Source organism: Diceros bicornis, chromosome 29 (genome assembly GCF_020826845.1).
Source record: "Diceros bicornis minor isolate mBicDic1 chromosome 29, mDicBic1.mat.cur, whole genome shotgun sequence".
Classification (NCBI taxonomy): domain Eukaryota; kingdom Metazoa; phylum Chordata; class Mammalia; order Perissodactyla; family Rhinocerotidae; genus Diceros; species Diceros bicornis.
In genome coordinates, this window is record NC_080768.1 from 26,221,384 (window position 1) to 26,293,472 (window position 72,089).

Consider the following 72,089-nt stretch of genomic DNA (forward strand, 5'->3'; position numbering starts at 1 on the left):
GGGCTTCATTCACTCTACATAGGAATCTAAGTGAGAAGGAAACTATTTTTGGAAGAGAACTCAGATCCCATGACATCTTTATGAAGTCTCTCTGCTGTGCTAAACAATAATTTAGGTTTTAAGGTAGAAACAAACTATAAAGTGCATTCAAAAGCAGAAGTGTCCTCTCAAAGCTGATGGGAATTTCAATTTTTTTGGCCACACTGGCTTTGTGTCCCATACTTCCCCTAAACCTAAGCATCCCCTGGGGGCTTGTAAACACACAAAGTCCCACGCCATTCCCCGGGGGAGTCCCATTCAGGAGGAACCTGTACTTTCCCAAACTGATCACCCCAAGAGATCCTTATTTCAGACACATTGGGGCGTTTCCAGGTCATGGGAGACATATTGATGATGTTTTCTTATATGCTATCTATATCGTGTGACTCCATTTATATAAAATTCTAGAAATTACAAGCTAATCTGTACTGACAGAAAGCAGATCAGCGGTTGCCTGGGGACAGGGGTGCTGGGAGAGAGGAGAGGACATTATCAAAGACAGAAGGAAACTTCTGTGGGTGATGGATATGTGTATTATCTTGATTATGGAGATGATTTCACAGACGTACACATGTCAAAACTTAGCAAATTTAGTATGTGCAGTGTGTCATGTGTCAATTATACCTCACTGATGTACAGTTTATTGTATGTCACTTATACCTCATTTTTAAAAATTAAAAAATACATCAGTAGCTTCCAATATTCAGTCTCAGAGAAAGTCTTAGACCAAATTTCACAATGCATTCATCTATTTATTAGTAAGCAGGTGCAAAAACAGTCTTTCAGCCTGTTCTGTAAATTTGATGAAGTCCCAGGTGTCTGTCCATTTAGATACTCCAACAGCCCCTGTCAGGAAAGTTCACTGGAGGCCATATTCTAGCATAAGGATTAGCTAACCTTTGAGCTGGGTCAGGAGAGATGGAATCCTCTGAGGCAGCCTCTAAACACAGGGTAATTTACTAATCAAGCCTGGGGCAATATTCTTACAGGTATTGTTACTGGGCTATGGAACACAGTATGGCATTTCTTGAAAAAATTAAAAATAGAATTACCATATGATCCAGCAATTCTACTTCCAGAGAATTGAAAGCAGGGACTCCAAGAGATGTCAGTACACCCTTGTTCCTAGCAGGATTATCTGCTGTAGCCAAAAGGTGGAGGCAACCGAAGTCCGTGCATCAAAGGATGAATGGATAAACAAAATGTGGTATATCCATACAATGGAGTATTATTCAGCCTTAAAAAGGAAGGAAATTCTGATACATACTACAAATGGATGAACCTTGAGGACATTATGCTAAGTCAAAGAAGCCAGTAATAAATACTGTATGACTCCACTTACATGAAATATCTAGAATACTCAAATTCATTGACACAGAAAGTAGAATGGTAGTTGCCAGGGGATGGGATGGGGATTGGGGGCGGGGAGCAAGAATGGGGAGTTATTGATAAATGGGTATAGTTTCAGTTTGGGAAGATGAAAAAGTTTTGGCAATGGATAATAGTGATGGTATTTAATTTACAGCCAATGGACTGTACACTTAAAAATGATAAAGATGGTAAATTCTATGCTATTGTGTATTTTACCACAATTTTTTAAAAATTGAAAAATTCTCAAGAAATGAAGGTAGTGATTCCTATTCCTGGTATTGTCCACTCTAGAATGCTCAAAATTATTTCAAACCAATATTTTATTAACTTTGATTTTTAGAGTTTTTTTTTTTACCAATTATAAAGATAAAACACTTCCATTGTAAGAAATATGGAAAATGAGAAAAATGTTGTTAAAGGATAATTTTTAGAAAAATGTGAAGTCATCTCACGAATATGAAATGAACACGTCAAAGATTTTATTTAACTCATCAATAAGGGAACCAGTATGATGTTACAACCGATTCAAAGGAGAATGCAAAGCACATAAATACATAGGCAAACAGGCATGCTAAAATGAACTTACAAATGAATGCCAACTGGTCAGTACCCATTAAGCAAAAATCATTTACATTCTACTGACACAAACTCATTTGCATTTCTATGGACAAAAATCATTTGCCATACTAGGTTTTCTACAACTTACAGAGTTGTAAAATAGCTCAAAGACAGTGAAAGCCGCAAGACCCTGTACAGTTAGATAAGCCTGAAAAGCGTGCTAGACAGGACGCCCGGTAACACCCTCTCTTTTTTTGTCCGCTTCAACATGTCACAAGGCTGAAAAAAATAAAATAAAGTCCTCTGCAACTGGCTTTGATTCTTTGATTCTTTCGAGCGAAACTTAGTCCGGAGTATGCAGCCTTATTAAGCACACTAAGCAAGGTTTATTAAACAAATGCAACATTCTGGGACACGGTTCTCGACCAGGCGGACCCTCCGTGCACACCTGCCCAGCGCATCTCAGGCAGCTCGGGGAGCGGCGGCACCGCCCACTTGGCCGAGAGTGGACACAAGTCAACAGCCTAAAACTTCGAGGGGCCATCGCATCCCCGCTGGGCGTGGAGGGAGGAGAGGCTGCATCTGCAGGGCCCACGGGCCAGGACGGGAGAAAAACTTTAGCAACCCAGCTCCACCGAGAAGCAGGTCAACTGCGCACCCGAAGCCCGGCGCGGCCGTCTGGGCGGCGGCGCGTCTTTCCTTCCCCGCCCCCCTGGCCGGGCCCCCGGAGCCGGGGGCGGGGCGACCTTTGCAGGGTCCGGGAGCAGCCTCGCCACAGGTGGGGTGTCAGCGCCGCCCGGAGCGGGGAGCTCGCCGCGCGAGGGGGCCGCGCCGCTTCCTGCTCGCCCCTCCCACGGGGACGGGTTTGGCCCCGGCGGCGGCCCCTGGACGCCCGCACCTCGACCCGCGGTTTCGGCCAGACCCGCCCGGGAGCTGGTTTCGATTAGAGCCGGCGGGAGGGCGGAGCGGCCTGACGCGAGGAGGTAGCTAGGAGCGAGCGGCCCAGGGCGGCAAAGCGCGGCTGGGAGAGGGCAGGGCGCAGGAGCCCGGCCCTGCTGACGGCGGGGGGCCGGAGCCCGGGGCGCTCTCCCGGCGCGCGAGGGCCCGATCGCGAGGCCGCGGCCGCGGAGGAGGCAGCAGGTGCGCCGCCCGGAGGGGGCGCGGCGCGGCGCCCCGGGATGCGGACGCCGGTGGTGATGACGGTGGGCTTGGTGTTTGCGCCCTGCGGGCTGCTGCTCAACCTGACCAGCACGCTGACGCCCGGCTGGCGGCTGGTGAAGGGCTTCCTCTACGAGCCGGTGGACGTGGTGCTCTACCAGGGCCTTTGGGACATGTGTCGCGAGCAGAGCAGCCGCGAGCGCGAATGCGGCCAGGCCGACCAGTGGGGCTACTTCGCGGCCAAGCCAGTGCTCGTGGCGCGGGGGCTCATGGTGACGTCGCTGGCCGTCACGGCCGTGGGGCTGCTGCTTGCGTCGCTCGGCGTGCGCTGCTGGCAGGACGAACCGCGCGCCGCGCTGGCGGGCCTTTCCGGCTTGGTGCTCTTCACCGCGGGTCTCTTCAGCCTCATCCCGGTCTCCTGGTACAACCACTTCTTGGCAGACCGCGCCATCCTGCCCGCCCCGTCTAGCCCGGTCACGGTGGAGGTCAGCTACAGCCTGGTGCTGGGCTATCTGGGCAGCTGCCTGCTGCTGCTGGGCGGCTTCTCGCTGGCGCTCAGCTTCGCGCCCTGGTGCGAACAGCGCTGCCGCCGCCGCCGCAAGGCGCCCTCGGGCAGCGCGCGCCGCAGCAGCATCAGCACCGTGTACGTCGACTGGCCCGAGCCCGCGCTCGCGCCCGCCATCAAGTACTACAGCGAGGGCCAGCACCGGCCGCGGCCCGTCGAGCTCGGCGCCGCCGGCACGTCCAAGGTGGGCTTCCCCATGCCGCGGCCGCCGCCCAAGGCCTACAGCGACCCCGAGGTGGACGTGCTCGACGGGGAGAAGGAGGCCGACTCCCGGGAAGCCTCCTCGCGCAGCACGCAGTCCTGCCACAGCCCGCTGCCCTGCGACTGCGACCTGTAGACGGCGCCCCGCAGCCTGCTCTGGCCGGGCTCTGTCTGGACGGAGGACTCGCCCCACCACGGCCCTACCTTGAACTTGTCTGTTACCTGGCCGCTGGACACACCTGGCTCGGAGTCACAGCCCCAGACGCGTTCCTGTAACTTGTTTGGAGAGGGATCTTCCTTTCCTGTGGCCAGACTAGGCTCCTTGGACGGTTAGTTCAGGTTGGGTTTGGTTTTCTTTACATAGAATTTAGCTTTCCTCTCCGGAGGAACCAGGGTCCTCTTAAGGAGTGATAAGCTTTTCATACTTTTAGCTGAAGGAGCTATAGAAAGGGTGACTTTTGCATCGTGTTAACCAGGGACAATAACACCAAAAAGTCAAAATCAGCAAATAGAAACTCAAAAATGATTTAACACCTTGAAACAACAATACTCTGAGATGCCCATGAACCATCAAGCATCCATGCAATTAAGCATTAATTTTTTTCTGCTGAATAATTCATTTTCATGCACACTCTCAAGAGACAAATATATTTCTGGCCATGTTTGAATGAGGCATTTAAACTAGAGCCATGCAAATACCAGCAGCCTTAGTGGCTTTTATGGAAGAAAAGAACCTGATTAACTCATATTTACGTTTCTCCATGTATAAATAGGATTTATCTTTTTTATCACTTCTTTTTGGTGTGAAAGTGACTCTTGAGGTCACTCCAGAGTTTCTCTTCTAGAAGCCAGAAGGAGAATGAAGGCACTAACGCTTTCCTGTGCTATTCCTTGGCTACCTCACCCAGGACAGAGGGACTATAGATTAAATATTTGGTACAAAATGGGACCTGTTCATTATATTAGGTTAATGTACAGGTGTATATATCTCTTATTTATAAATAAAATTTGAAAACAAGAGTTTCAGTTTACCTACAAAAGCTTTTTTGTCTCCCTTACAACCTTTGGGAGTTTAAGCATTCATTACTAACAATTTCCTGGCTGCCTCAGTACTGTTTCTGAAATCTAGCACTCAAATCTTTGCACCTCTTAGCATAAGATTACTAAAAGAAGCCAACAGGCCCCACTTAAATCCCTGAGTGCTTTATTTTCAGGTTCCTGCTGTTTTCCGTACAAAGCCAAGTCTATTGTTGAGAAAACTAGAAGCACCAGTTTCCACACGAGGTAGGACTAGAAATCTTTTCCTCTTGTAACAGTGGAGCCTAAAGTCACAAGTAGGCAGCTATGAGTTCCATGAGTGGGAGGCTTTAATTCCAGGTGGTTGATTTAAATGTGCCTTTACAGGAACTGAATCTCATCTTTAAAACCTGCTGCTGGTAGCCAATTCAGAGGTAGGGATGTTCAGTTCAGTAAGCGCTGATAACAGAGAGCTGTAGTAAAACTAAACAGCACAAGCTGCTGGTTAGCAGTGGAACGGACAATGTAGATTCACTTCCCTTACAATTTTGTACTGGAATCACCTGTGTCTATCGTTTTGCAGCCAAACTTGAATGTGCCATCGTATCAGGTGGGGATCTCTTTCAAATGCAAATTCTGATTCAGTAGGTCTGGAGTGAGGTCTGAAACTGATTCCCTAACTAGCTCCCGGGAGAAGATGCCAATGCTGAAGGTTCATGGCCCCCACTTGGGGGCTGCAAGGTTTTCCTTGAGACTATGCCTCACGCAAATTTCAGTCCCAACTGGCAGCAGATAATCACACCTTTGAGAGTCTGCCGCCTAAATGAGTTAGGGGACTTGCTCTAGGGAACAGGACCAGATGGAGAAAAGGCAATGCTGCTTTTTTCAGCTAACACTTCAAAAGGCAGAGATTAGGGGCCTGGGAAGTCAGCACCTAGCAGACAACATAAAGCTATTGGGATTCTGGCAGGTACCGAATCGACTGAATCTTGCCTGCATCATAATTCCAAATATTTCTGGGGAAGCCTTAAGAAAAACAAAATCGATGTTTTGTATAGTTTCACTTTTACTTCTCCTCAATTATTCTCCACTGGCTTATATTCAAAACACTTCCTCTCTGGTGACTAAGATTTTGTTGCCCTATCAACAGAAATAAACCCAAAATTCCCTTTAAAAAATACAAACTTCTTTTTGCTGTAATAGTATGCGAGATGGCCTGGAAAGAAACTCCTGCATCAGGCCGAGATTTGTTCTTGGCTTGAGAGTTGTTCTCTGACAGCAGCACAAACTGACAATGGTCTTGAAACTCAAGATGCTGGAGGAGGCCGGAGCCTCAGGACTAGCTGTTGTGGGCGAGAACTTATCCTGAACTTGATACTAACCAAGCAAGCACAGTGGACGCCAATGTGAAACAGCACTGCTGCCTTGCCTCAAGCAACCAGGGTCACAGGCTGGAGGAAAAGGGGTGATATTTTAGGAAAGGTGATCAGGAAGGAGGTGATACTCAAGCAGAGAACTGAAAGAAGGGAGAGGGGAGCATTCCAAGCAGAGAGAACAGCCAACTCCAAGTTCCCGCTAGAGAAATATTAGAGAAAACAGTTGGGCATAGCATCTTGGTACCAGCATGTTTTGTTTCAACTTCACTCTAGAACAGATAGTACGGACAGGAAGAAGCTGATGGTACAGTTGAGTGAGGCTGGGGAAATCTTGTCACCTACGCTTTATCAGGCTAATAGCTTCTTCAGGAGGGAATAGAGTCTGATACAAAGTCAATCTGTCTTATAGGATATTTTCAGAATCAAATATAAACAATTTGATATATGAATAGCTGGTGAGGAGCATTCTATTCTGTCAGTGTATAGACAGCCCCAAGATGCCACAGGCAGAGAAAGAAATTAGAACCTCAGAGCCCCATCTCATCCCCAGAGTGCTGGAAAAGGTTAGTAACCAGGATCTCTCCCCCCATATCCATGCTGCATCTTCACTCTGACCTTCCTAAAATGAAGGGCTGCCATTCATCTCCGCAAAACCCTCAGGATCTTCCTTATGTACCATCTACTCTTAGTTTCAATTCCCCTCATGATGTGGCCAAGGCCTGTGTTTTCATCCTCATTACTTTCTCCCACATGTGTACCCTAAACTAATCCTTTCCCCCATCAGCTTAGAGGAATCATATTTGAACATATCCTTTAAATGCTCAAATGTGTCTTGAAATGTGTCTAATTTTCTTGGAGTACTTTCTCATTTGACCTCTAAATTGAAGGTAAGGGCATGGATGGTTTCTGTTTATTTTTATAGTCCTGGAATAGGTGCTAACAGTGCCTGTTAGCAATTTAATAAGTTACCTCTAAAGGCTGTTTCTGTACCCAAGTCATTCCTCACCTTACACACAACTTGTCATGTACACAGAAAGTAATTTGTGGCCTGAGGTCACTGGCCCGAAACTCAGGGGTGGAGGCACACTGACGATGGTGAGGAATAGGCCACAGGATCAAGTTTGTGAATCGAATTGATTTGCTTACAACGACTAGCCAAGCACAACTGATGTCTCCTCTATTCTCAAGACACTATGGATGAGATCTTTCTCCCTGTGCAGGAAGGGAGGAAAATATGGACTCAGTTGTTACTTCAAATAAAAACTTGTGTGGGGGCCAGCCGCTGGCACAAGCAGTTAAGTGCGCGCGCTCCGCTGTGGCGGCCCGGGGTTCGCCGGTTCAGGTCCCGGGCGCGCGCCGACGCACTGCTTGTCAAGCCATGCCGTGGCGGCATCCCACATAAAGTGGAGGAAGATGGACATAGATGTTAGCCCAGGGTCAGTCTTCCTCAGCAAAAAAAGAGGAGGATTGGCAGATGTTAGCACAGGGCTGATCTTCCTCACAAAAAAAAAAAAAAATCGTGTGTAATTCTCACCCAGTCCTCCCAACAACCTCCAGCCACATTCCACTCTCTCCTCACTGCACACAAGAAAATGACCTCCTCCAGCAAAGCTTCATTAAGCTGGACTGAACACAGGAAAACAAGGTTTAATTTGTTCAAATCAAGGGAAATAGAGACAAGGCTCCGGTGGGGGAGGGTGGGGGAGACTGTGTAGTCTAGGGGGCTTGATTCTCCAGTGAAGGCATGTGGAGAGAACGGCTTAAGGTGATTTAAGCACCTCTCTACCACACTCTTGTCTAACTGGCTGGTCCAAATTATACACAGACTCGCACAGGGAGGAGAGCAAGCGGCCTCACTTGTAGCCAGCATGACAACCCTACAAGGTAGGTGCGTTCACAGGTACCAAGAACCTTTGCCAAGCGTGTGGCCAATGCCCCTGCCACTCCCCCACCCTCCACCCCCATGGTTGCTGTTCAAGTCAGTGCCTCCCCAAGAGCTGCCACTCACCACAGAGCTTCAGGAAACTAGTCACTGCCATTTTTCCAGAACTTGGGTGAAATACACCTCCTACTACCTTAAGCTCTGCCCTTACTGGACTTCAGTCTCCTCAGCCATAAAACTGGGAGGACTGGATTAGATGTTGTCAGAGGGCCTTTCTCAATGTAACATTCTGAGAGTCAAGGTTAAGAATTAGATGAGGCTGAGAGGAGAGACCTGAAATTTGAACAGTGAAGGCTGGGGAAGCTGATTGACCCATAAAATTAGTAACTGGTCTGATCTCAACAAACTCCATGTTTAGTTCTAGATTTCTCTGAATTTCATGAGCCTCCCAGCAGTTGAAATGGTAGGAACTTGTTACATCCTTCCCATCATCCATGACCCCTCTCTTGTTTGTTTCCCAAAGAGAATAAGTATAAAGTGCTTTATTTAATTCTTCATTGCTAGCAATAGACACAAAACGTCGGGCTCTTTGAGCCTAACACATGAACCAATTAACTTTTCCAAAGCTCATTATTCTTCCAGAAGAAAACTCAAACCTCTCACCAGGTAACAGAAGTGGAGTTTCTATAAGGAAATTCAAATTTTATATCTGCTCTAGGCTTACGGCTCCATCTATTAGGTGGACAGAAATTAGGTAAGAAATTAACACCTAATATAGAAATTATCACAATAGAAGGCTTTTATAGTTGATAACAAGACATTGCTCCAAACAGATAAGGTTATGAAATTGACATATTAAAATCAATTTAGGGGATAGGCATGGTTCGGAATTGTTAAGTCTAAAATCTTGGGGCTGGCCCTGTGGCATAGTGATTGAGTTCAGCGAGCTCCGCTTCAGCAGCCCGGGTTCAGAACCCTCGGCGTGGACCTACACCACTCGTCAGCCATGCTATGGCAGCAACCCACATATAAAATAGAAGAAGACTGGCACAGATATTAGCTCAGGGCTAATCTTCCTCAAGCAAAAAAAAAAGAAAAAAGGAAGACTGGTAACAGACGTTAGCTCAGGGTGAATCCTCCTCAGCAAAAAAAAAAAAAAAAATCAAGTATCTATTTATAAAATTAAGTCTTTCTGGTGACAAGGACATTCAGAAGTGTTTTGTAAATTTTTGAATAGGGAAAGCATAACAGGATATTAAAGTAGATTCAGGTGGGATAATACTTAGGCATACATTCATAAGAGAACAAGATTAAAGATTATTTAAGCCAGGGGTGGGGGCTGGGGAGAAGGGGTTTGTTGTTTCCCAAACAGGAAATGGGGCTGGCTGGGTAGAAGGGTGGGGCTGAGAGTAATTTGACAGCAGAGAGCCTGGGAAGTAGACTGAATGAGACAGAATACACGTTCAGGAAGTGTGGTGGAGGCTTAAGATCTCGAGGAGGCAACGGCGGTGGCTTAAGCGTGACGCGAGAAAGCGGTAATACTGTCGTACATCATTTGCACATGCTTTTGAGCTGGATTCTTTTGTGCCATTGTTATGCACTTTTGCACAGATAGAGGCAGAGGCTTGCCAAGGGCAAACCTGGCAGTGAGGATGGCTCTCAGGAGAGGCAGCGAGAGAAACCTAAGACTCACCCTGTGCCTGAGAGGGGTCTGGGGTACTGTGGTGCTGAAATGGTTTCTCTCAAATATAGCTGATCCTCTGAGGCAATTTAATGATTCTTATGTGTCTCCCAGCCTCAGGAAAGGCAGAGCCCCCAGCATTTGTTTTTCAGGTCAAGCTGATCTGTACTCGGGAATTTTTATATGTGATTGCAAAGCACAGTTGATTTTATGAACTATACCCACAGTAACAAGCCTAGGACTTCTCTTTATGCTTGGCAGCCTACAGGCTCATTCTGCAAGAAACTAAATATGAATAGTCTAGAAAAGATCCAAGCAAGAAAAGTCTGGCAAGTTGTGTTTATTATAATTTGGACTCATGTTATCAGTCTCAGGTGCTATGCTTAGCAATATACAGGCATTTTTGTATTTTCATTCAGTACCCAATTGGCCTGATGTGGGTTCTGTTAATTCCATTTTTATCAATGGGAAAACAGTTTCATGATTAAGTGATTTGCCTAAGATTGCTACTATCGAACTTCTGCTGTGTTACCCATCTCCCATCACAGATTCAGTGCCCTTGATTCCTTACGTAGGTGTGAATAAAGTGGTGATCCAGGAAGACAAGCAGAGTTATTAGCAGTCAAAGGGGCTTCAGGACCTAAGTTGCATCTGCATGTTTCCCCAGCAGGCAAGAGCTAGTGGAGATGAATCCTGGTGCATACCTGTAACTCTGTATGTTGCTGCCCACAGTATCCACCCACTTTCCTTCAGAGAAGTCATAGACAAATCATTTATTTGCCTGAGTGTCTACATCTGTAAAGTACATTCACCTGTCCTGAGTTTTAGACTCAAATGAGAGCATAAGAAAAACACTGTTTTATAAATTTTCAGCAGAAGTGAGAACTAATTTTGCACTAAAATGTATCAGAGAGGAAGTGGTAAGGAACACTTGAACATTTACTACACTAAAGAAACTTGACCTTTACCCTAAAAGTGAGGCCGCGTCCCACGTGCAGCAACTGGAGGGGTGTGCAACTACGACATGCAGCTATCTGCTGGGGCTTTGGGGAAAAATAAATAAATAAATAAAATTAAAAAAAAAAAAAAAGAGAGATCATTCCTTTTTGAGAAATGGGGAAACGGGTTCATAGAGATTAACGAGCTCAAAGTTAGTGTCAGAGCCAAGATTCAAATCCAGAACTTCTGACTAGTACTGGGCCAGGCACCCTGGGATTAGAAAGCTTCTCTGGATGAATAATAACCTAAATTACACGGAAACTGTATTGAAATCTGACCCTATAAATAGTCAGTTTTTGAACACTCACAAAACCAGATAACCTCCTCCAATTTAAAAAGCCGTTATTTTAATAAGTAACCATTTACCACAAACTGTTACAGAAGTTGAAACAGTACGTCATGAAATGTATAAACAATTTTTATTGAGATATTTCAGCTCCTTTTTTACCAGGTTAGTCAGTCTGTAAAGAGGTTAACAATTCCTGTAAGAAGAGAGACGTGAAGTTAGAGAACACGGACTACATTAAAACAAAGCAAAAACACGGAGAGGGCTGAGCTATGCAGAAGTTAGCAGAGATTACAGGGGGATGTAAATTTTAGGGGTGACTCCAACTAACCCTAATAACATCCCACCTCAAGGTAGGATTGAGCCCCCTGTGGAAGGCCACCAAAAGCTGAATTTCTTGATTACTATTTCATGCACGTGTCACTTTGGTTTGAACAACAAAAGACTGAACAGCGTCTAAAGACAAAAAAGTTACTGAGTATTCATTTGATACACATAATAGCATCACTCACCAATAACAAAAATATCTTGAGGTTAACACTGCCTACTTTTACCCAGCTAGGATTTTCCAGAAGGGGCGTTCTTTAACTGTTATCTCACAATCTGTTTTCCTCAAAGACACTTCCTAGGCATACCTGTTCATCATAGGCTTCATTGACAAAAGTCTCACTATTCATTAGATTCACTTCTTCTGGGTCATTTTCTTTATAGCAGTTCGAATTTCTTGATGATGTGGTACGGTTTCTAGAAATCAAAGAAGAAATCAAAAGAGTGGTTCATTGAGGTAGAAGCTGGGATTGGGCTATGGTTAGAAATGGCCAACTCCTCCCCTATCAAAAGTTATTGTTATGAGAACTATGCCCTGTTTTAATTCTCTTTAATAAAGCAAATGACCTAGAATGGGCAATACTTGAGTTAATTCTGATTTGTTTACAATTATGATTTACTAGGCATTCACTTAACTTCCGAAATGATGTATCTTCTCAACTGAGGGAAACTAGGTATTTGGAGTCAGTGAGAACTGAACCCAAGGAGAGGTAAGTGGCAATTGGACACAGGTGAGTTAGGAAAGAAGGTTAATGTAGTAGAAAGACCTGCGTGGACAACCAGAAGCCCAAGGGGAGCATCTCAGTTTATCTTAACATTAACCAGTTAGCTATTATTAACTAGTGTTACTTTAGGCAAAGACATATCATTTGTCCTGGCCTTTTCTTCAGTCTGTGATGTGAAACCTGGACAGAGATGTAACTTTTTCTGTAATGTCCCTTCACAATGTTTATCTAATCAATTTCTTCAGTTACTGTATCTTCCGACTCTAAAGCTTATTTTGTCATCATTCCTACTCTAAATCATCATTTTGTTATTCTCGTTTGTCTCTTGAATCCAATGACTCTCTTGCTCATAGACAAAACTTAATGCTTTTGCCTTAAATCTTTCCTGAGTTTATTTCACTTCTTTTTATGGGCTGAACTGTGTCCCCTCCAAATTCATATGTGGAAGTCTTATCCCTGCAGTACCTTAGAATGTGACCATAATTGGAGATGGGGTCTTTAAAGAGGTAATTATGTTAAAATGATATCATTAATTTGGGCACTAATCTGACTGGTGTCCTTATAAGAGATTAGGACACAGCCACGTACAGACGCAAGACCATGTGAAGATACAGGGGGTAGGCCGGCCCTGTGGCTTAGCAGTTAAGTGTGTTCGCTCTGCTACTGACGGCCCAGGTTCGGATCCCGGGCGCACACCGATGCACCACGTCTCCAGCCATGCTGAGGCCATGTCCCACATACAGCAACTAGAAGGATGTTCAACTATGACATACAACTATCTACTGGGGCTTTGGGGGGAAAAAAAGGAGGAGGATTGGCAATAGATGTTAGCTCAGAGCTGGTCTTCCTCAGCAAAAAAGAGGAGGATTAGCACGGATCTTAGCTCAGGGCTGATCTTCCTCACACACACACACAAAAAAAAGATACAGGGGGAAGTCTGCATCTTCAACTCAAGGAGAAACCAACCCTCAGCCTCAGAAGAAACCAGTGCTACTGACATATTGATTTCAGTCTCCAGCCTCCAGAACTATGAGAAAATAAATTTCTGTTGTTTACGACACTCAGTCTGTGGTATTTGTTATAGCAGCCCTAGCAAACTAATATACCTCGTAACAAATTTTTCCTCCAAACTATCATTGGCACTAACCCTGCCTCATTGGAAGGGAATCTTCTCACTTCATCCGAGATTGTGCCACTGACTACCGTTGAGGCAGATTTTACCTGCCCCTTACAATAATATTGTTTGCCCCAGGTCTCACTCAAAGAGATGGTTCCAATTATTATTTTTCCAGGTCATCTAACAGGTGAGGCTGCTTCATCACCTAAATCCTTCCTCAGAGGACAAATTTCTAGAGTGGACTCAGACCTCCAACCCCATTAATCTTAATCTTATTTTATAAGCCAACTTTGGAATAAAACTCTCCCATGAGGACGTTAATAGCTGCTCACCTTTTTAATTCATGTTCTCTTCTGAAATATACATATGCTGCCAGAGCTGCCAGAACAACTGATAAAGCAATGATTAAGCTGAGGGCGATGTAGCCAGGAGAAGGTCCATGCACTGCCTCTTCACAGAACTCTCCACCATATTCCATCAGACAGCTGCATTTTCTCAGCTCTCCTTCCATTGTACAGATTCCCCTCCCATTACAGAAATCGCTGCTACAGGGCCGATGTTTTGCCCTCTGTGAGTCCTGGGGCTGAACAGACTCCCCTCTTTCCTTGGTTTCTGAGGTCTTGCTTTCTCTAGCAGGAATCGGAGGGATCAGTGTTTTCCTGACAGGATAATTCATCCCTTCTGGATCCAGATAGCTAGCCTCGGTGGACTTGGTGGCCTGGAGAGGTTGAGCAGCTTTTGGAGTCAACATTTTTCCAGCCTCTGGCTTTTCAGGTGTTGGTGTTGAATGGGTTTTATCTGGATAGGTACCTACAAAAACAGTAGGTATGAGTTTGGCTGTATACACATATCTGTCAGTTAAGAACTACAGTCATGCACCACACAATGACGTTTCAGTCAACAATGAACCGCATATACGACAATGGTCCCATAAGATTAGTACCATATAACTGGGACTGTAGTAGGCTATACCATCTAGGTTTGTGTAAGTATATTCTATGATGTTCACACAAGGTTAAAATCACCTAACAACACATTTCCCAGAACGTATCCCCATCGTTAGGTGACACGTGATTGTATTTCAGAAGAATTCAGACTAAGAATTCTAGTGGACTTAACCAGATCAGTTTGAATTTATGAAATCATAATCACTACCATTACTCTTGGTCAAACAAAAAACTATTAAAAGCTTATATAGGGGCTGGCCCGGTGGTGTAGTGTTTAAGTTTGTACGCTCCGCTTTAGTGGCCCAAGGTTCATGGGTTTGGATCCCGGGCGCACACCTACACACCACTCATCAAACCATGCTGTGGCAGTGGCCCATATACAAAGTAGAGGAAGACTGGCACAGATGTTAGCCCAGGGACCATCTTTTCCAAGCAAAGAGGAGGATTAGCAACAGATATTATCTCAGAGCTAATCTTCCTCAGCAAAAAAAAAAAAAAAAAAAAGCTTACATAAAAAACTGCATATCTTAAGGTGCTTAAAATTTTTGGTCTCAGGACCAGTGTAGTCTATCACACCAATCTATTTTTAAATGATGGTATGCACAGTTTTAGCCAAGGTAATTTCCATCCATTACAAAAATGTTTGATTCTGTGGTAGATCTAAGGAGTAAATATCTAGACTAGAAAGATTTTTAAGATGTAAGTTTATCCATAAATATTTAAAATTTAAGTTCAAGTAAATGGTAGGTTTAGTGAGATATACAAGTTGCAAATATTGAACCAGATTTGGTGGCAGTGGTGGGAGGGGCACATATAAGACAGGGAGTAGGCAACAGGGTGCTTCTAACCAAAGAGGAACCCAAAAGTTAAGTTTGTGTTTAAGGCATTTCACGATATTCTCCATCATTATTGGCACAAGTATTCATCACGTGAACACTGAAGACCAAACTACCTGGAGGGAAGACTGCAGTCTTAGTGATAAAACTGCTTCTTCCCTTTGCCTGAAGCTGGTATAATAGGAGGGTTTCCACTCCTTGATGGTAAGGTATATCCAGAGGAAGCCACTCGAACTTTATACACCCAGTACCATCCCCCGCCCCTCAAAAAAGTCAGAGTGAAATCATTATTAAGGAGCAGAGCCAACTCTTGGGCCTACGTCATCAGGAATGGGAGAGCAAGTGAAAGTATGTTAGGTTTTTGGTTTAGTTTTAAAACAAAGTGGTGAAGGCAACTAATTTATCACTCATTGGCCCCCACCCCCCTTCCTTGAGTCACTGCAACACAGGGATTTCAACAAAACCACCTTCACTTGCTGGACCATAGAATCAACGCTGGGAATCAATATCCATTATCTTTCCTATTGATGATGAAGTCATTAGTGTTAATAACTGGTCTTCCAGCTAGTCAGGTTTTATGAAGATGAGAATTTAAATTGAGAAGTCAAGCAGGACTCTTCACTGTAAGATTCCTTTTCCAACTCTTTTTCTTTACTGGTTATGACCAGTTTCAATGCTGAGTTCTACAGCTTACATGACTTGGATATCAATGGAGCTGTAGATTTAGAATTAGAGGATGGTGGTTACAGCGGAATTAGATATTATGGTCACTCAGCTGGCTGGTCATGACAACACCTTTCTATGAAGGCACTCTTGGGCACAGTATTTCTATAATAACTATCTACAGCTAGCATTTAAGTACTAACATGACAGTGTTATGTACTAATATGACAGCTTTATACATATTCTCTGTATTCCTTAACTCTAGAAGGTAGAAAATGCTATTTCCATATTAGAAAGGGGGAACCAAGACAGGTCAAATAGTTTGCCCAACCTCCTTCCCCTGGGCTGTGCTCACTATGTGATCAATTTAAATTAAATGGATGCTCTTTCAGACAACATACAAACTATCTAGGCCTTTGGAACTATCATACTGCCAATTCTAAAATCAAATCAGAAGGCACATTAAGTTTCCACAAGGAGTCCACAAAATCTATATCTAATTGCCCATAGTTAGAATTTCACATTGTTTAGTTTAAAAAGTACACAGTGATAACGAGGTAACAATTTAGAGCATAAAAGCTTGAAGAATATTGCAGAACTAGATGTTACTAAAAGTAAATTATTCCTGGTGATGCATAGCGGGTCCTGGGTAGGAGTTACTCACAGCCCATTTCGTCAGATCCATCCAGACAGTCTGCACGACCATCACACACTTGCTCCATGGGAATGCATTTCTGACCATCCTTACAGGACTGTAATGGTGCAGAGCATCGGGCAGCTTCAAGACATTTGTTTGTGTCAGCCAAGTAGTATCCACCAGGACATTTACAAGTCCGTCCTTCAGGGTTTGGTAAACAAATATGGCTACATCCTCCATTGTCTTTTGAGCAGCTGTGACTACCTGTGGATCCCCCCAGTCCCCCAGCAAAAATGTTGATTTAGATTGTTTCAGAAAGGTCTTCTGCAAATTTTCTGCAAATAGACTATCAGAGTTACAGGCTCCAGATGTTTTCCCAGAGTAGATAGCTTTTCAGTTCAATTCCTTTTAGTCAACTAGGTATCAAGTGATTGGTCATTCCTCTTCATGGATAAGGATGGCTTTAGAAGCCTAGGAGTTCAGATACGGGACCAACTTAAGAAAAACTGAGATGAACTCCGGCTCATTCAAGACCCCACCGTGAGTTTTCTTCTCCCCTCACACCATGCATCCAACATCAGAACTATAAGGGCCTTAGAAATAAAGCTCTCTTTAGATGAAAACATGGAGGCTGTGGTCTCTATTAGTCTTCTGAGTCATAGATACAGAGAACAGATTGGTGGTTGCCAGAGGCAGAAGGTGAGGAGTGGGGGAAAAAAGTCTGATTAAGTCAGCCATGTATAGCTTCCCATAGTTCTCCAAGGCTTATATCTTAAGCTTTAACTTCTAGTGAGGTTTTACCTCTTGAGATATTCCAGGAATTGGGGAATAGGTATGTACGTAGTACAGATAAAATGTACTTTAAGGGTGAGAGGGACCCTCCTTCTGGTTCTCAGAACTAAGTCACAGATTATCATCACTTGGGTGACCATTTATCACACTGAGGAATTCTAAAAAGTTTCTCTCCACAGAGCCAAGACTCTAGGAGTTTAAGCCTGACTAACACCAGTTTATAAAGTTTCACTTTCAAAAACAAAGCAATGGAGCATTATTCCCTTAAGACTAATAAACTCGTCATACATGGTAGTTGTAGGTGTGGTTAATTACTTGAGCTCACATTGTTGGTGTTAATCTCAACTAGGAACAGATTTCATCTATTACTACTTTAACTAAACCCATCATCATCTTCCCCAAACATTCTGTTAGGCACTCCATTTGTGTCTATAAGAAAGGTGAGGAAAAACATCTGAGCACCCCCGAGTTGATATTTCAAGGATTAATTAACATCACAAGTAGACACGAGTGACAATAAGTAGAATGAAAACTAGTTCCACTTAGGAGCTAAAAGGGGATTTTGATTATACCACAGTTGTAATTCAGTCTACAGTAATAGAACTGAAAATAGAACCCAAGTATACCAAACCCCAGCCCAATATTTTTGCCACTATTGTGTCTCCTAGATAAGTAACAGGACTAGTTATCTACCAGAACCAGACTGTATATAACTGCATGAAGACAAGAGAGTTATGCAGGTCTATAGGAATTTGCCAAAGACATATTTTAATTAAATGGGAAACACAAAGATATTTCAAGGAGATATTGCAGGATGGAGTACCATCTTCATGGGGAAGTTCAGTAGACTTCAGTGTTGTCATAATCATCGCAATGCTGCTTACCCTGTTGATTAAGTGTACTATACACTTTTAAATCCACAATCTTCTGGTCTACCTGGAAACACCAGTTTTCTGAAAGTTCTGCCTTGCTGTACCAAACTTTAGTGATTTGGTCTGAAACAAAAGCCAGTGAACAGCTGTTAGCAAAAGTGAAATTGTACCTGAAGATAACTTCCTAGGCAAAGAACACCGCTCAGTGTGAAAACTGTAAACCATCTGCATAAACTCCAGTTGAATGACACGAGTTTTAAAGAAGAGACATATATTTTTCTTAATCTTGATTCTGGGAGGGAACTTCAAGATAAATAAAAAACAGATAGCCTTTCTCCAAAATAAAGTCAGAGGTCAGTTATGTTAAGTACATTCATATATGCCCAGATACATAAAGATAGAAAATTAGGATATGAGACACTTAAATGCAGCCCATGTAATTGATGGGTAATGATTTTAAGCATTGTTATAGAACAACATTTCTGAAAATGGCTTATCTGCAAAAGAGTCACCTGGGGATCTTAAAATAGATGGCAAAGGTCTCACCACATACCTAATAAATTAGCATCTCTGGGGTAGGATCTGACAACTTGTTTTTGTAATTCTGGTATGGCCAACCCAACTAGTCAGTGGACTGGCATTTGGAAATATAAAGAGATAGATATATTTTAAACAGCATTTTCCAGTTTTATCAAATCTAGACTCTAGCCAGAAAAAATATACTAGAACACTGTGGTTTACAACAATCTCTGTGAATGCTAGAAATACCCTGCAAGTATAGTATGCTCTGTAATTCACCCAGCACTTTCCTGTGTATTACAGTCACCTGAGACAGGTACTGTCCTCATTTTAGGTAAGGTATTACAGCTACTAACTGACAGGGTAATTATACCACCTCATTACAATACCTGGCCCAGTTCTCTCTGCACCATACCATGGTGTCCTCTAACACAGAGAGCCTCCTATGAAAGGCAGAATGGGATCAAGTGTATTCATATATAAAGAATAACCAAAAAAGTAAAAGCTCCCTCAAATCACAGAATCACTGTTACACATACATGTTAGATTAGCAAGTCACTTACCTATTCTTCCAAAAGAAACACGCTGACAAAGATGAATGCTAAGCAGTAGCAGATTTGCTTTAGATATCCAGGAGTAAATTCAGATCACAAAGATATTCAGATGTAGAATTAGGACCTACCATCATCAATTGTTGTCCAGAACATCATGCTTTGGCCGTACGTAAAGAGGTTAAGGCCCTGAATGCCTCTGCGGTCTACTCTGTATCTAGAGCCATCTTGTTGAATACTTTCTATGAGTCCTCTCCCTAGAGAGAGAGGGTCAGTTAATTTCACTTAGCCCAAACAGCTGTACTCCATCCTGTAGCTCTTTTTGTCCTGCCTCCCCTCCTAGAGGACACTGTCTGCCATGCATTCTTTAAAGGCCAGTTTTTCTTCATTCATTCTGCTCTAACAGTGATAACAAATATGCATGAGCAAATCTTTGTGTAAGTTTTCGATTTTATTCCTTCACAAAAGGGCAACTGCATAACTGAGGGCTATGATTTGTTACTCAGGTTGGGAAATGATTGTATTTGTTTGGAAGGTTATTCAAAAAATGTAAACTCAGACTTAAAAGCTATTTGAAGTTATGGCTGAAGACCAGACAGCAGAACGTCACTATTTGACTCTGGCCAAGGTCCCTCAGACTCACATTTAGGATGTACATAATCGCTTACCAGTATCAGCCCAGTACACTCGGGTCCCTGAATCCGAAAAGGTCAGGCCCACAGGGACCTGGGATTTCTGCCACAGCACCTTCCTCCTGCTGCCATCCATGGAGGCACATTCAATGCTGGAGCCACGCTTACCGTCATCCTGGGAACCCCGGTCCACAAAGCACATGATCGCGGCAGGCGGGTGGAGCACAACAGAGGTTGGGCCGTAAAGATTTTCGCTGAACAGGCCAGTGGAGTACTGGCCTTTTGGGGAAGCTACATTGATGTGAGGATTCTCACTGTCAATCCAATATATGTTTCCACTCAACCAGTCCACAGCAAGGTCGATCACTGTCCCTTCCACAGATATGATTTTCCTCCAAGAGAGCTTTCCAGATTCTTTGAGCCTCAGTAGTCTGATATCACCATTATTCAACTCTGAAAGGTAGAGAGCCTTTTCCTGGACAAGGTAGTCCATTGAGGCAAGCTGGTTCACATTGGTAAAGGGAAGTATCCTATGTACTGGTAAAGTTGCTTGTCCTAGTGTAGCTTCTAGATTTTTCAGATAAATCTATGGAAAAAAATTAGATAGATGGCACCAGTTGAGTCTAGTCTAATTCTTCATCTTGATTTTGCATTCATGTTAAGATACTCAAGTTCAGATTTCATATATTCTATCTTCTAAAAGCAGATAGCAGTTATTTCTCTCCCTTCCTGGAACTTCAAACACTTAAAATTCCTTGAATCCATGAGTTTTGAAGATTTACTCCTCTGTTAAAGGCCCTCCCCTTTATTTTGTAAATTTATTTTTACTGAGATACAATTGATATATAACACTGTGTAAGTTTAAGGTGTGTAATGTTGATTTGATACATTTATATATTAAGCGCCTTCTCCTTTAAATGAGACTCCACTATTAAGATCTTACTGAAACTGATCCATCTTCTACCCCAAAATGTGTTTTGTCATTTTAAAATGCCAAAGTTGACAAGTCCTCTGGATGGTAGAAGTTAGGAGTGACTTACTTGTTAGCAGCCTTTATCCTCCTACAATTTAAGGAAAGTTCCCTCGTAAAATGTACCTACCCCTCAGGCTAGAACCCAGCTGAGCTGCTTGTATTTGGAATTACTCTACATCATCAGCTAGCTACTTGGAGAACTAAACAAAGTTAAACACCCTCTCAGATCCCTAACCTCACTGTGTTCTGTACTAAGCATTTCTTAAGGGAATTTAAGTAGGCGTGGTCTTCATGTCATGGCTACTTTATTTTGATCATGCTAGCTCCCAGCACTCAGTGAATATTAAAATTTAAGTTGTATTTGATGAATATTCCAAGGGAAAGAGCCCCTCCTATTTAAAACTGTAATGGAGAATTCAAATTACTCAAAGTGTGAAATAGAATGTGGCCCAAGCACAGACAGGTGAGTAAGCCTGCGGAACAGTACCTGTATGATAACTGTGGGCAACACAAGGAAGAGAAATGTAGACTCCTCAAGTGGAAGACAGTTGATGCCATCATCTGCAAGCAGAAGTCCAACTGGGCAATGACAGCTCCCCTTGGATCGTGGGCTCAGAAGGCACAGATGAGAACATCCAGTGTCCAGACAAGGATTAGAAGACCTGGGCTGTAGCACATCGTGTATTATCTGGAAGAAAATGGCAAGATGTCACTATGCATTATTGAATCCTTATAAAACAGCAAATGAATAAATCTTGCTTTTTAATCATAGATGGATGTCACTACAGTTTGTACTTGGGAGCTCATACATGTAGCCTTCCCAGGGAGAATTAGGGAGATATTTTGAAGAGTACACTATAAACCTTGAGTCCATAAGGCTGTTCAAAACGCTTGATGAGGACAGCCCTGTTCTTGCCTGTCGTCTTCTTCATGCGCTGTACTGTTCTTGTCTTCATTTCAGACCAGAAGACTTCATCTTCAAACACAGCGACTGAAAAGGGGCTCTTGATTTGTGTTAGCTGCAACATCTAAAATGGTGATGGTGAGGTTTCTGGGATGAGTTTTATACAAGGCACATGACATTTCATACAAGCCTAATACCAAAAGAACACTTACGCTAATACCAGTACCATCTAGATTGGCAGAGCCAATACAGTGAAATTTGTCATCAGCCCAGAATATCTTCCAACTCAACTGGTCAAGAGCTATGCTAGTTGGCCAGCCAAGACCTTGATTGATGAGTATTTTTCTGTTGCTGCCATCCATTCCGGCTTGTTCTATTTGAGGTTCTCCTCCAATTTCAGACCAGTACATTAACCTATGTGGACAAAGTCAGCTTTAACATCAAGTATTACCTCACAGAAAATAACATCAATTCATTCCTTAAAACACTGACTTACAGCCCAATTATTTTTTCCTCAAATTTAAACTTGGTCTATTCCTTAAGCTTAATTTGTGAAGTAGTAAAAGAAGGTTCTCCTTGAAACTTTATGGTGATTGGTTCGTCATCATTCCGGGGTAAAACATCTATAATGACAGCTGTACAAGGAGCCTAAGAAATGCATTAGTCAGTCCCTAGCCTGGAAAATATCCAGGGGATCTGCCAATCTTTTCTGGGCCAGAAAGTAGGCTAGTTCCATGGGCAGAGTGTGCCTCAGATCTCACTCTTGGCCATAAGCCATTAGATGCATCAGAAACTACTGGCAATTTCCTGAGGACCATGTCAACAGATTCCTGGTTGAAGGTGTTGAGAAGGTGAGAAAAGCAGAGGGAAGGTATCCGATCTGGGTTACCTTTGGATCCCGAGTTCTGCTCTATCTTGTTCTTATATTTCATACCCACATGGCCATCCCAATGAGGGCTTAGCTCTGACAAGTAGGAAATTTTGTCTCTAACTTCCTGGCCCTTTGCAGAAAGAAAGGACTCTAGATAGAAGAACCCAGTTTCAACTCCAACACACAATTATTCCGCCCCTCACCACCAATCACATCATTGTAAATTAAACACTACACCTAGTTCCATCCTCCTTCCTCCTGCCATGTTAAAGCCATAAAAATTCTCCATTCAGAGGTAGATTTCATTATTTTAGCAAACGAAAGACTAGGTGGGCCACCAAGTGAGCACAATTACATCTCACTTGACTGAAATAAAGGACTTTTTCCAGAAGCTTCCAAAACTACTAAGTGTATCATTGACCCACATTCACCATAAGATCTAAAGTAAACTCAGATAAAGTTTCTATTCACTCGTTCTGTGTTGAGTGAACAGAACCAAAGTAGAACTAAGAAGAAATAATAAACTTAAAGGACTTGATCAGGCATTGTGACACCTGGACTTACCCATTTAGGGGATCTAAAGCCAAAGACCGTGGTTGATTCAAGTCATCATCTAGGACAACCGTGTGCTCAGATTTTCCTCTCCAAACAGCAGTCAACTGAATTGCCAAAATCCGGCCAGCTATCCCATCCACCCAGTAGAGATTCCTTCCAATCCAGTCAACCACTATACAGTCTGACTTTATCCCTGAAGAGAGGAAACCATTCCACATGTGTTCTTAGGCTCAATTAGAGGTTTGAGCTCACAGAGATCAGACTTGCTTGCCATGTTAATTCATTTTCCAACTTACATATGCATCTCCATCAGAGCAGTCTTCCCTAAAATGTTCCAAAGTACTATTTGTAGAGGAAGATGACCTTTACAAATAATGGCCACTGGCTGATAGTTTGGCGAACTCCCACGTCTATAGAGATGACAATGCATCTTTCCATTTCTATCCAAATAGCAAGCCTTAATCCCTTTTAGTTAAGGAGCTATAATTACACTAGTGTTTAGAATGTTAATAGCCACTCACTTTATTTTTCATGCTATGTGTACTTAGTAAAGGCAAGATGAAAGCCTACCCAGGGGACATACCTTTCACTACAGTCCCTTTCTTCTTTGTGTCCATGCTGATCCACTTAATACTTTCCGCACCAAGATCTGTCCAGAAGACTTTCTGCTCCACTAAGTCATAGTCGATAGAGAAAATAATCAGATTCTTGTCTGTAGCTGCCAGAATATCTTCTTTCAAGCTCCTCAGTCCATAGAGGAGCAGGTTAAACTGTACTGCCACAAGCAGGATTGGTTCAGTACCTGTCAAATAAGAACTGTTTTCAGCATGGCCCTAAGGAGTTTGAATGGTGAACCCCAGCGCTAGCGAAGGAATTAGAGGACAAAGTAGCTTTTACCTTCTCATTGCCAGGCCGGTGATACCAGCTAGCTGCTATCTAAGTAGTTCTTCCCTCAATGTAATGGTTAAGCTAATACCCATGGTTTGAAGATACTTAGAATAAAGGCATGATTAGCTTAAATTGAAAACCACATTTCTAATTAAATATTTGGAGGCAGGTGGGCAGAAGAGAAGTACTTGTCAGGACTTCAAACACTTATTCTCACTTCAGGTAAGGTGGACCCCTGGATGCAGAGGCCAGAGTTATAACAATGCCTTGTTAGTAGACACTATCAGACACAAACTCAGTCTGAAATATGAGGTATAAAAAGGGAGCTTCAGGAATGTGCTAGGCTTGTTCTGAAAACAGATAACGCAGGCAGGAGGTTTAAGACCTGAGAAAGAGAGATTTGCAATGGTATTCCTGGAAGATTTAGGACCTCAAAGCTGGTGACTCAGGGCTTAGGAGGTGTTCCTAGCTCCCGTTTACCTGCTGCTTTACAGGTGTGGCCGTCAGGCTCCAGCGAGTAGCCAGGACGACAGGTACAGCTGTAGGAGCCCTCGGTATTGACACAGGTCTGACTGCACGACCAACCACCCGACTTCTGGCACTCATCTACGTCCTTGCAGATTCGGCCACTGCTGCTCAGCTCAAAGCCCTGCTCACAAGCACATACCTGAAAGGGGTTGGAAAACATTAAGACTCTGAAGACAGTACAACACTGATAAAAAGGCCTCAACCTTGCTATAAAAAGCACATGGTGATACACTCAATTTCAGCAATTCAAACAGTTCTTAGAACCAATTTCATTGTGAATACAGTCACTCTCTCCAACTTATCAGCTCTGCCGCACACCTCACACCCTTGCCACCACCATGGGTTCCAAGTTAACAAGTGTCCAGTTCAGCCTGGGACACCTAGAACCCCAGCAGAATCAGTGCGTGAAGAGGCACATAGACTTGACTAAACTGGTTGTCTACCAATAGAGATGTTACTATGACCAGACATGAGAGCACAGTGTTCTTCTACTCGCCCATCAGAATCAAGTTCACTATGCTCAGCCAGGTAATAATGCTGGACTAGAGCACAGGCAGTCCTCAATTTAAGGGCAGGTTATATTCCAAATACTCATATGGAAGGGACTTCCATAGAACTTCTTGCTTGGCCCCAAGTGCCACCCAGAGCTCACAGCTGGGGTGGGAAGGACCACAATGGTAGAGTTTCTGGAGGTTGGGTGGTAGGGTTCCAGAAGACACGAGATAGGGCAGGAGTTAGACAGGACTCACCAAGAGCCCAGAAAGGCTCAGACACAGGGACATTGGTGATGGGTTAGGACATGACCCAGGTGAGACTTAGAACTTAAGGAGCAGATATGGACAGCCTGAAGGAGAAAGTTGTCCCCTTTCACTAAACCAAGTTTATTGCTGCTAGAGAACAGAAACTGAACCAACTCACAGGCCCGTGTGGGGACTGGTAGCAGGTGTGGGAACACTCTGCTTGGCTGCACACTGATGACGAGCACTTTCCACCTTCATCTGAGCCGTCGGCACAGTCCTCCTTCCCGTTGCACACCAGACTGAGGTTGAGGCAGGCAGAGGAGCGACACTGGAACTCAGAACTCGGGCACTTCTCTGGGGAGCCTGGAGAGGATGACTTGCTACTTTTATAGTCTACCTCCTCCAACATCCCTCCCACAGCAAGGCTTCCCTTGTGTTCAACGAAGACACCTCCATTCTGGTAGAGGAATGGATTTCAGGTCCTGTAGCATTTGCTTGCTGAGCTCATCTCTCAGGCCGAGAGGAAGCAAACAGCAGGTGCCTTTTTCAAGCCCTTGCCTTCTCCCTCAGTGACAGCCCCCTGCACTTACACCCAGCCTCGTCACTGCCGTCCCTGCAGTCACGCTGCCCATCACAGAGCCACGAGTCAGGCACGCACTGGCCTCCGCTGGCACAGGACCACTGCCTGGAGCCACACCGAAGCTCCTCAGGGTCACAGTCCTGAGGAGACAGTGAGTGGCTCCGTCAGCCAGTGACCCTGCATTCAGAGCCCAGGAAAGAGTTCTTGAAGAAAGGGGAAGGCTGGGTTACAAGACAACCCTCAAGTCCCTTCTGCAACGAAGCCAGATAGAGCCTACAAACTCAGAGGTGACCCGAATCAGGAGAAACCGTGTAGCTGGAGTTTAGGTGAGGAGTTCTAGGTGATACAAACCTGGGTGGGAAGTGGTAAGCAACGTCTTATTTTGTCAGACTGACCCATCAGGAAGTCTTGATTTCATTTAAGAAACACAAGCAAAAGAACCTGCCCTAGAAACTCTTCTCTAGAATCCCTCCTACCACTTCTAACGCACACTGAAGCATATTAAAAGTTACAGCATCTTTCGCACCTAATCTGACTTGGATGCTCAGATCTGGGGCAGGATGCACAAGAGGAAGGGAGGAGGACATCTGTGTACCTGCTACACCCGGAACATTTAGACACATTCTCAACCCCTCAGACACTACAAGGCGTATCTTGTACCCATTTTTCCAATGAAAAAGCAGAACCTTACGGAGTAAGTACTTTCTTAAGGTCAAATGCAAACAGTGGGATTCAAGCCCAGGCTGCATCTCAGACAATGTGTGAGCTGCAGTGTACTTCATGGTGACAGTTACCTGAACGTCTCTGAGTAGGACATTTAAGCCATGGTCATCAAGACCTAACACTTGCAAACCTCCTACAACAAAAGCCCCTTAAAAATTTGACTTTCAATAGGAGACTCTTAACACTCTGGACATTTTCACGTAGTTACAAGTGGCTTTCTGGGCAATAATTACAGGAGACTTCTCTGTTTTTGTGTTTTCCCAAGTTTTCTACAGGGAAGCATGTGTTACTGTTGTGATTAGACATCTACTTTATTTTTTGGAAACAAGAGTGGACTACCTTCTCATCGGTTCCATCTTTGCAGTCTAAGTCATGGTCACATATCCACTCTGCCAGCACACATTCTCCACTCCTCGGGCACTTCACCTCCCCTGAGGGGCACCGCAGGGGCCAGGCAGCAAGACAGCCTTCTTCATCCGAGTGGTCCAGGCAGTCACGGCTCCCATCACAACGCAGAGAGTAAGATATGCACTGGCCATTCCCACATCTAAATTCAGATGTGCTGCATTTTTCATGGACTGAAAAATAAAGCTTTAGGTAAGAACTCAGACAGATGTAGAAGGGACTTGATGGCAAATAAAATGGTTTGAAGACTCCCTGGTGTTCTGCTGTCACTTTGGAAACTCAGCCCCAGCAGGTATTAGGGCAGGAAGCTGGTTCAAGCAGAGTGTTAGGCCAGAAAAGTCCTACTAAGGTTGCCCAGAAAATCCTCTCTGTCCCAGAGAAGGAGGGCTGGGGAACAGGGATGGGAAGACATGTGGAAGGGCACCAGGATAGGCAGGGTAGTGGGATTCTCCTCTGGGACCTTATACCATCTATGAAAAGAGAAATTCTCCCACAATATCCAACATACTCTACAATTTATGTTCTTGGACTCAAGGCCTACACATAGAAGTTGCTTGACTTGGTTCAAAAAAAATGGATCAGGTCCTAGGCAAAAGTATAAATATGTATTGAAAAGTAAATTATACCTTGGGCTCCTCCCTACTTCTTTCCTGTATCTCTTTCCTCCTGATGTTCTTCTCATAAGCCCAGGTGAAGTCATATCCTCTGGCTACCCAGTCACCTCCACATCCAAATCTATCATGGTACCTCACCCAGCCTCCTGCTCTTCCCACTTCAAGTCTCCAAATTCTCTCTTCTACGCTATGCCCACAATGCAATGAAGGTCTTTGAAACAAGTCACTGGGAAGAATAAAAATAAAGTGTATAGCCCATAAAACTGAGGGGAAAGCAATGACACCTACACCCAAGATGGCCCATCACATGAGAAGACCTAGGACCAAAATTCAAATCTTTAAGAAGGTAGATTTGTGCTCAACAAGAAATACTCCTTTATTTTGGTAAGTAGACTGGTTTTCCACTAATGGAAATCGTGTCATGGAAAAGGTAAGGTGACAGCATGACCTCCAAGGAGCCTCTAATTCAGAAGCTTTCATCTCAGTCTGTTAACTCCGCAGTCACTATAGTCCATCCTCAGTATTTGTGGATTCAGGATTTGCACATTCACCTACTTGCTAAAATTTATTGGAAACCCCCAAAATCAGTATTCCCAGGCTTTCATGGTCATTTGCAGAGATATACAGAGCAGCAAAAATTTGAGTTGCCCGACACACACCTTTCCAGTTGAGGTTGAACAAGGCAATGTTCTGCCTTCTTGTTTCAGTTCTCATACTATAAACATGTGTCCTTTCTGCAGTCTATTTAGGACCATGCTTTTCACATTTTTGTACTTTTTCGTGATTTTGCTGTTTAAAACAGCCCCCAAGTGCAGTGCTGAAATGCTGTCTAGTGTTCCTAAGTGCAGGAAGTCTATGATGTGCCCCATGGAGAAAATACATGTGTTAGATAAGCTTTGTCCAGGCATGAGTTGCAGTGCTGCTGCCTGTAACTTCAATGTCAATGAGCCAACAATATACATTAAGTTGTCTTTAAACAGAAACAGACATAAAACAAGGTTATATATTGATTCACTGACAAAAATGTTGTGACCAGAGACTCACAGAAACCTCACTGTTTTTTCTCAAAGCAATGATTCAATATCTGCTAATTCAGTGTCTGTGGCAACTTTATAGAATGTAACTACCATGTATAATGCAGTTTGAAATACTTCAAGGAAGTTTCATGGAACTTACTACATCCCTGTTCATCTTTTTTGTCAAAACAGTCTGAATTGCCATCACACAGCCAGCTCTTAGGGATACAGCGGGTCTTGTTGTCACAACGCAGAGAACAATCCTCACTGGGCTTCCAGCAGTCCAACTCATCGGACCCATCTAAGCACTGCCAGGCCCCATCACAGTGGTATTTCTCCTCGATGCACTTGTTTCCATCCAGACACTGGAAGATCCCTTAAATGCAAAGAACCAAAAGCTAGCAGCACATACTCGGTCATACTGAAGGTCTGAAATTAGATTAATGCACCCTCATTCTGTAGTTTGAGCTTTAACTAGACTGCATTTTATTTGTTTGAGTTCTATACCTTAGTTTATCCATAACCAAGCTTTAATAAAGTGCTCAGGTCAATTAAGTTAGCAAGCTGAATGAGGTTATTTAAATAAGGCCTCATATTTGTTTGGCTACTTTCACGACTTGTTAGAACATTACCAAGACTGTCATAAGTGGTCATTCTATGGCTCAGCCTATATATATAAAAGCAAATATTGGAACACTTAAGCAAATGTGAGGAAGCAAGGAAGCAATAGTCACATTATACCTGGTAAAACACTTGACTTCGATGTGATAAAATGGACACTCACAGGATCAGTATTCTGACCCACTTATCTATGGTAATTTATCTAGGGAAAGCAAGTTTGATTATAATAAACACTCTGGCAATTCACACCATGCACTCAAAACTGTATCAGTATACCTGGAACAAAAGACTGAGAACAGGAGATGGTGACACACCTGGTTTGTTGCAGAACTGGGAACAGTTCTCTTCATCCGAGCCATCCTGACAGTCCCGCTCGCCATTGCAGAGGTTCTCCCGGGAAATGCATTCCTTCCCATCCCGACAGGGGACAGAGGATCGGGTGCACAGGAGAGGGGGTGGTGGAGGAAGAGTAGGAGGAGTGGCTGTGGCTGCTCCTTCAACCTCAGGATCTAGAATCAACAGTTGCTTCAGCAGGTTAGTCCATTAGGTTTTGGCAATGGTGATGTGCTTCTACTGTCCTCCTCCTCCAGAAAACCACGTCATGGCTGGGTAACCACACTTCCCTACCTCACAGGAAGAAAAGGTGAAACTGACCCAAGGCCTAGATCCCTAGATTAAATGGGGTACATTCGCCCATCATCTAATGGGCAATTTTTTTCTCCTTTCAGGTCTATTAACTTTAACCTTAATTTCTTCACTATCTGATGCTATATTCTGGGAATGAAAAATAAGGTAAGTTTCTGAAGATAGGGACTGGTTCTGCCTGGTTCCCCGCTATAGCATCTTGTGGTCTGGGTCAGGGGCCAGCATGACGTGGGCACTCATTCCTTGGGATGTATAAGTGACGCTACTCAAAATTCCCAATTAGCACTCTTGAGAAACTATCACAGCAACCTAACTGACTTGTTAGTAGAATAATCAAAATTGGATTTCTTACCAAAAAGTCAACTGTTTATTAGCACAATTTACTACCTAAGAAATATGTTCCTATGCCTAATGCTTCTTAATCCTTAAGATCGGGTTAAACCAACCAGTGAATCAAAAAGCAAGCTAGTTTAGACAGAAGAGGGAGATGAGACCTCTATGGAGCAGGTACATAGAAACAGGAATGGTTCTGCCCCTCTTTGTTTCTACTCTTCCTTGGGACTTCCAGCTGCTTCTGCCAACAAAGCCCCCTGAATCCTGTGATAAGATTTCTTCTTTTTCTGCCTCAAGATCCAAGATCAGATTTTTTGGCTCTGTGTCAAAGGCTGATATGAAAAAAAAAAAAAGGTAAATCAGCTTTAAGGAAGTTAATCTGAATGAAAAGGTGCAGCTTCAACAGGAGAGCATTGCTTTTCCTGGTATCTGCAGCCCCAGGACAGCTTTGCCAAGGGTCCTCTGCAAGATGCTACTGCTATGGAAAAAGGGGGTTCCTTGGTAAAATCAGTTTGGGAAACTGGTTTAGAGCAAAAAAGCAGATCTCTTTACTGCCAGATTAAGAGCTTTAACACGCTAATGCACAAGATGGTTCCCCAAAGAGGCTACGGTGTGCAAACTTCTTGGAGTATTGCACAGAGCCTTGTGTCACTTAGCATCTTTGAGCAATGTGTTAGATTCTTGCTCTTCTAGGACATGGATGGTTAGGGAGAAGGCCTGCTGAACTGTGGGTTGGAACAGCTGCCAATACAAACATAAAGATACCCAGGATTTTATCTTATAAAAACACACTGAGGAGACAAGGTAAAGTGGATCTCAAAGAATAACCCCACAGAGGAAGACTCACCTGGAACCTCCTGGTTCTCTGCCAGGATGATGATTTTCCTTATGAATGGCTCTTTTGACACCGAGAGGGGCTCCAGCATCCTTCTGTTCCACAGCACAAGAGCTGCTCTGTTCACGGTCACCAGGTAGGGCTCGTGGGCGACTATGATACCATCACTCCAGGTCTTGTTCAAACTGTAGGTTCTATTTTTTAGGAGACTCAGACTTTGCAACCCTAAGGAAGAGTAAAGTTCTTACAAGCTGATATAGAACAAGTAAGCTGTGACAGCGGGGAGGCATGGGTGCCATATGATTGAGGTTCAGTGACCCCAAACTGAAAATAAGCACAGATTCTTCCTATCAAGTTTTCTAGGTTTTAGTTAAAGACAGTCAAAGGAAGTGTTTAAAGCTCCAGGAAAGTGAGGTCTGCCATATGGGAACATCAGATGGGACTTTACCATCTTCCACGTATATACTAAAACACCTGGTTATCAGCACGTAGCTGCCAGGCCCCAAGGATGGCTTCTTAGTGAGAAGACTAGCAAATTTGGCCACAAGGGATAACTTGAACTGTTATCAAGGTATACTTGAAGAACCTATACTTCATTTGCAATGGAAGTTTGGTTCCATTACTTCTTATAGAAGTTGAAACAAATTCTGAACACTGCAAAAAGCTATTAAGTATGTTATTTCTGAAGTATTCTCTTTTAAATCATATATTTAGGCTTATAGATGAGAATTGAGTTTGAGATAGGTGACTTGCACCCCAGCTTTAACTATGAAAATCAGAATCTGAGCCTATGCCTAACTAGTTCTAAGAATGACTGGAATCATTATATCAAAACAAGACTCTTAGCCCCTCGAGCTTCTTCCACCTGCACTGGCTGTGCAGTGCTTACCTAACTCTTTGGTGGTCCAGAGGATGCTAGATGAGCCGAGGTCTAAGGCCATGTGGGTTTCCGCCGTCCAGGTGCCTCTCCAGACTTCCTGTCTGTTTTTGCCATCAAGGGTCATACTTTGCAAGTGCTTCTCACTTTCTACCCAGTAGAGCACCCTCTTTGGCCAATCAAGAAGAAGATGCAGTATAATGCTGCCCGTTCTGTAGAGGGTATGTGTGTCTGGGCCAGTGATTCTAGTCTTCTGAATAGCACTTCTGTCACAGGGCAGCCAGTACAAGTCCCCAGTTGATATGTCCACACTTGCTGAACAGACTGTAAGGAGGAAAAGTAACTCCCATTACAAAGGGCATTCAAATACGTTCATGCACTGTCTTAAGCTTTGAGTCAAGAATGGAAAAGAGACAATTAGGGGATGCAAAAACTAGTCACTAACAAGCCTGTACACCTCATTCACCTTATGAGTCCCATCATGCCTACTCCGATTCCAGCATCTTGTCTGTCACATGAGCTCGTCCAATCCTTATAACTACCTGGCAAGATAGACACTCACTGCATTTTATAGGTTAGATATCTAAGTGCCAAGGCTTGCATTTAAATGCAGGTCTGCAACTTCAAATTCACGTTCCTTTTCCTCATAGGTTAAGTATGAAAATCAATCAATTACACGTCAAGTGACTAAGACTGAAATTGCTATATAGGAAAGCAGAGACTGAGCTAAAGTGACACCATGACACTATGATATGAAAGGTCATCAGTAGAATGGATGGACAGTGAGGAGATCTACAACTAGATGACACAGATGTGATAGGGACCAAGTATATTAAAGCCACAATGTGTCAGTTTTTAGATGTGAATAACCGAGTTAGGCACTAGCCTGCAGAGCACTCCCCCTACACCCATCCTGCCCACCACAGCTAGCTATACAATGGGGTCTGAGCTAGGTATTGCCTACTCTGCGATGCAGTGTAGCATAAAGGTGAGGAGCAGTATTAGGATAGCAAGTCAGACTACCTTGTAGGAAACATAGTTCCATAATAAAGTGTCAGTTCATTTCTGTGCATCAGTTTCCACAAATGTATGGTAGGGAAAGTGCTTCCCACATAGAGTTATGAGGATTAGAGTTTATACATACAAAAAGCTTAGAATAGTGTTAGTTGTTTTAGAGCAGTGTGCTGGACATAGCTTGCACAAGCTCATAACAGCCAATTGTTAAATTCAGGGATTCTGTAAACTTGTTGTTCAATACAGCTATTATTAAAAACTAAATTATATCAACTTAAATCGTATTTGAAACAAAACTAATAAATATTCAAATAATTGCCTAATCATTTTCCTATTATCTATGCTCTTGGTTATTTATATTCATTGCATCTGCATGGTTGAAATACTACATTAAAGCTTTGTTACTGCACACACCTTCCCAACTCCATGTTCAGGGATGTTACATTGGTAGCTTGACATCTGGCTTTGTGGGAGTATTTACACCATGAAAATTGGCAAACTCTATAAATCAGGGCTTGAGTTGGCTTTGGTTGTGTTTTCTAGACCAGGGACGGGCAAATAACAGCACTTGGGCCAAATCCAGCCTATGGTCTGTTTTTGTAAATAAGTTTTAGTGGAACACAGCCAAGGCATTCACATATTGTCTACGGCTGCTTTTGAGACACATGGCAGAGTGCCCAACAAGCCTAAAATATTTACTACCTGGCCTTTTACAGAAACACGTTGACAACCTCTAGTCTAGACTTAAAGTGATAGAGAAAATGTTAATATTGCAGATTAAAGTTACATGTGTTGTGTCTATAGCCATTACATTATTATTTTTTTGTGTGTGTGTGTGTGAGGAAGATCAGCCCTGAGCTAACATCCATGCCAATCCTTCTCTTTTTGCTGAGGAAGACCGGCCCTGAGCTAACATCTATTGCCAATCCTCCTCCTTCTTTTCCCCTTTTTCTCCCAAAAGCCCCAGTAGATAGTTGTATGTCATAGTTGCACATCCTTTTAGTTGCTGTATGTGGGACGCGGCCTCAGCATGGCTAGACAAGCGGTGCGTCGGTGTGTGTCCGGGATCCGAACCTGGGCCGCCAGTAGCAGAGCGCGCGCACTTCACCGCTAAGCCACGGGGCCAGCCCCTACAGCCATTACATTTTAAACACCACAACAAATTGAGGAAATATTTTTCTAGTATTTGAACACTATTATCCACTTCCACAAATAAGTCATTTATGTCATTGATGACTGGTTTTCATTGCTTCAGTTTCATCTCACTTGTTTACAGAAACACAAGTGTCAAACAACATTCACATCAAGACTACATTCAGTCAATGATGTCATAGACTTTTGTTAAATCAGGTAGCAATCCAGCATTTGTTCATAGCTGGATTTTGTTAAATCTTGATCTTGATCTATACATTGCTTTTTTATTCTGAATTCTTGGATCTGCAGCCAATATGTGAAAGTTAGTTGGCTATATGAAATTTACAATAAAGAATGTTGTATATTTTATTATTTGTAAATTGTGTTGCACATCCTTTATATCAGTAAGCTTTATATAAACATAAGTAGGTAGATATATGCACACTTTTCCCCCTTAGCAAGCCAGTCATTAAATAAATCCCAGCACACCATTGGGTATTCTAATAAGAATTCTAAGGTTATCTACTAGGGAAGTTGACAAACAGGCAAGGCATGGAAGTGGGGCACGGGTGGCAGAATAGAGAAGCCAGTACACACAGGGCTTAATGTGCTATAAGTTCTTCCTACTCCTGGGTCTTAGGGTGGGAGCATACCTTTACTAAAATTCCTCACATTTTCATGTGGAAGAACATGCATAGGATTGTACGTCTGAATTCTCCCCACATTCCCCAAGTCACTCCTTCCCAGGAAAGAAGTGTCTTAAGATTGGCAAGTTAGTAAAAACAGACTGGCCATACTCTGTTCAGCTTCTCTCTTCTTTGCTAGGCTCTGCCATCTGCAGAAAACGCGTGCTCTCCTCTGGAGGAAGATTTAACCTTGGCACTACGCTGATTCAAGGTGGCAAGTCCAGTTGCCAGGGTCACAAAATGCTCTTTGAGCGACGCTAGACAGGTTCTTAAAGACACGTACTCTATTTAAAAGCAGAGTTTTGCAGCCCTCCAATTTTTGATTAGGAATTTCATCTGTATTTTCCAGCCTCAGTTTTCATCATGAGGACAAGATTAACACACCCAAGAGAAAACAACGCTGACATCAGTATACTTTGATGTAAGGATAGCTGAAAGCTGCAATCTCATGGGTTGTAAGGAGGCCCTGAGATCTGTAAACAGGCCTAGATAGAACGCCTGAAGCTGACTACTATCTACAAAAGGCCTGCCCGGCTTTGTCAAGCTTTTCAGCCACTCTTTAGGAAAAACACTGCTGTGTGTCTCCTTGACCCATACAACAACACTTCTGACACCAAGTGGCTGGGTTTTTTCCCCACACAAAGCAATTCTGCAACACCAGCTGGGTGTCCTACAATTCAATTCCATTCTGACACTGTCTACCTGGAGTTAGCATCAGATCCCACAAGTTAAGGGCTTGGTCCCACAAGACTGTCCCCACCTTAGACACTAATCATAAGTCTCTGGTTGTCACCTGTTCTTCAGGCTCTAAATCGGGGTTCCTACAACCCCCTCCTTGAGTTCAACAATTTGCTAGAAGGGCTCACAGAACTCAGGGAAACACTTATTTATGTTTACTGGTTTGTAATATCAAGGATAGAGATGAACAGCCAGATGAAGAGATACATAAGGCAATGTCCAAAGGATCCTAAGTCCAGAATCTTCTGTCTCCTAGAGTTGGGGTACACCTCCCTCCAGCACATAGATGTGTTCACCAACACAGAAGCTCTTGAACCCCATACTTTTGGGATTCTTATGGAGGCTTCATCACATGGGTTCACATAGGCATGATTATTAACTCCATTTCCAGGCCCTCTCCTCTCTCCAGAGAACGGGGAGTGTGGCTAAAAGTTCTAAGCTTCTAGTCATGGCTTGGTGTTTCTGGTGACCAGTCTCCTAGGGGCAGTGATAAGGTTTTTAAGATTTTTCTGGTCTTAGGTCTGGGTAGGGTAGAAATTGCATTGCAGAACACACCAAGAGTTGCCTCATTAGAACAAAAGCTGTTCCTATCACCCAGGAAATTCTAAGAGATTTAGGATCTCTATGTCAGATACTCCTATCACTCAGGAAATTACAAAGGTCTTAGTAGCTCTGTGCAAGTAACTGAGGACAGTGACAATATATATTTATTATTTCAGAGCCACCTACCATAGGGACCAATATTCAATACAAGAGCCAGCTCAAATGAAATGGTCAGCCTCTTATAAATCCTTGATACAATAATTGTACCCAAAAACCAATTAGCAAAGATTACCCAGGGAGGGGAAGGTAGCATTTTAATTAAGTGGGAAGAAATTCACAATCAGGGGTTTCCTAGACAGTCATTAGATGTATCATAAGACCACTGCCCATTTCAGTTTCTCCTGAAAGTTCTCTAGGTCAGGGTACTGGAAGCTCTTAGGGGCCAGGCATTGTGTTTGCCCACAAGGTAGCATCTACTGCTCTAAAAGATGTCTCAGGAATGTATATTTCAATACAGCACTTCTTGTAGTAAAGCATGTAGTCAGAGTCCCCAGGGCACAGACATTCAGAAATCAAATTACTCACCCCAGAGCTCAAGTCTCAGTTCTCTTTTACAAAGTAGATGTTTGCATTTAGGCAGAGTACAGGGAGCTAAGGGTAGGGTGTGGCATTTAGGAGTGTGGGAGGGGAGAGAAAGTATACATCACCATATTAAGAAAATATCTTGCTAGTTCTCTCTGAAATCTGCATTGCAAATTACCTCTAAATTAGTATAAGAAAAATCTGCAATGCAAAATTGAAGTATTTAAGGTCTATTTCTCTCCTACCCAGACTTCAGGCCAGAAAAATAGAATTTTAAAAACCTTACCACTGACCCTAGGATTTCCCAAATCACGGTAGCCTTTTAACTCTGCATGCCCCTCATAAGAACAAGGGTAAAGCAGAGACACTTAATATTTAAATTAGTTAAGACCACTCTTTGGCATTAAGGTTGATTCAGATCAGGAACAGGTAGGACTTAGTGGCTCCAGTTCTAGCTAATTTTAAAGTCAGAAAATAAAGGGGAAAACCCAAAATAGCCACTCCCACTTACCTCTATGCTCTGTCCAAATCTCTTGCTTTTCTCCTGAATAGCCAGTTGAGCAGAACAGCTGTCCCTTGGCATTTGTCCAGTAGACAAGGTTTCTTTTCCAGTCAATATCTAGTAAATAGATGTTCCTAGGATGCTCTTGAACTAGAGTTTTTTCTATAGCAGTTCCCATAAAACCAACTTTCAACAAGTAGAGATGTTTGCCAGAAGAAAATACAAGTTTCAACTCTACCAGGGAAAAGAGGAGACTTATTACTTGACTATTTGTCAAATAAGCCCCCTACTCCCTTCTTGAGCAATGCCCCTCCCTCGAGCTGAGGCACCCACAGGAAGGGATCTTATCAAGTTCACTTCTGAAGCACACAGACAACATGAACATCCTAGTTTCCTTAAAGCAGTCAGTCATTTGGGCAAATGAAAGTGTTGCTCAGTTTTCTCAAGGCACTAAGTCTTTGGAATTTCTGCTGAAAGGTTCACACAGAATCATGAGGATTAGGGCTGGAGTGATGCTCCATTTTATTCAGGAATGTCATCAAATCCTTGCTTATAGTACACAAGTCTCAGTGCAAAGAATTTTAAACTCTATTGCCTATTTAAAGAAAAGTTACTTGGGTATTTAACTGTATATATAATGTTCAAAATACAATTTAAGCTGAAGTCTTGAGTTTGGCACAAAAGCTTATCACACCGTGATTGCATTCCATGGCTACCCCTGTGAACTGCATTTTTTAAAGATAGTTAGAACACGAACACATTTATGTCATTTGTTCCTCTGAAAACCTCAATGTTCTATAGAAAGAAGTCAAGTAATTTGGATAGAGATGTTCAATGGATTATGTAAAGATGTTCCATCTTTAATGTTTCAAAGATGGAACAGCAACGTGAAGAACTTATGTTAATATTGAACTAGATGCTCTGCTTACAAACAAGTCAGAACACACAATAGTCATAAGATTATAGATTTCTTTCTTATATCAACTTGGTCATTTATTTTTCATGTAAAACTGAGTGGGGTAAGCTATTTATTCCTGTTTTAAAACTAATGAAACCCAAGTCTATTGAGGGATGAATGGATAAACAAAAGGTAGTATATACATACAATGGAATATTATTCAGCCTTAAAAAGAAAGGAAATTCTGACACGTTGCAATATGGATGAACCTATGCTAAGTAAAATAAGCCAGTCATAAAAGGACAAATACTGTATGATTCCACTTATATGAGGTACCTAAGGTAGTCAAATTCATAAAGACAGAAAGTAGAATGGTGGTCGCCAGGGGCTGTGCCGAGAGAGGAATGGGGAGTAATTGTTGAATGGGTATAGAATTTCAGTTTGGGAAGATGAAAAAGTTCTGGGGATGGCTGGTGGTGATGGTTGCACAAAAATATGAATGTATTTAATGCCACTGAACTGTACAATTAAAAATAGTTAAAATGGTAAATTTTACATTATGTATATTTTAGCACTGATTGGTCTAATGGTTAAGAATAGGCGATCTCAATGCCGCAGCCCAGGTTCGCTTCCCAGTCAGGGAACCACCCCACCCATCTGTCGGTTGTCATACTGTGGCGGCTGTGTGTTGCTATGATGCTGAAAGGTATGCCACTGGGATTTCAAATACCAGCAGCATCACCCATGATGGACACGTTTCAGTGAGGCTTCCAGACTAAGATAGACTAGGAAGAAAGAACTGCCACCCACTTCAGAAAAAATTGGCCATGAAAACCCTATGAATAGCAGCAGAGCATTGTCTGATATAGGGCCGGAAGGTCAGAGGATGGTGCAACAAGACCGAGCAGGGTTCCACTCTGCTGTCCACAGGGTCACTAGGAGTTGGAATTGACTCCACAGCACTAACAACAAATATTTTAGCACAATAAAAAAAAAAAAAATCAAGGTCTTTTGATAACAAAATTTGTTATCAAAGTAGGTTGTCAGTATAAAAGTGATTGATCCAAAAATGGAAGCTACATTATTTCCAGGCCTACCAGGGAATGTGCCTCCTTGAGCCAAGCCCATTTCACCCAGCATACTTACCATTACATGTACCAGAAGGTAAAAGAAACATTCCCTCTGGACAAACACACTTATAGCCCTTGGGATGGACGGGAGACAGGAGACACAAGTGGCTACAAGAACCTGGAACGCATGCTGGGTATCTGCCTATTTTAAAATAGAAACAGGTAGATACAATTTCAGATTTATTTATCCATACTAGTTCAAAAATTAATACTCAAGGGGAGTTAAGTCATTTTTGCCTTAAGAGGAATCCCAGTGTACTTGTTACCTTCCACGTTAGGCATGCTGACCTCTGAATGCCTGTGGTCTCCTGTCTTTCTGATAGTGACAATTACCTACCTATATTGAGCTCGGGCCAATAAAGCTTCAACCAACAGCATCTTCTCCCTTAGAGTTAAGGCAAAATGACTGTCTAGCTTGCTTATAGGAAGACTCTCTTAGAAGGAAATAGCGGTCTAGGCTCTCTACTTTGGTTAGTTTCTTGGACCCATTTAAGCAGCATTATCTGAGTTGAATCTGACATACAATTTCAGATTAACAAAAGCTTTCAACTCCTAGTCAATGAATATTTGACTTCCTTCTATAAGCAGGATGCTGGGCTTGGTTCAATTTTCTGTTATCAATTCACTTGTCAGTGAGTAAGTTATTCTAGCGCTTCTATGAACAGCTTACTACCTTGTTTTGTCTATTTCAGACATTAAAAATCTGGTTGCTACATTGGACAAGCATAAGGTACATGCCTGGAATGAGTTTCCCAGTAGATGTTTTCGTTCAGTTCATCTTACTTAGAAGTCCTGTATAAGTCTGAAATGATACCAAGAACGTTCCCCCGCCTCAAAATAGCAAGTTCCAACAACAGACTGAGGTAGTAATTTACGTAGTTTCCATTTAATATGCATTCTGATTCATAAGCATTTCAAAAGCAAGCTGTTGACTTACTCTTAGGCTGCTGGGATTTGTGGAGGACTGAGAAAGCAGATACGGAGGCATTTAGCAGCACCTCTCTCTTCTTTGGGGTGTGGGGTGAAGTACGAAACAGCTGTATTTTATTTGCCCAGAAGAAAGAGTTCTCAAATACAGCTAGTCCTACTGGATCTTCACCTTCCAAGAAGACCTCAGGAAAGGTGTGCCTCCCGCTGCCATCCACGTTTACCGTCTCTATGGACTGCAGGTTAGAGAGTCTCATGAGAGCATGGATGCATTAGCCAGAGATGCTGACAATGTCAGTGCACCCCAGTTTCTTGGAAACTGATTCAACATCTTTACGTGATATCAACTTGATAGAGATGAACTCATCTAAGGATTCATGAAGGCTCATACCAAAGCCAGTGGATTGGACTGCTTCTTGTACAAACTGGGGTCACAGATACGTTGTACAAGTAGCTACAATAACTTATTGTCCACATCCAGACATTGTCCCAAATCCTTTCACTACATTCTCCAACTGCCTTCTGAGGTAGGCATTCTATCTCTTTTCAGAGAGGGCAATGGGAGCTCAAAGAGCTCACCGTAAGTAGCCAAAATCACAGCTGGAGGTCATAGGCTTAAAAACATGACTCCCAAGCCTCTGCTTTTAGCCACCATGTCATATTGGTCTTTTAGTTGGATGCTTCCAAAAATGAGATAACATAAACTAGAATATTAAGACCTAGAAATACGAGTACCAGACACTGAAGTACTTAAGTAACTGCATGCTTTCAAGGAAGTGGACTGCCATCTTAAAAAGGTTTTGTATCCTAGGTACAACATAGAACATGACCTATACTACCAGGAAATTCCAGTGCCAAGTTTGACTGTAGAGTATTTAAGAAAGTCACACTAAGTCTCCAAGCCTATGTTGATACAGTCTGGCTCTACCTAAACATACCATGCAATTATAGCTTGCTGTTCTCAATTTTCATGGCCAGAAGATACCTCACCAAGTTGGTGTAAGACTTAAGAGAACTTGGTACTTACCCACCATCACCCCAAGCCCCTACTGAAAGGGTTTCCCTTTTCCTCCTAACCTATCTATGGTACCTCTTTAAATTTACTGATCCAGTAGAGCCTGCCAATCACACGGTCAAGTGTCAGTCCCACAGGTTCCTCCATGTTCACAACCGCAAGCACCTTCCTATCAGAGCCGTCCATCCCTGCAGTTTCAATAGTCCGCATGCCTTTCTCACCTCGATTTACCCAGTACAAGTACCTGAGGACAGCAAAAGTGCAAAGGGTTAGAGAAGTCCTCAGCTGCACGTACATTATCCTGAACAGCCAGGCTCCCTCAGCTCTCTCGCACAGGCCTCGTATCATTGCACTGCTGAGAATGCTGGATATTTCTTCTCTTAGACTCAGACTTTGAAAAGTTTGGCTCTATAATATTCAATTTAGACTTCAAAATTAAGAAATTTTTGGAGCAAATGAGACCTAGGTTGAAAAGGCTGAAGTGTTCTTTTATCAACTTAAATATCTAAGATAACCAATGATTTTGGATATATTCCAAGAAATACTACTTACTTCTTTTCAGGAAACACTATCAGCTGCTCTGGCACCAGATCCTTTTCCAAGATTTTGACGTAGCCTCTACCATCACTTAAACCAGCATAGATGACCCTTGCGAAGCTGCTAGCCCAATACAACTGTCCCGTGAACCAGTCCAAAGAGATACTGTTCACTGTTTTAAGTTCTGGGGATACAGGAGAAGTGTTATGTTCCTGTATTCTTCTACACCCATCTTACTTTGAAAAGACAGACTCGGACAAAACGTTTCTACATCTGATTTCAAGCTATACAACGAGGCAAATAGGACACAGGGAGTGAGGGCCAGAGTTGTGCTAAGGTGTTTCCCACATAGAGTGGGCAGAGGGAAAGAGAAAGACCTTAGCAGAAGCAGAACCAAGGAATCCAAGAGAATGTGACCTCACTTTGGGGCAATATTTATTACAGAAGTTTCAGGTGAATTGCTATGAAGTCTACATCTTAACTGCTACCAGAGGATTTCTATGTGCCCAGATCTATGCTAAGCACTTCCTTACCAGCACTGTCTAGATTAATCCCCACGCTTACCCAAAGAGACGAGGGCTATTACCCTCATCTTAGAGAGGGCAGTTCAAAGGAGTTAACAACTTGCCCAAGGTCACATACCTAATGGTGAGGCTGAGACTAACCTTGGCCTGAGCCCACGTACTCAAATTTTCTGTACTGCTTAACAGTGATTTAATTATCAAGTTATGTTCTATGAAGCTCCTGTAGAGCCAAACTACATAGTCTTATCTCAGATTGAGCTTCTATGTACTCTCATGATTCATGACAAGTGAGTCACAGAGGAAGGTGCCTGGATGAATACATACACTTCTCACATTATGTTTAAGTAGCTTTAAGAAACTAGGCCTCTTAACACCAAGAAATATACCTGGATAGAGGGGAATGGAGTTTGGCTTCCCAAGGACAAACACATTTAAGACTTCATCCACCCAGAAATACATGCTTCTCTCAAGATCATATGCAACAGAAGTCGGCCTTGATTTTATAGGTATCAGAGTCTCATAATTGCCTGTTCTTCGATGCAGGACACCAAGCTCTTGATCTGCTGCGATAAGAATTTTAACAGCATCATCTGCAATAGAAGTAGGGACACATTACTTTGAAACTTTCTTTCACATCATTCTCTTTAAATATGTTATCCCATCTCCCATGCCAAAATCCACTTATCTCTGAAGTCTAGACTGAGGCATATCCAGAAGAGATCTAGTTGACCACGTTAAGTCTCTCTTCCTCCTCTGAACTCGAGCACATTAAAACTAATCTTTGGAACTTTACTGCCTTATTTGATTTCAGATTCAGCCCTTCTCCCCAGCTAGACAGAAGTCCTCTCCATGCCTTGTATATAGTAGCCAAATGTAATTAAGTGCCCCAGCAATAAAGAAGCACAGGCCAAATTAAGATTATGTTGGTTGGGTCTCTGGAGCACCTAGTTGTAGAGCCTATAGAATAACTAAGTCATTTAAAAGATATTTAATAGCAACTGACACTCCAGTTGGCCAAGGAATGTTATTAATAGCAGCTTCTTTATGGGAAGAACAAAGTCATCTCTAACACTAAACCTTAAAATGGATCATCTATATCACTTTTATCTATAATTACTGCTAAGAATAAATAGAGCAGGAGCTGGCTTTGCTTTCAGTATTGAAACTCACCCATAACTCGACAGTCGGTGCCATTGAAGAGCTGGTGACCTTGAATACACTCACAGGAGTAAGAGCCTGGTGTATTATGACACAGCTGACCACAAGGACTGTAGGCCATAGAGCACTCGTCTACATCTGAAGACAGAGAGCCAAAAGTTAGAGAAGACCCAGGAACAATCTCTTGAATATTTTTGTTTTTTTGGGCCACTTTTCAGATACTCACTAGACATGCATTATGTGGAAGTCACTGTGCAGGTGCTGGAATAGACACTCCTTGCCTCCACAGAATGCCCACGCATGTGAATGTAATTCAGCAGAAACATCACATAGGGACCCTAGATGTTTGGTTGATACAGAATACTGATCTATGTTACCCTAGCAACATTCTTGGGGACGTGTCACTTGTCAAGCCAGCCAGAGCCTAATTCAGAATGACAAATGTTAAGGCCTAGAGTTCACTACCGTGCCATGTGACATCTCATCCAAAACGATGGACAGGGCTTAAGCCTCACAGGTATAACTGGCAGAATTTAGATAAGGTACTATCCTTTCCTAGTACTTAAAGCAGGATGGCAGGGACCCTGTAGAGTATGAGTCATAGGACTAGGAGAGATTTTTTTTTTTTTTTTTTTTTTAACAGGAAGGAATGTGGTTCCTTGGGGGCATTGCCAGGAAAACATTATTCCTCCAAAACCATAGGATCCTAAAGTAGAACAATGCCTTCGCAGCCCAGGGGAAGAATAATTAATATATGGCCACAAGTCAAACTCAGTGGCCAATCAAGCCCCACAACGAGCCATAACCCTAAAAGGCTGCTGCAGAAGCCTGGGCATGTGTACAAACCCCAGACCCCTCCAAGGTCATGACCAGACACTAACTTCCCACTTCCAATGAAGAAACTCATTACAATTCTTGATGAATTGTTAACACCAAAGTCATTGTTAAATGTAACTCTGATGCTGTCTAATAACCAGGGCCTTTCCTCTTTATCCTTCCCACCCAAGCTTGTAGGGCTGCAGGTAGAACCCACGAAGAGAGAGGGGACTACTGAATAGGGGTCATTGCCCAGGCTCAGGCTGGCAGGGCTGATCTACTCTTAGGCCAAAGCATTAAGACAATAAGTCTTTTACCCTCCTAATCACATTTTAACCTAAAATATGGTCCCATATTTTTATGGACAAGTGCTACAAAGCAACAGCCATAACCTGTTCATATTGTTACTGAAGAATGAAGATATATGAAATTTATTTTAGCCATTCTGGCATAATAAACCCATTTCACAAAGGGAAGAAATGCGACTTCAAGGATTGAGTGACTCAGAGAAGGTCAGCCAGCAGGAAAAAGCAAGGATAACACACAGTAGGCTCCAATTTCAGAATCTGCCCTACCACCCACACCACAGACCTAGGCATGGCTGTGAAGTGATAAGCGTATTTATTCTATGAAAGAAACCCTTAAATTCCATAAGAGAAAGATGCTAAATTTAACATTTTCTCATTAGTCAACCGTTGACCTGCAATTCTCACAAAGGAGGATAACAAGCATTGACAAGGATGTGGAGAAATTGGAACCCTTGTGCCTTGCTGGTGGGAATGTCAAATGGTGCAGCCTCTGTGGAAAACAGTTTGTTGGTTCTTCAAAAAGTTAAACATAGAATTTACCATATGATCCAGTAGTTCCACTTCTAGTACGTACCCAAGAGAATTGAAAACAGGCACTCAAACAGATATTTGTTCACCAGTGTTCACAGCAGCATTATCCACAGTAACCAAAAGGTGGAAAAAACCCAAATGACCATCAACAGATGAATGGATAAAATGTGGTATATACATACAATGGAATATTATTTGGCCTTAAAATGAAGGAAATTCTGATACATGCTACAACATGGATGAGCCTTAAAGACATGCTAAGTGAAATAAGCCAGACACAAAAGGACAAATACTGTATGATTCCAATTACATGCAGTAATAGAATAGGTAAATTCAGAGAGACAAAAAGTCAGTAGAAGTTACCAGGGGATGGGGGAGGGGGGTCTGGGGAGTTATTATTTGGTGGGTACAGAGTTTCTGTTGGGGTGACAAAAAAGTTCTGGAAATGGATAGTGGCAATGGTTGCACAACACTGTGAATGTAGTTGATGCCACTGAACTGTACACTTAAAAATGATTAAAGTGCTAAATTTTATGTTATGTATATTTTACTACAATAAAAACTTTTTTTAGGGCCGGCCCCGTGGCTTAGCGGTTAAGTGCGCGCGCTCTGCTGCTGGCGGCTCGGGTTCGGATCCCGGGCGCGCACCGACGCACCACTTCTCCAGCCATGCTGAGGCCGTGTCCCACATACAGCAACTAGAAGGATGTGCAGCTATGACACACAACTATCTACTGGGGCTTTGGGGGGAAAATAAATAAATAAATAAATAAATAAATAAAACTTTTTTTAAAAGATGAGCCAAATGAATTCTGACCTCCACAGCTCTGACGATCCAGCTGTAATTGCCATCCAGTCCCACACGAACACTGGACACCCCAGCTTGTGTCACTGCACTGCCCCTCACAGCCCCCGTTGGCCAGAGAGCAGTTTTTACCTGGTAGAGACAAGACAGTGGTCAGTACATTTGAACACGGTAAAGATAAAATGTTTTACAAATCCTGTTGTGTCACAACCCTTTTTACTCTTATGAGAACAGATGACTGGTTAAGAATAACCTTTGACTCTGACCTCTTACTTAAGAATATGGAGGCTTTAGGGGAAGACTGTAGAAGAGGGAAAGTCAGGAGTCACGGGGCAGGGGCAAGGCATTTCTTTCTAGGCCCACAGTCTGGACAATTTCAAGTGTTTGTGTACTGTTCACCCAGGGAGGAGCCAGCAACCTCTTCTCTATTTTGTCTAGAATTTATGGTGGCTGCGACCCTTACCTCAGGAAGTGATATAATAATTTACTAATCCCAATAAATTATCTATACAGGACCAGAAACCTGTACTTTGTTCCATTGTTTAGGTTCTTAGAATTTCTTATGTGTTCCTTTAGTAAAAAGTTTCTTTCGCAGCCTTTAACAGTACTCAAGAGGTTTCATCATACATGTCTAAGACCAGATTTTGGGGGGAAATAGGGGACAGATGACAAAATGACTTGGAGACAGATGCTCACTCTCCCTCTACCCCCACTTATGGATTAAGCCAGAAACACAAGGGTTTAAAAGCTGGAGCTGCTTGCTCAGAAGCCCCACCCCCTCCTCACCAGGAAATAATCTTCCTAGCTCCTTTCTCTGTTAAATCCTTAGAGAATTCGCCATTTTGTCCCCAACAAATGATTCGCTTCTCGGTGGCAAAGTTTCTATTCTTTATTCCAGAATTTTAGGAGCAATATAGTTTGAAGTGTTTAGTCTATTTCTCTAAAGCTTCAACATGAAAATAACTCTCAAAGTTTTACAGCTTAGGTAACATTTGCTCACACTCAGGACACCAGAGCCAAGGGCTGGAACTTGTAAAATGTGAGGGATCCATCATTGAAGGATAGCTCCTTATGTAGGAGTTTTGGTCCAAGCATTCTCTCAGAGAGCAGACCCCTATGATATCTAAGGCACTGAGTTCTTTAATCTTATTCTCCCCACTCCCACGTTAAGCCAAGCAATTGGTTTCTTACCACATGTGGTAGGTTCATCGGTGCCATCTGTGCAGTCTGCTTCCCCATCACACATTAGGGATTCTAAGATGCATTTCCCTTCATCACATCTAACCATGCCTTCTGGACAGGAATCTGTGTAGGAAGTTAGGCATTCTTTTTCACTAATACTTATAGTGGGGGGTAGAAATAGACCACCCTTACAGTGGGCACGGTGGTCATATTTCTAAAACCCAAGGCAAGTCTAGGTAGGACAGAAAGTTTTATCTTTTCAGCCAGATTTTCACGGAATTGGGACTTTAGACTTGATAACAAAGAGGTTAAGACCTCTGGGCACTGGATTGAAATGGCATTAATGTGAAATTTAGCTAGTATTAAATAGTTCTAATTGAAATGGTATTAAAGTCAGTCAACACCAGCCCTAAAAGAAGTATTCTCCTAAAAAACAAGCTTATACTTATTATAAAAATGTTAGAATTTGAATATATTCAATATTGCAGATTTAACTCTAGAAAAGAAAGACTGAATGGGATTGTGGTTCACCAAGAAGTTGGAGGTTCCACTGCACTGTGTATGTAAACTAAAGAAATGTAGCACTCACCAACTTCTTTGTGGGGGCTTTCTTCCTTTAATGAGGACCCTTCCCCTTCCATATGAACTGCACAAGGATGTGAGGCATCTGTTAGGAGGCCTCATTAAGACACCGATGCTCAGGTGTTCTGTGCGTTGGTCATAACTGAATAGTGGAAACATTCTAGGCAATGCTTCGAGTGTCCATTGCAGAGTCACTATTCAAGACTGCTTTATGTTTCCATGGATAACTAACTCTTGGTTATTGCTAGGAAACATCCTGTTTTTAGATATAAGATGGCAGTCTCAGTCATAGGAATTAAAATGCAACTTGCAGAAAGCAGCCCACATAGTACAACCTTCCCTTTAAACAAAAGGAGGCAGGGAGCAAGACTCACCACAGATGTCCTCATCTGAGGAGTCACCACAGTCGTCGATGCCATTGCACTTCCAGCTGTCCATGACACACACCCTGTTCCTGCACTGCCACTGCCTAGCCAGGCAATGCTTCCGGGGGCAGTGCACTTCGTCAAACCCATCACAGTCCTCATGGACATCACAGAGCTCCCAGGCATCACGACACTGAGAATTTCCTGGACACTGGATTTTTTGGGCCGGACACACTGTCAATCTCTCTAAAAGGCAGGAGTTGGCTCAGTGAGCTAGAACTGCTGTACTATGAACTTATTATTTAGGTGTTTATAGTTTGCTCATGGATTCAGTCTATAGAAAACCAAGAACTGAAAGGGATGGTAGCCATTGGAGACATGGCCATAACTTTGTATACTGAAGTTTCACCCCAAAGAGTTTAAAAAGTCAATAAAGCTGATAATCTATTTTATGTAATTCTGAAAAATGGAGAAGTAGGTAAAATGTCACCTGTAATACCAGAGACAATTTAATATCTGGGTTTAACATGTATGGCATAGGCTATTGAGTGACTTGTTTTACCTAATACTGTTGATATTAATCAATGGTACTGATAAACAGAATAGGACCAAAGATGAAAATAAGTTGCACATACCACAGTTAACCTCGTCAGAGCCATCTAAGCAGTCACCAACACCATCACAAAGCCAGCTAACAGAAATACACTTCCCATCATCACACTGCCAGGCCTGTGGGTGTCCATGACATATTTCCTCTGCGGGCCAGCAGCAGTGTTCAAGAAGAAGAAGAAAGGAAGAAGTGGTTGTCAGGACACTAGCAGCTTTTAAATTTGGGTTTCATATTCAGTATTTTCATTAGCAAAAGAATAATTAATTCTTGATTTGCTGCTGGAGTCAACCCTAAACTTGACTGTCCTTTTCACACTACCCCTGATGATATCACACAGTACCCCTTACTTACCAAGGGACAATCACCTAGCAGATCAATAAAGCTTATCCTCCCCATCGTTCTTCCAGAACATCATTGTCCAATAAAATTTTCTGTGATAATGGAAGCGTTTTATATCTGTGTGGTCCAAAATAGTAGCCACTGGTCACATGTGGCTATTGAACCCTTGAGATGTGGCTAGTAGGACAGAAGAACTGAATTTTTTATTTTATTTAATGTATTTAAATAAATTTAAATCCTCACATGTGGCTAGCAGCTACTGCACTGGACAGTACAGTTTTATAGGTTCACTTCTTTGAACTCCTTTGGCATTCGACACTACAAGAAGATCTAGGACAAGCTGGGAACTGTTAGTCTGGGGTTTAATTAAACCTTCAAATATGTATGCCTACTGGCAAGTAAACCTGGGGAGCTGGGATTAAGTGAAGGGGGGCAGAACACAAGGCATTCCTGCAAGTATGAAATTTTACTCTAACCTGCAATGTTACATGTTTTAATAGCAAAGTTTCATGTTAAAGTAGTTACAGTAAGTGACCATCCCAGGAACGTGCATATGGAGAAAAGGAATGTAGTATTCACTAAGTTCTTTGGGGGTTTTCCTCCTTTAATGAGGAATTCCCCCTTACGTATGCACTGCACAAGGATGTGAGGTATCTGTTAAGAGGCTTCCTCATAAACAGGTGCTCAGGTGTCCCTTCTAGGGCTTCGAGCACTCTTAGCACAGAAATATTGGAGTTTTATTTCAGCAAGACATTTATCGAATGGCTAACTTGGTTTCTATTGGTTTTGTAGTTTTCTTTGTACTCAATTTACAAAGTTATTTTTCAGTCAGATAATATCTAAACACATAAAAGTTGAACTAGTTTATTGTATATAAAAGTAATTGTGTGCGTTGGGGTCTGCAAGGGTTTCCTATAAAGGAATCTCTGTATTATTCCAGTTTAACTAACTGCCAAGATGGGTAAGCCTGAACTTAAAGTAAGGAGCCAGACTTTTGCTGGATTTTCCATCCCAACGAGCCCTCCACATTTGTTCTGACAATAGTGCTACCAACACTTGAAGGAACATCCCTGGCCTTACCCAATGAAAGCCTGCAACAACCCAGAACACCCAGTATTTCTGAATACCCCCTAAGAGGGTGAAAACCACACAAACTGTGCTGCCAACCGAGCACAGAGCAATAAGGGCCAGATGTGGACAAGTACCCGACACAGTAGTGGGAAGCGCTTACCACACTGCTCGTCAGTCCCATCAGGGCACTCTTGCTCTCCATTGCAGAGCCAGGCCACAGGAATGCACCTTTCACCACATGCAGCTTGCCTCGTTGTGTTACACTTTACTTCATCTGCATTGGATGGCCAAGAAGCAAAGTCATGCGAGTTCCTGGCTTCCTTGGGTATAAGAGAGCACCTTTTCATGATAAGCTGCAGTCAAAGGTCGTTTTGGACACTTTTCTTCAACTAATACCCAGGAGAATGCTAGTGGGATTCAGTACCCTAACAACCCACACGAGTTCACCAGTGATGATCCTTGGAAACCACTGTTTCCAGTGTCGTGGAGTTGTTGCTGGAGTATTGTCGTTGGCCTCCCTGCTTTCCTACTAGAATGGGGCAGACTGACTTCTTCCAGCTCTGGTTCAAAGACTCAGAACATGAAGAGTTGCAAGTTTAGAGGTCTAGGTCCAAAGTACTTGACTCTAGTTTATTTTTAGACGTGTGTAGTAGATACGTCTTAAAATGAGAGTAGGGTTTGGGTCCTACATACCATCTTTATAAGAATGCCTCTAATAACCTGGTTACAAATATTTGTAAGTTTTAGTTATTTGCATGAGATTGATTTTTACTATCAGTTTTATTCAAGTCATGAACTTGTGCTTGTCAACCTTGAAAGATTAATGGTCAAAAATAAGCCTGTTATGGAATGTGGTCCTCAGAGGGAAACACCAAGAAGGCCTGATTGTACTTAATTTACTATATTGTCCTAACTTTCAAAGAGAAAAAGCCAATCCTTGATGCCCAGCAAACATAAGCCACGTGACCCATACTAGTAGAAGTCTCTGAAAGACGTAGTGAAGACCAGCAATTCCTACTCCCAGGGACAATTTGTGCGTATGGAAGGGAAAGTTGTATGCAAAGATATGTAATGGAAGTTGACAATGGAAGGCCATTGCGTAGACTCACCTTCTTTGCTAAGGGACCACACCTTAGTCCTACTTGTATCCCTCTAAGACTGCTTTCAGCACAGTTACTCAATGTTTGATATTCAAATGCTGGCTTATAAAAAGCATTTCTAATAAAATACTTAGGAAGTATCAATCATTAATGGATAGCTAATAAGTTTGCTGTCTACTCACATCCATCCAGGCAATCTCACTTGACTTAACCAAAACCATTAAACTGAGAGCAGGTGATGTCAGCAATCACTAATATGGGAGCACAGGCTCAGTTGTCAGGCTACATAGCTTGGAGTTTTGGTTGGACCACTTACTAACAACATGACCTTGGGAGGGTTACTTCCTCTCTTTGGAACTTAATTTTGTCTATAAAATGAGGCTAGTAAATGAGGGATCCTAAGAGGAAGATTCAAGGATTAAATGAGCACAAACCCACTTGGCACAATACCCACCACATAAATGCTCACAAAGCATTAACTCCTTTACTACCTCTTCCAGCAGATCCTTCTAGAAGGATCTCAATTAGGGTTGCAGCCAGCCCTCAAAGACACTCACTGCTAGGTGAGTCACACCTGGAACTATATTTTGCCCTGGTGATTCTCAGCCTGGAGACCAAATGTGCATATAGATTCTACATGTTACCTGCAGATGGGTCTCAAACATTACTTTTCAAATTTAGGTAGATGCTTTCTGTGAATAATAAGAAACTTATTTATGAATGTATTTATTTACATATTAAGTTTATAGTAGATTTCTCATAGTTTATCAATACACAAAGTACAATGATCACGTGATGTTCTAAAACAGACATCATAAAGATGTCTTCATACTAGAAGGTGTTGGAAACCACTGCTTAGTAAAAAACACAAGTAACTTTAAATCTTGTTTCAGGAGTGGTGCAAACAGACCACACAGAGCAAGGGCTTCTTGTCACAACAGAGATGCTCCACCGGGTTAGGCAAAAATCTGAGGGTTAGAATCTCTCCTGGAAGACAAATATCTCAGTTAAGTGGCACCTCCTCCAAACTAGTTAACAGGACCTTGACCCAGAAAGAGCCTGCATAAGTTAAAATGATTTAAAACCTGCCTTCCATCTGTGGGGGCCAATCAGGAGCACCTGTCCTGAGAGATGGCAAGCCTGCAGGCCCAGGTGGTTTGACAAACTCTGGGCACCTCCTACTGGCTAGGTCACCAGCCACTGGCCCTGTGGGAACTGTGGGTGTCTCAGTCAGGTGGGACCTCAATTCAGCTCTCCTCTGCCTTGGGGTCTGCCTAGACCTGAGTGCTACCAACAGGTGCCACAGGAAGTTGCTTCCTAACGGCACCTGAGGCCCAAGCCCCATTTCCGCTGGGCTGTTTCTGGAGTGAGGGCCCTCTTCCCGAGGCTTCCAAGAAGCTAAATTTGCTGCCTGGTAGACCCGGGCGGCGGGCCCAGTAGAGATCAGGGCTAGAAAGTGCACAGGACTCGGCCTGGACGTTGGGGGAAGGGAGGGCGCGTCCTGCACTCAGGTGTGGCAAGAGCTCCCTTTCCCACCTGCTTGAGGACAGGAGAGGAAAAGACACAGAATTCGTCCCCTGAGCCCACTACCCTCCCACCCACCGGGCAGGCTCATAAGGGACTAAAGGGCCGAGAAGCAGGGGACCACGAGACTCACCTGCCGGCCCCTCCGGGAGGCCCAGATTCGCCCTCCTACACAAAAGGTCCTGCAGAATGCCGGGGCTTGGGGGACGCCGCGCACACCCAGCAAGGGTGTCCCAAGCTCCCCTCCTCCCGCCGCCCCTGCAGCCCGCCACCACTGCCCCCTGCAGCGCGGGGTGCCGCTCTCCCCAGGGCGCCCTACTTACCGATCCCGGAGCCCCCCAGGCTCCCCAGCGCGGCCAGCACCGGCGACAGGAGCAGAAGGAGCGCCCGGGGCTCCATGGCCGGGGAGGGGACAGGAGGGGACAGGGCGCGGGAGAGCCTGCGCTGGGTGCCGGCGCCTCCGGGCGGGAGCCGCGCTCGCCCGAGGGAACCGCAGGCGGGGAGGAGCGCAGGGGGCGCCCGGGGCGGGCTTTACTCCCGCTCCCGCCGCTCACTGGGGACGGCTGGGTGGAGGTGTGAGGGGCGCGGGGAGGGTGGGGAGAATCTCCCAGGGAAGAGCTGCCCGGGAGGAGCGGGGCTGCGGGAGAACCGCCGCGCCTCGCGTCCCTCTCTCCGCCGCTCTTTAGTGGCGAGGAGTAGCGGGGGCTCATGCCCCCTCCCGCAACGCGACAGCAGACACGCGGCTAATTCGGGGCCTGGTCTTGCCATACTTAGGGGCAAGGCAGGGGTGGTCAGCCACACTTAACTAGAGGCTTCTCAAACTTTTATGTGCACGTGAGTCACCTGGACATCTCCTAATGCGCAGACTCTGACCCTGCAGGTCTGGGGCGGGGCCTGAGCCTCCCTGTCTAACAAACTCACAGGTGACGCCTTTAATGCTGGTCCTCAGACCTCACTTTGAAAAGCCGGGGTTCAATAGCTCCAAGCTGAGGGCGTCGCTGAGACGGTAGGTCTCTGGGGCTGTGCTCTGCGAGGACTCCCCCGTCTCCTGTCTTCTCAGCGCACTTGAGCAGAATTAGGCCTTCCTGACCCCGGGTCTGTGATGACAGCTCTGAGACGTCAGTCGTCTTTGGTTGGTGATAGCAAACTGTAAATACAAAGAGTAACAGCACAAAGGCCTGAAAAACACCACTCCCCTTTCAGTCTGCATCACTGCCAGGGGTGGAATGCTGTAATAAACAGTTGGACTTGGACGTGTATGAAATTTGATGGTCCAAACCAGAGTCAAACCTCATCCCTGTAGGGTCGTAGACTTACAGGACTGGAAGAATTTAGAGGCTATTTTATCCAAATGCTGCCGTTTAGGGATGAGATGATGGATAAGAATGAGAGTTCGTGACATGTTCCCCCAGGCGCAGACCCCCCCTCCCTGCCACCCCCACTCCCACCCCCACCCCCTTACTTAGCTAAGCTGTGACATTCCTTCTTTCCAGTACACCAGGAGAAGTAAGTGTCAGATTCTTGGAGAGAACACATGGAGTTAGAATTTGGAATGTAAAGCTGGCAAGGAACATTTATAGTGTTTGGGAATGAAAGGCAGCAATAAAACACCAGGAAAAAAATAGAAACAGAAAAGTGAATTGCAAAATGCCTTCTTAGATTTTATTTGCAACACAATACTCCAACAGCTTTTTAAAAATCATACCTCCTCTTCATGTTCACTGCCGGTCCCATCAAACTACACTTGGGAGACATCGGAATGCCATATGCTCTGAAGTTTTCCTTAAATTCATTGTAAGCTCTGATTGCATAAGCTGATTAAAAGGGCCCTTCTGCTTTTAATAAAAATCTCCTAAGATATCATATTGATTTCTGTGGCAATGTTACTGCTTTGGAACCAGATTATTTCAGATGCTTAATGGTGTTCCGTGACACAATAGAGCAATTTAGAGTTATAAGAATATAGACTAGTTTTGCTCACAGGAGGGCATGAAGCTGGTGGTAAGTATCTGGGATTGGAGTGTGGTAGACCTGGGTTCAAATCTCAGCTGAATGAGATTATAAATACATAAAAATGGCAGCTTTCTTATTATAAATAGTCAACATCAGCTCATAATAACCCATACCAGCTGAGGAAGCCACAGACATGGACGATATGAATGACAAGTAATTTAAATATCATTTACATTTGTCTTTAAATTATTGTATTCTTGGACTCATTCTTTCTTAGTGACATGTGTCATCCTTCTCTCCTATGTGTCCTCCCACATTGGACATTTCGTCTTTTAAATCTACTTGCTCAGCCTGTGGTAAGCAGAACAATGCCCTCCCATAAAAGTTCACATTCTAATCCCCAGAACCTGTGAATATGATACCATACATGGCAAGAGGCACTTTGTAGGTGTGATTAAATTAAGGATCTTAAAATGGGGAGATATTCTGCATTATTCAGGCGGACCCAATGTAATCATGAGGGTCTTTATAAGGGAAACGGAAGGCAGGAGAGTCAGAGAAGGAAATACCATGACGGAAGCAGAGGTTGCAGTCATGCAATTGCTGGTGGGGGTCAGGCAGCAAAGAATGTGGGAAGCTTCTAGAAGCTGGAAAAAGCAAAGAAATGAATTCCCCCCTACAGCCTCCAGAAGGGACACGGCCCTGCAAACACGTTGATTTTGCCCCATAATACCTATTTGGACTTCTGACCTCCAGAAATATAAAGGAATAAGTTTGCGTTGTCTCAAGCCACTGTTTGTAGTAATTTGTTACGGCAGCAACAGGACAGTGATACAGATCCCCCGGGACCTTATTCTTGTTCTTCTCCTAACTTTACTGTCCCTTCATTGTGTCCATCACTTGTCCTTCTGCTTCTTCCCATCCTCTAACTAAAAGAAAGAAATCTCCCTGTTTGTCATCAGCATAAGGATCATGGAAGTGGATGTGTTTAGGGGATGTAAAGAAAGAAAAGCCAGTTCAGAATGGTCTTCCTGATTCTCCGTGCCTAACAAAACCTCATAGTCCTTGCAACACCTGGCCCATCTCGCCTCCTCCATGGAGACCTCCTCAGCTGGTATTGCCTGCACTACACTCTCAGCACTCAACTAGACTTTGCCTTGAGGACCTTGGTTTAACAGAAACGAACCTGTTCATTTCTTACTGGAAATTTCTTGAATGCAGCAACTGTATCATATACGTCTTTTGTAATTCTTATAATCTCTTTATCAAATATTTTAATGCAGGTCCTGTAAGAACAAGCATAAAAATTCACACCTTCTTTGACTTCACCCAACAAATTGTTAAATACCTACTGTGTTCCAAGTGCTATTCTAGGCACTGAGGCTACATCAGTGAACAGAACAGACAAAACTATGCATCTTCATAGAGCATCCATTCTATTAATGGTGGTTGGAGAGGTGGTGGGGAGAGACAAACAATAAACAAAATAAGTTATTGCCTTTTATAGTTTGTAATAAAGTGATAACTAACTTATGGAGCAAAATAAAACAGAGAAAAAGAATATGGAGTGCTGGTGAAGGGACGAGTTACAATTTCAAAGAATCTTGTCATGAGGGGCCTCACTGGGAAGTATCATTTGACCAAAGGTTCAAAGGAGACAAGAGAAAATCTCTGACTCTGACCATGAGGGAATAACAGGGTTTGGAAATGCCCACCCAGCATAAACCACTAGAAGACTGAACAAAATATAAGAAACAATTATTTTCACACATTGGAAAACAGGCAATTCAGAACTGTGACCGATGAGAGAAGGGAAGCAAATGAGGCTTTCTGCCTGGAGGCGATTTCCAGACTGAGGCCCAGGAAGAGGGACCCTAAACAGAGCCTGGAAGTCTTGCTAAGTTAAGGAGACAGAGAACAGAGTTCAAGGAGGCTGAAAAGGCTAGAATTTGCAGGACAGAGTTCCAAAGAGAAGGGAATAATTAAGAGAAAGAGTTTCAAAAATCTGCCTAGTGAGTCCCTGAGTCGGAGGCTGAATCAGTCTGCATATGCATAGAGTGAAACTCCATGAACCCAGACAAAAACAATTTCTGAGGAAAGAATAACTATTGGGAAGTTGTAAAACAATTGCTAAATCTCATGCAAGGTTGGGAATCATTGGTGTTCCCTCCAACAAGAGTGACGAGATCTCACTGAATGCGAAGACATTTGGTAGAGACTCCAGAAGGCCCACAGTTTATCAGTGAGGCAAAAATAGTTCTAGAATAAAGCATACTCTAGACCTGCCCTAAAGGAGCTTACAAACAACTCTCAAAATGGTGAAACTAATCTACAAGTAACTTAGCCTGCCATAAAAAGCAAAAGCCCAATGCTCTCTAAAGGAAAATAATACAATCAAGGACCTCAACAACGTAAAATTCACAATATCTGACATCCAATAAAAATAATTTAATAGACATAAAAGAAGCAGGAATAAAAAGAACAACCAGAGAAAAAGTAGTCAACAGGAATGACATAGATGATGGAATTAGGGGGAAAAAAACTTAAAATGGCTATTATATATATATGTTCTGTATGCTCAAGGATATAAAGGTAAACATCACTATAATGAGTGTAGGCGGAAGAAATTATTAAAAAGAACCAAATGGAAATTTGGGAGATGGAAAATTTAGCTGGATGGGATTAATAACTAATTAGATACTGCAGAAGTAAAGATTAACAAACTTGAAGACATAATGACAGAATACACCTAGAATGAAGCCCAAGGAGAAAGAAAAATGAAAAAATGAAAAGAGTTTCAGTGACCTGTGGGACCATATCAAGCAGTCTAACATACATGCAATTGGAATCTCAGGAAAAAAGGAGGAGACAGATAAATATTTGAAGAAATAGAAACTTTTCCAAATTTTCTGAAAACTAAAGCCACATATCCAGGAAATCCAACAAACCCAAGCAGAATAAAAATTAAAATACCACAGGAAGACCTATCATAATCAAATCACTAAAAAGCAGCAATAAAGAGAAAATATCAATGCATGTGTAGTGAAATAAAGAAAAGAATGATAGCAAAGTTCTAGTCAGAACTGTGCAATCCAGGAAACAATGAAACAATATCCTTGAAGTACTAAAGAAAAACAAAATTTAATAAACATCTGTCAAACCTAGAATTCTATATCCAGAAAAAGTAAATAGACAAATAAAATGGAAGCCAAATAAAGAATTTATCATATAAACAAAAGCTGAAATAATTTGTCAGCAAGACACATGCACTATAGGAAATGTTAAAGGAATTTCTTCTGGTGAAAGAAAAATGATACCAGATAAAAACTTGGATCAACATGAGGAATGAAGAGCACTAGAAATTTAAAAAATGTAGGTAGATATAAAACATTATTTCTCATTTTTAATTTTCTTTAAAAGATAATTGACAGTTTAAACCAAAATAATAACAATAAATTTTGGAATGCACGACATATATAGAAGTAAAATGTATGAGAACAGCAGTTCAGATGACAAAAGGAGGGAATGGAAATATGTAATTGTAATGGTTTTAAGTACACTGTTGTATGTAAAGTGGCATAACATTACTTGAAGCTAGACTGTGATAAGTTTAAGATGTGTATTGTAAACTCCAAAGCAGACACTAAAAAAAATTAAACAAAGAGGCACAGCTAATAAGCCAACAGTGGAAATAAAACAGCATTCAAAAAATGTGTAGTAAGTCCAAAAGAAACCTGGAGAAAAGGAAAAAAGAAACGAAGAACAGATGAGACAAATAGAAAACAAGTAACAAGAGGGTAAATTGAAATGCACAGATTTGATTTATGATTATTGATTTAATAATCACATTAAAAATTAATGTTCTGAAGACTCCAATGAAAGGATTTAAGGGACTGAGCTATCAGGATATCTAAAGAAAGAACATCATAGGCAGAGGAAAAGGCAAGTATGAAGGCCTCTATGTGGGAGCAGACCTTCATGTTCCGGGAGCAACAAGAAGCCCATGTGGCTAAGGTAGAGTGAGCAAGGAAAGAGTGAAGGAAATGAAGTCATAGACGTGGAGACGGAGGTCAACAGATCATGACTTTTCTTCTGAGAGATCTGGGAAGCCACTGAAGCTGTGCTGTCCAATATGGTAGCCATAGCCACAGGTGCTCAAAAGCCACAGGTGCTCTGTAGCAGTATCTGTCTAGCAACTACCGTATTGGACATTGCAGACATAGAACATTTCTACCATTGCAGAAAGTTCTATTGGACTGCATTGGAAGGTTTTTAGGAGAAGAAAGACACATTCTTATATTTTAGCAGTTCTTATATATTTAGCATATTTGGCTGCAATGTTGAGGGCAGACTCTACAGGGCAAGGATGGAAAGAAGACCACTATGTTTCCATATTTAATCTGAAATTTAAAATATAAAGGAAAAACCATGGCTAGATCCAAAATAAACAATGGTGATATAGAAGAAAGAAATATTTTGATCTTGAAAGAGAAATATTTTTTTTAAAACTTTAATTATGTGACGTCAAGCTTTTTCAACCTAGGTATTTGGAAGATAGAGCCCAATGTAGATTGCTTTCATCATCAGCCCTATCATTGTTCTACTTCTTGTGCAACTAACCATACCACTCCCCCACTGATTCACTGACTATAGCAGAAGCTATTGATGGCCTGCCCATATGTTCTTATCCTTACCATTTCTATACACACCAGCTGCACTTCAAACTGCCAGGTTATCTTTGCCCAAGGATATTTTCTGGCCTCTGCAGTCCACTCTACTTGCTTAATGGCAAACTGGAAGCACCGGGGAATTAACACTCCTCAGAAACAGCCTTCAAGCAATGACTAGTGGAAACTGGTGGATAAATACCCCAGTTCCCCTGCTCCTCAGGTGGAATGACTATGAGGTGCATGTTTTACACTGATTCTCCGAGTTTCCTAGCACGATTAGGCTCCAGTTGGCCACAGTGGCAAGTGAACTACATATGGGCTCCTTTTCTTTCCCTGTCCAAGTTCTTTGCTCACCCACCAGTGTTTCCTGGGATCACCCCCAAATAAGTACTTACTCTATAATCTTTGTTTCGGGGCCTACTTCTGGGGAACCCCAAACTAAGAAACTGACCTAATATCTCATTTTCCTACTCTAAAAAGAGCCATCCTCTTTTAATCTTTATTTGTAACACAAAGATGGTTAAATGCTTTGGTTTCCAAAAGTTTCCCCGCGGCAATTTAAACTTGAAATATTAATACAAGAAGTATATACCTTTCGTTTGATGTGGTCAAGAGTAACAGCTTAGAATCTGAAGTATAATCTGAATATAATTAAGGGAAGAAATTCAAAATATGAAAGAGGAATTAAGACCTATCATTTAAAAGACAGAAGTTCATCAGCCATGACAGAGTAACTAGTTGGGAACCAACTCTTCTTTAAACAATGAGAAAACTGGTCAAATTATATGAAACTACTGTTTTCAGCTATCTTGCAGAGGCAGCACAGGAGTCTAATCCCCTAGAGAAAGGCAACAAACAGGATAAGCCTTACAATCACCATGACTTTCTACCTGGAGGCATTTACCAAACCTGGGAAGGAGGAGGAACAGTGGTCTCAGGGAAAAGAGGAGACAGAGATCAGATTCAAGGAGACTGAAGCAGCAGGAATTGGAGGGGCAGGGTGCTGGAGAGCAGAGAGCTACACAGAAGAAGAATTTCCAAAATCTATAGAGAGGTTCACTTGAGTCCTTGGCTGAATTCTAAGCTGTACACGTATAGAGTGAGACTCCACGAGGCCAAGCAAAGAAGAACTACTGAAGAGTTATAAGCTGAACAACACCTGTGCTTGACAGGGTTCAGAGACATTTGAGTTGTGAACAGTTATTGCACACGTAGAATATTCTGTAGATGCCTGAAAGGCCACTAGCCCTAAAGTAAAGACTACGCTTGTAAAATTGTTCAGGACCACGCTCTCACCAAAGAAGTTTTGTTTATCAAGAGTTACCTATATCTATCAATGTTTGCTATATCAAAAATTAAAACTAAGAATTTTAAAGAATATTTACTAATTCAATCAAAATAACAAATCTATTAACTGTTAACATATTTTTATGAAAAATAATCACATTTTCTAAAATACAAAAAAATTAATGAGAACAGTGGCGTTATTTTACATTTTTGCAAATCTCTTTAATGAGATTAATAGAAGGCAGCTATATTCTCATATGTGGTTTTGCATTCAATTTGTTATGATATGTTGTTTTGGTTGCAGTATATGAAGAAAATCTGGCCTCACATGATATGCATTGGCCACAGAGGAAGTATTCCAATAGCCTTTCAGAAAATTGTAGATATTCTTCTTTGAGACTCTTATGGATTGAATTGTGTTGCCCCAAAAAGATATGTTGACGTCCTAACTCCCAGTACCTCACAATGTGACCTTGTTTGGAAATAGGGTCTACACAGATAATCAAGTTCAGATGAGAGCATTAGAGTGGGCCCTAATCCAATATGATTGATGTCCTTAATGAAAAGGAAATTCGGACACAAACATACATGGAAGGAAAACAATGTAAAGAGACACAGGGAGGAGGCCATGTGAAGATGGAGGCAGAGAGAGGAATTATGCTGCCACAAGCCCAGGAACATCTGGGAATACCAGAAGCTGGAAGAGGCAAGGACGGACCCTTCCTCCAGAGCCTTCAAAGGAAGCATAGACCTGCTGGCACCTTGATTTCAGACTTCTAGCCTCCAGAACTAAAAGGCAATAAATTTTGTTCTTCTAAGCCACCCAGTTTGTGGTAGTTTGTTATGATAGCCATATGAAATTAGTACAGATACTAACCCCCAAATTTAAGAAATAGTAATTTTTTAAATTTTAGTGGCAATGTGGGATCTGAAACCATATCAATGAGCATTTCGTACCGTCCTTATTAAAATCCATTGGCCTATTTTTAACTTTGAGTGGCTCTTTTACCCATGCATGACTTTGTAGCATCACAGTCATTTGGAAAATATTGGTTCATTAAGTTATGCTGAGATTCCAAATGTTGACACCTTCCATTATACAACATTTTCTTAATTGCATTTGTTAACATCACTACTAATATCATCAGAAAGATTTTAACTATCGGGAAGCTATCAAGCTCATGATGATGAATTCAAGTTTTCAAAAATTGTAATTTTCCCTTGAAAGCTCAAATTATACCATTGGCAACAAATACTGTCAGTTATTTTCCTCGAAGTGACACATATTCACCATTCATTTTGAGGAACATGTCTGCCAAGTACCCAAGTCTAAATAAGCAGATGTCTATCAATCATTCTTTCAAGTAAAAATGATGTTCTGTGAAAAGACTGGCTAGTTATGCTTACAACTCAGACAACTACACAAATGCTTTCCTCCTCAAACTTTGGGGTGTAGCAGAAGGGATTTATGCAAACTTCCCATTTAGTAACAGAGAATATTAAAAAGCCACATACAACAAGGTTAAAATTTAATAAAGTTAATAATTTTTACTGCATCACCAAGTGCATTCTTAAGTGAAACAGGAATATTTTAAAACTACAAGTTTGTGGCAGTGAAGAATACAATGACTACTAGTACAGTTTTGTGCTTTCATTCATGGTGAGGAGCCAATAGTTTTACCCATCTTGAGTTTTTCATTTGTTAACTATCAGCACAAATGTCAGCACAACAAAAAAGTCAAATAATGGCTTGGTATTGTTTTGAAAATAGTTGACCCTGCAGACCCAATGGTATTCATAGACCATCTCAGAAAGGTCACACATCCAGAATATATAAAGAACTCTTACAAGTCAATAATAAGAAGCCAAATGACCAAATTTTTCAATTGGTTAAATATTTGAAATTTTTTTTTTATTTATTTATTTTTTCCCCCAAAGCCCCAGTAGATAGTTGTATGCCACAGCTGCACAGCCTTCCAGCTGCTGCATGTGGGACGCGGCCATGAGGCCGGAGAAGCGGTGCATCGGCGCGCGCCCGGGATCCGAACCTGGGCTGCCAGCAGCGGAGCGCGCGCACTTAACCGCTAAGCCACGGGGCCGGCCCTAAATTGGTTAAATATTTGAATAGCCACTTCACAAAAGTAGAGATATGAATGGCCAATAAATACATAAGGAGATTTCTTTATCTGTAGTTGTCAGGGAAATACAAATTAGAACCACAGGTAGACACAGCTTACATGCACTTAGAAAAGCTAAAATTAAAAAAAAAAAATTGATAATACCAAGGGTTAGGATACGGAGCAACTGGAATTCTCATCCATTGCTGGTAAATATGTAAAACAGAACAACCAGTTTAGGAAAACAATTTGGCAGTTTCTTAAAAAATTAAACATCTACTTAATCTATGACCCAGCAATCCCTCTCCTAGATATTTAACCAAGAGAAATGAAAGTATGTGTCCATAAAAGACTTTTACATGAATTTTATAGCATCTTTATTCACTCTAGCCCCAAAGTGTAATAATACAGATGTTCATCAGCAGATGAGTGGATCAGCAATGTGTGGGGTATATCCATACAACAGAATACTATTCAGCAATAAAAAAGAACAAACTACTGATAGGTCCAGCAATGTGGATGAATCTCAAAAACCTTGTGTTAAGCAAAGAAGACAAACACAAAAGAGTACATATTGTATGATTCCATTTATATGAAGTTCTAGAACAGGCAAAACTAACTGACAGTTTTAGAATTCAGACCAGTGGTTGCCTGGGGCTGGTGGGATTGACTGAAAAGGTATGCAGGAAACTCTTGGAGGTGATGGTAATATTTTATATCTTGCATGGGATGGCGGTTGCACAGGTGTATTCATTTGTTGAAACTCATTGAACCATTGATTTAAAATAAGGACATTTTATTGTAAACTTTACCTCAATAGATGCTTTTTTGTTTTTTTTAAGCATGAGGCTCAAATGATTTTTTCACCTGAGTTTCAGCTCACCTTTAAAAGATAAATAATTTGGAAGCTATTAAAACCAGTACAGATTACAGAAAAATATGTAAATAACTCCAGTTTGTATCATGAAATTAGCATAACTTTAATACTTTATAATAGAAAAATATTACATATGAAAATGGAGGCAAAAAGTCTAAACAAAATAAAGTAAATTTTATCAAGTAGTTTACAGAAAACATAATACTGAACAACAAGCAGGGTTGATTCCAGTAATGCAAAGTTGATTCAATATTAAAAAGTCTATTAATATAATTAATTACTTTAACAATTAAAGGATTAATACTATATTATCCATATGATTTGTAAATATATACTCAAAACCTTCAATGAAATTCAGCAGCCATTCTTAATTTTTTACAAGTATAAGAAAAACAGGAATAGAGAGAACTTCATAAATAGTATAAGAACTAAATGAAAACAACAGCAAGCTTTTGTTTAATAATAAACAATGAAATGCTAAAGCATTACTTCCGTTATTATTCTGCATTGTCTTGAAGATCCTAGCTAATGCAACAAGACAAGGAAACAATATAAGCAGTATAATAAAATATATTAGAAAAGAAATAAAATATTTTATTTGCCAATGCTGCTATATCCAGAAAACTTAATAAACACTAAGTTATACTAAAATTAGTAAGAGAATTTGCTAACATGGCTGGAAGCAGTATAACAGTATCTTCTCTCTATGCTGGCAAAAAAGCAGTTGAAATGGAAACGCAAAAAAAAAAATTAAAAATAACAAAATCAATAAAATACTTCGAATAAAAAAGCTACAGAATGTATATTAAAACTATAAAATCTTACCAGATTCTAATATTAAATATATTATATATAATTCAATATTATATTTATATAAAATTTAATATTATATTATAATAAAGTTATTTTCTATTAATAGAAAGATATACATGTTTCTAAATATGAAGACCTTAATTTCATAAACATTTTTAAAAATTATCTGGACAGCAATATACTCAAAACATTGAAAGACTTTCTTGAACAGAGAGCTTTATGGGGTCATGCTAATCGCTAGTTCTGATGTTATTGCACAGCATTTTACTCTAATTAGCTCTTTATATCTCTGTTCCCCAACAACCTGGAAATGTTTAACTCCTCAAGCCAAGAACCTTGTCTTAATTATCTTTGAGCTCTAGCATCTAACATCTAGCACATTTTTCATATACTATAAGCAAAGAATCAATGATTGTTGCATCAGTGAATGTCTTCTAAAGCAGAAGACCCAACTATTCTGTTTCCTGCTGAGCACATCTTCCTTCTGTAACAGTGCAAGTGCCCCAGAGGCAGTGTACAAATGCTTAACCCACCTTTGGTGTGACCCAACAAGGCACATCTTGCAATCTTCTTTTGGAGCTACCTGAATGGGTTGTGATATTTGATTTTATATGTCTACTTGACTGGACTAAGGGAAGCCCAGTCAGCTGGTAAAACATTATTTCTGGGTGTGTCTGTAAGAGTGTTTCTGGAAGAGATTAGCATTTGAATGAGTAGACTGAGTAAAGAAGATCCCCCCAGATCAATGCAAGTGGACACCATCCAATCCACTGAGGGCTCCAATAAAACAAAAAGGCAGAGGAACGGGGACTTCTCTCTCTGTCTTCTTGAGCTGGGACATACATCTTCTCCTGCCCTCTGACATCAAAACTACATCTGACCTTTGGACTCCTGGACTTACACCAGTGGACTCTGGTTCTCAGCCCTTTGGACTCAGACTGAATTATACTACTGGCTTTCCTGATTCTCCAGCTTGCAGATGGCATATCACAGTATATTTGAGGCTCCATAACCATGTAAGCCAATTCCCATAACAGATCTCCTCATATATATCTATATATATCCTATTGGCTCTGTTTCTCTGGAGAACCCTGACTAATACATCAGTGTCACGAACTGAATGGATGCCATCTTGAATTTGAACTATATATAAAACCAAAATCTAGACTTCAGCCCCTGGGCCTCTAGAGTTCTATTAGCCAATTTTTCGTATGTTCAAGATTCTGCCTAGGAAAATCTTGTATTAGTTCTCCTAGTTTTACACATATCCTAACAGAGGATTTGCACTTACGTTTATACCCCAAAATTTCAACCCATATGAACAAAACAAGACAGAAGATTCATGTAATATAATCTGCAATGCTGGACACTTCCAGTTAGGATCTATTTATGCAGAAAAACCTAAAGTATTTTCATTCTGAAAGTTTATATTTTCACTTTTTTTCCTGAAATTCAATGTCTAGCGAAAGTGAACCAATATCTTAGTAACCAGTGTCTTGCATATAGGATATACAGATGGAATGTTGAATCAAGTTGAGCTGCTATAAATGATTGTTCTGCTGTTATGGTTTTTTTCTTATTTCTGACTTTTTAATTTAATGCCTCAGCCTTCTGGTCATATCTAGAAAATGTGTTGTTATGAAAACTAAAAGATGCTTTATGAATTCAGTTGATTTGAAACTAATCTTTAAAAGTATCATTACATAACATCATCAGTAACAATAAAACTGTACTCAGTCTCAGCTCCTGTTGATTTAAAGAAAAAAAATTGTTAAGAAGTGTCACTCTGCTCTCCATGCAGTAGGCACTTACATAATTTTATGGAGCACTGGAGATTCGAAATAATTTAAGATACATGACCTACAATTTACAGCAGTGGGAACAGACCAGTAAACCAATGATTGCAGTACAGTGTGACAAATGTGGTAGATGAAGGCACGGGTGTGCCACGGAAGGAAAGAGGAGGAGACAGGGATGAGACTGGAACAGGCATAATCAGGGCAGGCTTCAGAGAGGGCATGATGTTGAGCTGATTTTTGAAAGATATGTTATCCATGTGAAGAACAGTGCAAGCAGACAGAATAGAAGATGTAAAGACACAGAGGCATGTTCTAAGAACTCGCTGTTAGTGCAGAATCCCTGGAGTGAAGGGTTCTCGTGGGGTGGTGGCAGGCTATGAAGCTGGACAGAGAGGCAGATCCCAGAGCATGAAGTGCCTGATGAGCTAAGCTAAGGAAAGTTCTGGGGAACATTTGGACAACTTTTAGAAGAGGCGGGACCCAACAAATTTCCATTTTTGAAAGAACATTTTGATAATATTCAAGGTATAGTTATAAAGTAATAAAATTTCTTTCCTTACATGACTTATAAATTTGCCCTGCAGACAATTTTGAGTCCCCAAAATTTTTATGTGATCAAAACATCATTAAAATAAATTCATGGGGCCTGCCCCGAGGAGTAGCGGTTAAGTGCGCATGTTCCGCTGTGGCGCCCGGGGTTCAGATCCAGGGTGCGCACCAACGCACCACCTGTCAAGCCATGCTGTGGCGGCATCCCATATAAAGTGGAGGAAGATGGGCACGGATGTTAGCCCAGGGCCAGTCTTCCTCAGCAAAAAGAGGAAGAGTGGCGACAGATGTTAGCTCAGGGCTAATCTTCCTCACCAAAAGATAGATAGATAGATAGGTAGGTAGGTAGGTAGGTAGGTAGGTAGGTAGGTAGGTAGGTGGATAGATAGATAGATAGATAGATAGATAGATAGATAGATAGATAGATAGATAGATAAGAAAAACAAAATAAATTCATAACCTTCCAAAATGACTACTTTGATGCCTCCTCAAGACTTTCCATTAGCAGTGGTTTGAAGACCATGCCTTGCCCATCGTTCTCCATAGCATATTGGAAAGGAGAAGCTAATTGAGCCTAGGGAAGGAAGAAAGAAGGAGACAATTATGAGGGCCACAGCTTGGCTGAGGCAGAGCAACTCCTGGCATTCTAAAGCCACATCCAAGTAGGAGTACCAAGGTTCAAACTAGGTCCAGGCTGAGCATCAAGAGGTAAAGAGGGGATCCAGCTGGAGATGAAAGGGTTACAAGAATAGTCATTATAGGAGTTCTAACTAGATGGGGCAGTGGTCCAGCAATTGAAGATAACAAATCAGACACACATTGTTGGTTTCCCTCTCGCTGGTCTCGGGAGCCACCATAAACAGGATCTGCCAGGAAAGGAATGATCTGGAGGCAAGGATGGGCAACCATCTTTGTTTCAAAATCCACTGGCCATAGATTCTTTAATAACATTAATGTTTATAATTGGGATCTTGAAAAAATCTTTTGCATTATCAAAAATTTATAAAAATATTGTGACATGGCAAAGAACATGCTTGGAGTGAGAAGACCTGAATATTACTGTAAAGCAATACTTTGTTGATTTTTTTGGCCACTTGGGATCTGGGCCCCTTCCTAAGAGCACCTGAATCTCCTTGTGGAGAATTACCTCCCTTCTGTTGTAAGGGCATCTCAGTGGGAGCCCAGACCCTGCCTCCATCCAATGCCCATGGTCAGATCCTTTCTCTGTCCTCCCCAGTACAGGAGGGAGCAGGCAGGTACCCCAAGCTTGGCTGATTAATCTCCCCTGGGACTTTGAATTTTGAGCCAGTAACAGAGCCAATAACCTTCCCGATCTTGACGGAAAGCATTCAGTCTTTCTTCATTATATAAGGTGTTCGCTGTTGGTTTTCATAGATGCCCTTTAATGGGTTGAAGACATTCCGTCTATTCCTAGTTTGTCCATTATTTTAGTCATGAAAGGGAGTTGGATTTTGTCAAGTGCTCTTTCTGTGTCTATTGAGAAGACCGTGTGGTTTTTATCCTTTATTCTATTAATATGGTGTATTATATTGATCTGCTTTCAGATGCTAAACCAATGTTTTGGGTCAGTCTCAGCCTATCAATAGTGACAGCTAGATCAACTAGAAATGTCTGAGGCACTCACTTAGGCCTGTACTACTTGTGGCAAGGCCCCACAGACATTTCCCAGACCAGAGCCAATGTCGTGGCTGGAACGGCCCTTGTGGTTTTTATCATGATTGCAGGATGCACCTCCGCAACAACCATCAGGGAACTTTGAAAAGACACAAGCCCTGGAGGCATGCCGGGGGCCACACATGGCCGTACACTCTCATGGTGGAGAGAGAGACAGAGTGGACCTGGGGTTTTGCTTTTATTGGGATGGAGGTTGGAGTGCCTAGGATTTTGTGGGTTCACTCTTTACTGGTGAATTTTAAACGTAGGAGCAGGAATTAAAGCACAGGAAGAGAAAAGCAGGCTTACTCAAATGGTCAGATATCTAGGTCACCCAGAGCTTTCTAAAAAGGAGAACTTCATAGGTGGGGTGGCCTGGCTCTTTATATAGTTGTGTACTCGCAATGTGTTTATTTGAGATGGATGTCTTCAAAGTGAATGCCTTGGCAATCAAAAGCTTAATGTCGGGCACATATATTACAACCAGAAAAGCTAATTGTGCAGAGCTCACACTATAACCAACCTTGCATTCCTGGGGTAAATCCATCCCATTTGGTCATAAACATAAATTTGTACTAAAGAAATATAGCATGGTTAATGGAACATGCAAAAGATTTGACTCATGTGAACATGAGCATGTAGTTAGCACAGTACATACATGTAAACAGTAATATAATAAATACCACGATCATTGTGAATGCTGTGTGCTGGCAGAAATTCAAAAGTGCACAATTAATAATAAAATGATGGGGTAAATTGCTATAAAGCTTTATATCAATGATGGATACTAAAATTATTTGGTGTTATATGTATTTTATTTTCTAACTGTGAAATTTGCTAATTTATGTGTGTTTAAGCATAGTGAATCTCCATCCATGAATTGATTCACCAATACCTTACACTCTGTCAGGCTGGATGGCACAGAACTGTGTGGGTGTCCATGTGTGTATCACACAGCCGAAGAGAATAAATGTTGGATGATGACGTGCCAAGAGACATTAGCCTGGAAAGATCTCATGGAAAAGGCGAAATTTAAGCAGCAATTTGAAAGAAAAAAGAAACATGGTACAGAGGATCATTTATGTAGCAAGTTAAATTTGTGTTAATTTTCCTAGCTGTTGATTTGGCAATGCGGCAAACTGAATCACTTTGGTAGAATCCATCTGTTGAGTATAAATACCAGAGAATCACCTTTTCTGAGCCTCCCTTGCTGGTGTCCATCTGGGCCATCTGATGAACAGATTGCTAATATAATCTGGTGTGACATGAGACATTTTGAAAACAACCCACTTCTTCACCGATGACTTTACCCACGTTTCTTGGGGAGTCTCCATTCCATGGATCCATTTGATTTCACTCCTTGCCCAAATGTGTGTCATTTATGATCTCAGTTTAAAATGTTGCACATTCCATTTCCAAAGAGTCATTAAAATGTTATTGTCACTGGTAAAAATGAGTCATCCTAATTCCTTTTGCTGAGCTTCTCCAAAGAGTGTGTCCCAGGCACTCAACCTGAGATTCAAAGTAAAAGATCTTGAAGTTACAGAGCAAAAAAAAAAAAATAGTAAGAAACTTATTGTGTTTCATTTATAGCATTATTAGTCTTTATCTTAAAAAGACTAGTAGCACATGTCAGCATGGAATCATCACAAGCAGGGACCACAAATGGCACAGATACAGAAAGACTCAGCCGCAGCCAAATGTTTGGGGACAGTGTCTGTGTCAGCGTGTTCTGTTTACATAGTAAGTTTCCAACAGGAACAACAGCAGTTAGTGAATTTCCTCTGTACTGTACTAACCGTTGTCTTGTTTGTTCAGTCAGGTGTTCAGCAGGTCCTATAATTCCACCTATCCCACCTGCTTTCCCTCTTGCATCACCCCCTCCTCCTCACGCCCACTGGCCCCACCCCACGTCCCGCCCTCAATGCCTCTCACACGCCTTCTCAGCAGTTTGCGCTCACTGTGCTCAACCTCAAAGCATTCGCGAGCCGTTTATTTCTCTGCAGCAGGCTGCTCTCTGATGTGGCCACGAGTAGTCTTATATTCCGTTTCACCCAATTCAAGCTAGATCTTGGTTTACTCAGCAATTTTCTTCTGCTTCTTTTTACCGAATACTGCAAGATGGCAGCTAAGAGATAGATAGAGCTATCTGATTTCATTAGACTTTGACAGTGTGGCTTGATATTCCATTTACCAGATTTTTTCTTCCTCCCTTTCTCCCTTCTTTCCTTCTTCCTTTCTTGTATTTTTTTTTTTTTTTTTTTTTTTTTTTTTTTTTGTGTGTGGTGGTGCTGGTGGTTTTGGTTGTTTTGATTTGGTTCTCGTTTAGGTTTGTCCTGGTAATATTTGAAGATCAGTACCCATTTGTTTATAGAACAACAAAAATTACTGCCCAGTCAGATCTGAGCAGTGACATGAGGAAGGAGGCGGAGTCCAGAAATGAAAGAGCTGGATTCTTCTCTTGCCCTGCAGCTTATCAGCTATATGACATTTATTAAGCTTCTTAGCCTCTCTGGACTTCATGTATAAAATCAGGCGGTGGAAAATGATCCTCTTTCAGACCTTTTAAAACTTCAGCATTCTATAAATCTAAGACCATATGGTTACAAACATCTAAAACACTTTTTAAAACCTACAAGGAAGAGATTCTGAGAAAATGTCAGTTAAACCTACATTTTCTGGACCCTCCGTCCTCCCACCTTCTTGGTAGGGCCACCCAACAACCAAGATAAGTGTGACATGCTAGCAGGTGTCTGTGGCTGGGGGCAGTGGCTCAAGGCATGATTTTTTCTGCTTTAAGGTGCAGACAGATTGTCTGGGGATCTTGTTGTTATGTACATTCCTTTTCAGTAGATCTGAGGCGAAGCATGAGATTCCACATTTCTAACTCCCACGTACGGCTGATGCTGCTGGCCCATGCATAGGTCTCTAGAGGGATTCTTCAGTGCATCTGAGGATTGAATTCTCCAGAGAAGAGGACAGGTGCAGAGACTCACCGTTGGGCATGCAAGGTGGAGAGCAGGAAGCATAGGCTAGTGGGATACACTTCCTCTCCAGCAGGGAGACTCCAGATAACGCAGACTGCAGATGCTGAGGCTGTGGAGGGAGCCCCAGCGAGAGACTCTGAAGGATTTTCTTTTGGTATTCTGCATGTTTGCTGTATGCGGTCATTTGGGAGACGGAAGAGCTTGAGCTGAGCCACGTTGAGGAACGAATTGTTCCCAGACCGTACAGTCATAAGAGACGTTCCCTCTCTCCTGAGCCCCTCACCCCAACTTGCATCTCTTCCCAACCTAAAAACAATAAAACTCCCCAATCCATCATTAAACCAATTTGCCATCTCATTTACCATTTTCTGCCAGTTCACCACTTGCCATGGTTCTCTAACAGCCTGACTTTTGTGAGGGCTGAAGGAACTCACCCCGTGAGCAGGCAGGGAGTGAGGAAGGGCGGGCAGGCTGGCTAAAAGGAACAGGTGGTTTCTGTTGAGGCAGAATTAGCAGAGCAGACAGGAGAGAACTTTAATAAAAACCAAGATAACTCTTAGGAGATGCAATTGGAGCAAAGAGAAGACTTTCAGAGACTCAAAATATGATTTAGAAATTCAGTAGAGGAGACAAGAGGACAGTAGTCACTGCTGAGAGCTGAACTGGGACTTGCGGGGAAGAAATGGAAGAAATAGATGAGAACACTGAACAAAACATAAAGAATTAAAAAGTAGGAATGAAGAGATGGAATGGATCTACCTGGAGTTTTATAACGTGAATGAGTAATAGGAGTTTCAGAGGGAGAAAAAGCACTGGATGGAGAAAAATTAATGCTTATATATATATAAACTTCACTGAGCTGAAGAGAGACTGCTTTCTAGAA

The 72,089-nt window shown here is 42.2% G+C and overlaps 2 protein-coding genes across 5 annotated transcripts; one reads left to right on the forward strand and one right to left on the reverse strand.

Moving 5' to 3' along the window:
- The first annotated feature begins 2,800 nt into the window (after positions 1-2,800).
- Positions 2,801-6,318, forward strand: CLDN23 (claudin 23). The gene has a single exon (XM_058525127.1). The coding sequence runs from the start codon at positions 3,147-3,149 to the stop codon at positions 4,026-4,028; it is 882 nt and encodes a 293-aa protein (XP_058381110.1). The 5' UTR covers positions 2,801-3,146; the 3' UTR covers positions 4,029-6,318.
- Positions 6,319-11,185: 4,867 nt separating this feature from the next.
- Positions 11,186-53,013, reverse strand: LOC131393989 (prolow-density lipoprotein receptor-related protein 1-like). Of its 4 annotated transcripts, XM_058525129.1 has the most exons (33): positions 52,804-53,013; positions 50,017-50,130; positions 48,472-48,591; positions 47,846-48,082; positions 46,899-47,012; positions 45,720-45,839; positions 43,260-43,385; positions 42,476-42,679; positions 41,581-41,749; positions 41,104-41,272; positions 40,024-40,249; positions 39,103-39,228; positions 37,068-37,292; positions 31,872-32,183; positions 30,995-31,207; positions 29,484-29,678; positions 28,709-28,924; positions 26,853-27,091; positions 25,801-25,930; positions 25,389-25,573; positions 24,423-24,609; positions 23,638-23,856; positions 23,064-23,247; positions 21,841-22,042; positions 21,588-21,752; positions 21,212-21,412; positions 19,788-20,337; positions 19,251-19,376; positions 18,062-18,172; positions 16,413-16,649; positions 13,635-14,112; positions 11,769-11,877; positions 11,186-11,329 (listed from the first exon to the last, which is right to left on the reverse strand). In XM_058525129.1, exons 1-33 carry the CDS (start codon positions 52,877-52,879, stop codon positions 11,300-11,302), a joined length of 6,315 nt encoding a protein of 2,104 aa, XP_058381112.1. In that variant the 5' UTR covers positions 52,880-53,013; the 3' UTR covers positions 11,186-11,299. The 4 variants fall into 4 exon arrangements, with proteins under 4 accessions (XP_058381112.1, XP_058381115.1, XP_058381111.1 ...); XM_058525132.1 differs by having other exon boundaries at positions 11,186-11,877; positions 19,920-20,337; XM_058525128.1 differs by having other exon boundaries at positions 11,186-11,877.
- Between the last annotated feature and the right edge of the window lie 19,076 nt (positions 53,014-72,089).

Excerpts from the sequence above, each read along its gene's own strand:
- CLDN23 (XM_058525127.1), top strand. The coding sequence starts at position 3,147 with ATGCGGACGCCGGTGGTGATGACGGTGGGCTTGGTGTTTGCGCCCTGC.
- LOC131393989 (XM_058525128.1), bottom strand. The coding sequence starts at position 52,879 with ATGGAGCCCCGGGCGCTCCTTCTGCTCCTGTCGCCGGTGCTGGCCGCG. Across the intron at positions 42,680-43,259 it reads CACCGACTGTCGAGTTATGG|ATGATGCTGTTAAAATTCTT; the intron begins GTGAGTTTCAAT and ends CTTCTATTGCAG. Across the intron at positions 14,113-16,412 it reads TGGATCTGACGAAATGGGCT|GTACCTATCCAGATAAAACC; the intron begins GTGAGTAACTCC and ends CTGTTTTTGTAG.